This window comes from Setaria viridis, chromosome 8 (assembly GCF_005286985.2).
Source record: "Setaria viridis chromosome 8, Setaria_viridis_v4.0, whole genome shotgun sequence".
Classification (NCBI taxonomy): domain Eukaryota; kingdom Viridiplantae; phylum Streptophyta; class Magnoliopsida; order Poales; family Poaceae; genus Setaria; species Setaria viridis.
Window position 1 is genome coordinate 22,707,400 of NC_048270.2, and position 72,089 is coordinate 22,779,488.

At 46.4% G+C, this 72,089-nt stretch overlaps 2 protein-coding genes across 12 annotated transcripts; both read left to right on the forward strand.

Moving 5' to 3' along the window:
• The first annotated feature begins 1,645 nt into the window (after positions 1-1,645).
• LOC117866210 (cytochrome P450 94B3) lies at positions 1,646-3,743 on the forward strand. Its single transcript, XM_034750367.2, has 2 exons — positions 1,646-3,579; positions 3,673-3,743. The coding sequence occupies exon 1, from the start codon at positions 1,956-1,958 to the stop codon at positions 3,537-3,539; it is 1,584 nt and encodes a 527-aa protein (XP_034606258.1). The 5' UTR covers positions 1,646-1,955; the 3' UTR covers positions 3,540-3,579; positions 3,673-3,743.
• Positions 3,744-36,496: 32,753 nt separating this feature from the next.
• LOC117866526 (uncharacterized) lies at positions 36,497-42,750 on the forward strand. Of its 11 annotated transcripts, none has more exons than XM_034750754.2 (9): positions 36,497-36,774; positions 36,876-38,325; positions 38,442-38,521; positions 39,383-40,598; positions 40,714-41,027; positions 41,120-41,192; positions 41,284-41,774; positions 41,957-42,028; positions 42,136-42,750. In XM_034750754.2, exon 4 carries the CDS (start codon positions 39,566-39,568, stop codon positions 40,472-40,474), a length of 909 nt encoding a protein of 302 aa, XP_034606645.1. In that variant the 5' UTR covers positions 36,497-36,774; positions 36,876-38,325; positions 38,442-38,521; positions 39,383-39,565; the 3' UTR covers positions 40,475-40,598; positions 40,714-41,027; positions 41,120-41,192; positions 41,284-41,774; positions 41,957-42,028; positions 42,136-42,750. The 11 variants fall into 11 exon arrangements, 9 of the variants coding, with proteins under 9 accessions (XP_034606645.1, XP_034606646.1, XP_034606641.1 ...); XM_034750755.2 differs by having other exon boundaries at positions 42,178-42,750; XM_034750750.2 differs by having other exon boundaries at positions 41,284-42,028.
• Positions 42,751-72,089: the final 29,339 nt, after the last annotated feature.

The window sequence follows — 72,089 nt, forward strand, 5'->3', positions numbered from 1 at the left end:
AATTAGCCTCTATCTGTGTAATTAGTTTTATAATTAGCTCATGTTTAGTCCTCCTAATTAGCCTCTGAATATTCGATGTGGCATGAATTTTAGTCTGGACTAAAGATCCAAACACCCCTATATGTGATCGAGGACAGCTGCCTAATCTCCAAAGAAACAAAAGGATCAACAATTCATTCATGAGCAACACACACAAACGTTTAATTAGTACGATAGAGGGCTTAAACAAAAGGAGTTGCTGTGCTTCTGAGAAGGTGTGCTTAGTTTGGTTCTCTCCTCGGTTTTAAACAAACAGAGATGGATCCAAATGTAGCAATTATATATCATTAGAAACAGATGCATACTTTTCACTCTGAATGAAATGGAGCTGTACTAAGGTTAGTTTTCATCTCAGATCTATTTGAATGAAATGGTGGAACATGACAAAGAAAGAAGAACAATCATGAGGTCGATGAGCGAGAAGACATATAAAGTACTCCATATTGTATACAAATATGTTTTAAGCATGCATATGTTTTAAAATATTGTAACAGTTTCAATAATGTAGGAGATAAATTATTCTGTGATCAGAATCTTCAGAAACATCGAGTTGCAATGGAAATCTTTTTGATGATTTATTCTTTTTATTCATTCAAATGTGATTTGGAGATCTATATAACATGTCGTTCTCATTGCACATGCTATCTCTTTAATATTGTTTCTCAAATAATGTCTTAACTTCTTGGTTATTTTCTATTCATATGTGAAATGTAAATGAAACTGATCTTAAAACCTTGAAGATAATATCATATCTCTCTCCTGGCACATGCTTACTTTTACACTCACCAGAGAATTATATATCTATACCATTCAACACCCAGATCTGTATTAGCACATGCTATTTGTCCTCCTAGATGTATTAGTTTGGAAATGCTATATATACAACGTATGTAGAACCATATGTTACCCATTAATTGTGACACTACCTAGTCAACCTTGGCTAGCTTAACTCCTAGCTAGTCTTGGAAACTTGGCGTCTTCAGACTAAATCCTACGTTTGGATTCAATGCAATTGAGCATCGATCTTAGCCAGAAATACAAATTTGAGGTTGACTCCAATGCTAATTTCATTTCTGTTCAAAACCCAACACACTCCTAACTCTTGCTAGGTAACTATAGACAATCATCAGGGTTGGTTCTCTCGGTTCTAAAAGCATGCCTATCATCTGTTAAATTTTGTAGGGTGTGCCCATCTACAGAAAGGATTTGTATCCTCCTTGCAGAATCAAGATTCAACCGGATTCTGATCCAGCAATAATAATAATAAAAGAAGAAAAATGACGTGAACCGATGAGCTGAACTTAGCTTGAGCACGAAAAAGAATGCATCGAGCGAAGAAAACCGTGGCAAACAAATTAATAAACTATCGATGCAGAAGTTTTTCTTTCGGGGAACGGTAAAAAATTAAAAAAAAATCAAAATAGCTCTATCACACCCTTGCAATATAACAGTGTTTGTTTCATTAACAATACATAAATGTTAGCCAATGTCAACTGTACAAACATATGCATATGTATGGCAGTAAGACCAATTATTAATTGTATATATATGGCGATACGAGCAATAATTATTGCGAAACAGATGTCCAAAAGAGCAAAACGGCCCGCGAAACGGCGATGCCGAACAGCTCCTTCGCCCCCATGATCCCCAACCAGACAACCAAGTGGAGGCCTGGCCTCCCCCACCTCTACAAAAACGTGGGCATTAACAAGGACCCCTCATGGAGGCATGGACCTCCAATGGCGACCCAGCTGCCGACCTCCCCCTTCTACCCCGATATGTCCACGCATATACATATATATATCGCCGAATAGTGTGGACTGTCTCCCCCATGCTTCCTCTCTCTACAGGTCCTCTCTCCTCTTTAGCTCCTTCCTCCTCCTCTCACTTGGAATTCCTGTTGCAAGTACAGCATAATGATCTGCTACATGCTGTGGTGGTTGGTGGCATGCTGCCTCCTGCTCCTCTTGTACGGCGTTCGGCTCCGTTCCGGCTGGAGCCATGGCCACGGACCGAGGAGCTACCCGGTGATCGGGTGTCTCTTCGCCTTCTACCAGAACCGGTGGCGGCTGCTGGACTGGTACACCGAGCTGCTGGCGGCGTCGCCGACGCAGACGATCGTCGTGGACCGGCTGGGCGCGCGGCGGACGGTGGTGACGGCGAACCCAGTGAACGTGGAGCACATCCTCAAGGGCAACTTCGGCAACTACCCCAAGGGGAAGCCCTTCACCGACATCCTCGGCGACCTGCTCGGCACGGGGATCTTCAACGTCGACGGCGAGCTGTGGTACGCGCAGCGGAAGCTGGTGAGCCACGAGTTCTCGGCGCGAGCGCTCCGGGAGCTGGAGTTCGCCGTGCTCGAGGACGAGGCCCGGGAACGCCTCGTGCCGGCGCTAGGCCTCGCCGCCGCCAGCGGCGACGCCATCGACATGCAGGACCTGCTCCGCCGCTTTTCCTTCGACGTCATCTGCCGGGTGTCGCTCGGCGTTGACCCCGGCTGCCTCGACCCGGCATTGCCGGCGCCAAGGCTGGCGGCGGCGTTCGACGCCGCCGCCGGGATCATCGCCAGGCGCGGCGCCGCGCCGGTGGCCGCCGTATGGAAGGTCAAGCGCGCGCTGGGCGTCGGCTCCGAGAGCCGCCTGCGCGAGGAGATCAGGGTCATCCACGAGGCCGTTATGGACCTCATCCACATCCGCAAGAAGGAGCTCGCCCTGGTCAACGGCGGCGGCGGCGGCAACGACGGGCGGCGGAGCGACCTCCTGTCGCGGATGATGGAATGCGGGTACCCAGACGAGGCGATCCGCGACATGGTGATCAGCTTCATCATGGCCGGCCGCGACACGACGTCGTCGGCGCTGACGTGGTTCTTCTGGCTGCTCACCCGCCACCGCGACGTCGAGCGGGAGGTCCTGCGCGAGGTCGCCGGCGGCGGCGCGGGCCACCACGCCGCCGGCGGGCAGGGAAAGATGCGCGTGCTCCACGCCGCGCTGTGCGAAACGATGCGGCTGTACCCCCCGGTGGCGTGGGACTCGAAGCACGCGGCGGCGGCGGACGTGCTCCCCGACGGCACCCGCGTCGAGCGCGGCGACCGCGTCACCTACTTCCAGTACGGCATGGGGCGGATGGAGTCCATCTGGGGCGCCGACGCCGCCGATTTCAGCCCGCAGCGCTGGCTCTCCCTGCCGGAGGACGGCGCGCCGCCCGCCGCCGTCGCCGGCGTGTCGCCGTTCAAGTACCCGGTGTTCCAGGCCGGGCCGCGGACGTGCCTCGGCAAGGAGATGGCCTTCGTGCAGATGAAGTTCGTAGCAAGCACCGTGCTCCGGCGGTTCGAGCTCACCCCCGTCGACGAGGGGCGCGTGCCGGTGTTCCTGCCGCTGATGACGGCGCACATGGCCGGCGGGCTCAACGTGACGGTGAGGAGCAGAGGGGATCAGCAGGCCGCTGCGGCGGCGGCAGGCGGCAGCACACCCATTGCAGTTGCTGCTGCTACGGGGAATTGATCGAGCACTCCATTCCATCCATCCAGTAGTTAACCCTCATGTAAGTACGACCAATTAAAATCAGGATTGTTTAGTTCATAAAATATATACATTATTAAAAATTCCTGAGGATTGTTGTTATTGCTGCCTACAGATAGTGTACACTTTGTACCATATCATCATCATATGAAAGAGATATACAACAAGCATACAAATTTCCATCTATCCAGCAAGGATACGCCCGGCCACAAGCCATTTTCTTCACAAAAATCTTATTATCTCTACATGTATATACATATATATAAATATCGTCCACATCATGAGTTGGATGGGTGTAGATCAACCTCGACAAGCCGCAACGAATTTCGCTATGTAGAAATATTAAGACATCAGTTTTTTCTCCCCCACAAACCAGCTAGTACTTCACTGCACCAGAAGGTCATCCGAAATTCTCACATCTATACAAACTAAACGTGATGGGAAAATGTTGGTATATGATGATATGTCACAAGCCTTGAGAGGTCTATTTCACCTAATACTACTATCTGTCGAGGGGAGTTGACCTTTCCACGCCATGTTTTTGGCCATGTGCGCGCAATTGCAAGAACTGCCATGGCAGCATGATGTGAGCCCCGGAAAGTTGATGGGCCTGTTTGCTAAGAATGATTATGGGGTTAGTTGAAGGATGGACGTGCCCCACCATGAAAGTTAGCCGGCGCCGTTGCAAGAACCGGAAGCCACACGTTGTGGAAACCGGGGACACATCACGGGCGAGGGAGGGCAGCGAAAGGTTCCATGAAAGTTTGCCCCGTTCCATGCCTTGACGTTGCCAGGAACAGAAAAAATGTGTTTCCGCGTTGGTTCCATGATGCGTCATGGACCACGTGCAGAATATAGAGCCAACCGCATCGCCATCGTCGCAATCCCGGTGTGCCTTGCCATCACACGGAACTGCATACAGCTAGGTCATGCGCGTTTGATGCTGTCAATAAGCATGTGGAGTAAGACTAATTATTGGTAATTGGTGAGAGGGAATAAGTAGTCTTCTATTTTTGAGTTGGTTGCGAGGTGTTGAAATTAGTCTTCTGTTTTTGAGTTGGGGATGAAATTGTGAGGTATTGAAATTAGCGTGCTCCGGAAGGCGTAGTGTGTGAATCTACGGTTGGGTTAAGATGATGGTTTACTGTGATGCTGTTCATGGTACTGTCTTAGAGAATTTTTTAACAGGGACAGTAGAACGTCTACTTCACGTGGAAGCCAAAACGGTCCCCTCCGACCTAGAAACTTCAAATGATAGGCCTCATCTCTGAAGGTTTGCTGCAAAGTTGGTTTTGCACGATGGTTTTCTATGTCACCTGGTTTTTCCACATTTTCTCTCTACATCATTTTCTCTCCCCTTTTATTATTGCGCCTATCTCTCTCGTTTATCATCACCGCTCATATTTTCTTTTTTTCAGTCTCTTGGCTTCCTACACCACATGCCTTACGCTCCAAGCCTTATCCTTTTATTGCCCCTACTTTTTTTAATGCAAAACAACACTGATACACACGTTCTGTACGTTGTCGTAGGCATGTCACTATCGATGTGCACATCACTGCTATGAAATAAAAATTAGCTTTATATATGAGCACATGCGCTAAATTTGAAACTCGAACCTAAATGGATAGGTTCCATGATTCGGAAGGTTAATTATTTAACTTAGCTCCACCCAATTGGCACCGCTCGTCCGCTCCTCCTACCTCACATCTCTATCTGCTACACCTTAGGGCATCTTCTCACTGCTGTTGTGCCCTCAATATCGACTCTGTCAATCCAATATTAATGCCGTAGCGCCACGTCGAATCCCTTTTGTTCTCTTGCATACTAAGATAGAGAGATAAGAGCGACAATGCATGGAATCTAGGCAGACGGATTATCAACCACAAATAGCATTGACCAGAACGACGCTATGGCGCAGTACCAAAAATCCAAAAGGAGACGCGGGGACCGTGAACGCTGCTCACAGGAGATACCAAATTTTGCCAGTAGTGATGTTGGGGAATGGAGCTGGCCATAGCCAACATGTGTGCCTACTGTTGGACCACACTATTGCAATGTTCTTGAGGAGGATATGTTGTGGCTTGCCCACTTCTCCTTGGAGCACCAGAGGCAGTCTCTAAGGAGATAGTGAGATAGAACTCCAATCACTACTAAAGAACTCGGTATTAGTATCGGTTCGTAGGGTGCATATCTCCCAAAAATGCATCCGGGATTAATCCGTCGAGATAAAAGGGGGCGGTCTTTTATCACGGGTCCCTAAATCGGGATATAAGATCCTCTTTTAGTCCCCGTTTGTAAAACCAACCGGGACTAATGGGGCTACCACGCCAGGCGCTGGACACACCCCTTTAGTCCCGGTTGGTGTTACAAATCGGGACTAAAGTGCGTGTATAATTTCGTGCATCACATACCCCTTTAGTTAGTTGAGAGTTTTTTTATAACTAATGAAATCAATCAAACTATATATAGTATTTAAACGAATCAATTTAACTATTACATACTTATATATACAATTCTTGATTAGTATATATATATAGTACAATTAATTCCTAGCTAGCTAGCTATATAGCTCTAGGATCTTCGTCGAGGTGTTGCTCGGTGCTTCTTAATTTCATCCACCGTAATGAAATTCTCCTTGTGGATTTATCACCTCGTCCACCAGGAATCCTACGAGAATTTCGCATATTGTGTCTATTCTTTTCTTCTCCAAGATATTGTCTCGAATATTATGCATCTGTAATTTGGAAGTGAATAATGTTACAGGAACAATTAAATATAAGAAGAAAGAAGATAATTAATTATTAATAGTTTTTATTTTATATTACGTACTTCCTGTTTTTCCTGCGGCGTCAACCTGACCTTTTGTGACAGAAAACTGTGCATGTTCTCACAGACATAGTATCCACATAGATTATTCTCTTGTTCCTGTCTTAAGCACTTCAGTGGAAAAAAATAAGTTATAAAATATTCATCATATAGAATGTACAAAATATGCAAACTTCATACGTACTGGGAAGTCTGTGTCCCATGTAAGTTTTTCCTGGAATGCACCTTGGCATCATTTTTTTATGAATTGTTTCCATGTCCTACGGATTAAAATAATGAATGATATAGTATTAGGTGAAAATTTAGGAAACACACTTTTGTATTGAGATAAAGGTCCAGAATTATTAATTACAAGTGTAGAATGTCTTGAATCTCTTGGTACTCTGCTAGTGGTTTCCTCAAGGAATCGAGGACGGTAACTCAACTTCTATTAAGCTCAATTACTATTAGGATCCAGTGGTAACTGTGTACGTAAATATTCATTAATCAGATAAGGAAAAGGAAACTAAGATAGACGGTATACGTACGTACAAACACTTACTTGAAGTTGTATGGAAGTAGTATGTAGCTCTTGCCACCTTGAAGGTTCAGCATATTGAAACATTCCACCAACATTTCATATGTAAAATCTCATAGTTGGGTTTGGTTAACTATGGATGGATCCATGAAGCCAACATGCAAGTATCCTTCTTGTCGGCACTTTTCAATTAGCAGCCTATATAAAAAGGAAGACAAAGTTAGTAGGGCGACGCATGCATACAAAATAATGATATGGTCCAAAATTTACATATAGATAAATGGATACTTACAAAGCCCAGACGCTAATGAGAGAGATGTCTAGGGAATCTTTATGGTACACTTCGTATATATCTTTGAATTCCAGCCAGAGGCATTTCTCACCTTCGTCGTAAAAATCTATCGGTTTTACCTTAAGGCCGAACATGGAAGTCTCGTCGGCGGACATCTTCATGTACCATTCATGGAATTCGTACATCTTTGGTAATAGGCTCCCTACCAACTCAGGTCTTACCAGAGACTTTCCTAGCTCGAACGTCCATCTCGGTTGAAATGACTGTGAAGCTACTGGCTCGTGACCACCTAGCTCTATACATTGATCAAGTCCCACTCCAAATTCTTTCATGAATTCCATACTTGATCTTGTTGAGACTTGGGCATTGCTGCTATCCTTGTAGCATCTCCTTCTGGTAGATGATGAAGGTGGCGATCACCAACACTTGAAGATGACTATCCTTTTCTTTTTTTCCCTATATTCATCGCCTCCTTGGTTGAATCTGACATCTTCTGAAAAAATTGTAATTTAGTTGGATCAATTGTTGGTTGTGGCTCCATCTCCCTTGCTATTTTTTATTCAGCCCTTTTCCTGAACAACTCCTTGCATTCTGGATGGATTTCGGACCAGCGTTCCTCTTGAGTCATTGCATCCCAGCGTTCCTCAAGAGTCACTTCAGGCTCCTTATTTTTTTTCCTCTTTTTATGTGCTGGCTTGGGAGCCGTTGGTCGTGACTTCTTAATCGGGTCTCCAACAGGTTCCTTTCTCGGGGCTGTAGGTACCTTGCTCGGGACTGCTCTTAGTCCTGGTGTCGTCGGAGATCGGGGAGGAGTGTTGTTGTCGTCGTCGTTGCCAGCTGGATGTGGAGATGGAGACTTTGATCGAGCATGCATCGATGACGGTCCTGGTGCTGAAGGTCCCGGTGGTGATGGTCGTGGAACTGACCGTGGTGGAGAAGTCGGTCTTGCCATTTGAGGAGATGGTTGCGGCTCGGGTTCATCCGGGAGGGGTGCTGCCTCCATGCCCGGAATGATGATGTAGCATTTGTGCCATAGAATGATGCCTTCTTGAACCGCATCTCCTAGTGTCCTTTCCCCAACGCCTCCCGGGAGCTGGAGCTCATAGCCTACATATTGGCTATCAACGAGCTGCTCTACCGAGACACTAGCATAGCCAGGTGGAATCTCCATGCCATGGCTCACCTGCGTTGCCCAGCTTGGTAAGGCACTCGTGTATGCTACCTGTACATATAGCAGAAATAAAGATGTTATTAAACTCCAATCCTGAGGCGTGGTGGATTGATGGATTGAGAAGATTATTGCATAAATATTAATTATGTATAAGAGTATACCTTAACAGTCAAGTTGCCGACTGGTACATGCAGCTCACATGAGGTGCGTTGCCTAATGAAATCAATAGCGAACTGTTGCTGGTCCTGTGGATCGGACCGTGCTCCTGATTAGGAAAGGGCCACCCAACGATTGACTTCGTCATGCATTCTTTGTTCTATAGATTGCACTTGAGATTCTAGGTTGCGCCGCTAGCTCTGCTCAACCCGATCCTTTCTTCGCTTGCGGCTTCTATACGAGTCTCTGTCTTCTTTGAAACCGTACTTCCACAGAACGATCCCGAACCCGCGGACATGTCCTCGGTGCTCAAGAATCCCGAGGGCTAATGTAAGCTCATCCATTTCTCAATCCACCACCAACCTCCCAGCCTTAACATCTTCAATATTCTTGGCGAGCTATTCGCCCTTGAGACGTGTTTCCTCGGTTCAGATCAACATCCCATCCTTTTGGCTCAGTTTGCCTCCTTGAGCAAAAAACTAATTTTTAGCTTGTTGGTTCCATTCATGAGTTGCTGGTACGATACCCCATTTGAGCAGATCTTGTTCCATCTTGCAAAATTTGGGCACTGCTGTTTTGTAACCATCTCGCCCTAGCTTATGGTGCTCTTTATTACGACTAGCATTTCCAACATTGGTGTTGACTTTTCGCTTACCGTCGTGGCTCCTCTTGTACTCGACAAATGCCTCCCAGTGGCCGCTCAACTTTGAAAATTCGTTGAAATCTAGAGTTTTGTCCTCCTTAATGTATGTTGAAACTACAAATTTCTTGAATGTTTGAAATTGTGTGGCCATCTTCTTCAGCGTCCATGCTTTCACATCCTTTTCAATATATCCAGCGGGAAATATGAAATGTTGTTTGACCTATTCCCACAACGTATCCTTTTTTGTTTGCGGCAGTGCGTTCAGATCATTTCTTTTGCCTCTCCATTTTGTGAAGCTGATGGGCACATATTCCTTTACAATTGCCCCGAGCTGAGTCATGTACTTGTTTGCCCCATCGTTGGGAGCAACCGGCCTGTCGTCTTCTTACACTTCTGTGATCTCTAGCTTTTGCGATCCATCCATCACCATGGTTCGACCTTGGGTCTTCTTAGGGCTCGCCGATCCAGACGGCTAACAGTTCAAGATTCGTTAATTAGTACATAATAATAAACAAGAAGACATTCTAAATGGGGTAAAACATTATAAATGATATATACCTCAGCGATATCTTCCGCCACGGCAAAGTTTTATTTGGGCTCTTCATTGCCATCGGCGAACATGTTGAGGTACGTGTCCGCCTGGTTACTCTCTTCTTCGGTGTACATTACGTTATGATCTCTACCAGCAATAATGTCCTCCAGCATGAACCTTGCATTCTCGTCGTCTGCCATCTCAACTACTCCAAACACACATGAAATCATAATTACATGTACGTTAAGGTATATAAATGAAATCATAGAAACGTACACATGAAACCGTACACGAAATTAAACATGAAAACTTACAAGAAATACACAAAAAATCTTGAATGAAACTTAATTACATGAAATGTCTTTAATGTATTACAAGTTAATGTACATACATGAACTCATAGAAGAACAACGTAAAACCATACAAATTTATACTAATTTCTAGTCAATTCTATCAAAATTGAAGCGTAATTTATTTATACAAATTTCTACTAATTTATTGGAATTTCTATAAAATTTGTACTCATTAGTACAATTTCTAAGAATTTCTACCAAATTTTGTAACTAGAAAAAAAAAAGGCTTGCATCACTACCTTGCATGACTGCCAAATTTATTCTAACTTCTTATACAATTTTACTAATCCAAAATTTTCTATTAATTTTATAACTAGAAAAAAATAAAAAAAGGCTTGCATCACTGACAAATTTATTCTAACTTCCAATACAATTTTACTAATCCAAATTTTCTATTAATTTTATAACTACAAAAAAATTAAAAAAGGCTTGCATCACTACCTTGCATCACTGCCAAATTTATTCTAACTTTCTATACAATTTAACTAATCCAAAATTTTCTATTAATTTTATAACTAGAAAAAAATAAAAAAAAGGCTTGCATCACTCCCTTGCATCAGCAAGGTGCGGGAGCCTAAAAGACGGCCGGGTGCCGGGGTTTTACGCGCGCGGGCGCGGCGGGGTCGACGACGCGCGAGAGGGTGGCCTCGGTGGCAATGCGCACGAGGCGACCGGGGATGCGCGTGTGGACGGAGGACGGCACGAACGTACGGATCGAGGAGGACGGCTCTCTCTCGCTCGTGGCGCGGATGATGCGCGTACAGCTCTTTCGCTCGCGGCGCGGAAGACGGGGCACCGGATGGAGGGGTCGCAAATCGGAGGATGGTGCGCAGACGAAGGAGGGAGGACGGGGCGCCGGACGGAGGAGGGAGGACGAGGCGCCGGATGAAGGAGGGAGGACACATGACTCGCGGACGATGATGTACGGCGGCGTAGATGGAGGCGGAGGACAATGACGCGAACGGAGAGGAGGTGGCGATGAGGATGAAGACTACCGGCGGCGACAGGGACGGAGGTGGCAGTGTGACGCGCGCGGAGCCGGCGACGGAGATGATGCAGAGGCTAGAGAGGAGGAGTAAAAAATTCGCTAAGTTACCGGGTGCGGGGGGGGGGGGGGTAAAAACGCCAGTTACTTTTATCCACCCCTACCATTTATCTTGATTTATAAGAAGAACCGAGATAAATGGACTTTTAATCTCGGTTCTTCTTACAAACCGAGATAAATGGTCAACCTTTTTATCTCGGTTTGTAAGAAACCGAGATAAATGACCTGCCCTTTTATCTCGGTTTTGACGCACCCGAGATAAAAGGTTGTCCTTTTATCTCGGTTCATAACTAGAATTGGAATAAAAGGTCACGTCCAGGTGGGAACTAAAATTTACCCTTTTGTCCTGGTTCTAATTAGAAACCGAGATAAAAGGGCCTTGCAAACTGGGATAAAAGGTCCCTCTCCCATTTTTCATCTCCCTCTTCTTTTTTGGAAATATTTTTTTTATCTTTTCGCTCGATTTCATGAAGCAAAAATTAAAACTTTACATATTTCAAACATGCAAAAATATATTTCATTAGCAATTATATTTACAATAAGTTTGAATGACTCATTAATTCTACACTAGTTATATTACCTTCTTAAATAATTATTTTACTGCATCACTATCATCAAGAAATTATCAATTAAATAATTTATACGCGCGAAAATTTAAATTGATGTATCAATAAATCTTCACCTCAACTAATTTAAGCACACATGAAATTGTACCAAGTAGTACATGAAATTAATCATAAATGTGAAGCGAATTTAACGCATTACAATATAACATTAAAAAACTTCTTCTTCACGAATGTTCCTTGGTCATGATCGCGGCGCAACTACGGAGCCTCTTCTTTGGATAGCAGGATGCTAGGGTCAACTTCAATAGCGAATGGAGGCATGCCTGCAAATTGATCATAATCATCTTATTGGTCTATTTTTTCCTCGACTTCCACAATTTTTCTTTTACTTGGAAGGACTATGTGGCGCTTTGGCTCCCATGGAAAACTTGATGCACATCATTGGCGAGTACGAATGGTTCATCACTGTATCCAGTCTTGCTAAGGTCCACTATTGTCATTCCATACCGATCTTTGGTTAAGCCATTTAGCTTCACCCATTGGCAACAAAACAGAGGGATGCACATCGATCCGTATTCAATTTCCCATATCTCCTCTATGAAACCATAATAACAGTCCATGCTACTATTCCTGCCTATGGCATCTATGCGGACACTACTATTCTGGTTCGTGCTTTTCTGGTCTTGGGCTCTCGTGTAGAATGTATAACCATTTATCTCATAGCATTGGAATTTCACGATTGTGCTAGAAGGTCCCCTGGCTAACCAAGCAAGCTGTGGGAGAATCTTCGAGTTACCCATAAGTTGTTTGCGCAACCAGGAGGGAAAAGTTTCCATATGGGTGAATCTCAGAGTTACCCATAAGTTGTTTGCGCAACCAGGAGGGAAAAGTTTCCATGTGGCTTCTTGTAAGCCAGGCATCGGATCTCGCCGGGTTTTCAGAAACTAACATCTGCTTGTGTTGCTCGATATACGGAGCCACAAAGGTTGACTGTTGTAGAACAGTGTAGTGTGCCTTGTTGAACAAATCAGCATCACTGCTCAAACATACTTTCCTTCCAAGGGTGCCCATTCCCCACAGCCTCCCCTCGTGGCATGAAGTTGGAACCCCAATCGAGTCAATTGAGTCAATAAAATAACCACAAAACTCAATCACCTCCTCTGTTCTATATCTCTTGGCGATGCTTCCTTTTGGACAGGCACGATTAAGAACATAGTTTTTTAGGACTGACATGAACCTCTCGAAAGGCCACATATTGTGCAGGTACACTGGTCCGAGAATATTAATCTCTTTTACTAGGTGAACCAGAAGGTGCGTCATAATATTGAAGAAAGATGGTGGAAATACCAACTCAAAGCTGACAAGACATTGCACCACATCGTTATGTAGCTTTGTTAGCTTCGATGGATCGATTACCTTCTGTGAAATCGCATTAAGAAACGCGCATAGCTTTACGAGCGGCAATCGAACATTCTCTGGTAGAACACCCCTCAGTACAACCGGAAGCAACTGGGTCATCAACATGTGGCAATCATGGGCCTTGAGATTTGTGAACTTCTTTTCTTTCATATTTATTATTCTCTTTATATTGGAGGAGTACCCATACGGGACCTTCAGACTATTCAAGCATTCAAACATGTTATCCTTCTCTTCATTGCTGAGAGTGTAACTAGCAGGACGTAAGTAGTGGTATCTGTTATCTCTCTTTTCTGGATGTAGGTCATCCCGTTGCCCCATTTGTTTAAGGTTCCGTCATGCTTCCAGTGTATCTTTTGAGGGTTCATAAACACCCATGAAGCCTAGCACGTTCACACAAAGGTTTTTCGTTAGGTGCATCACGTCTATTGCGTTGCGAACATCTAGGGTTTCGCAATAAGGTAGCTTCCAAAATATTGACTTCTTTTTCCACATGGCTGCACGTCCGTCATCGTTGTTCCGAACAGGTTGGCTACCAAGACCTTTTCCAAACTTACATCCTTTATCATCTCAAAGACACATTTTCCATTACGGTGTAAAGGTTTTTTACAAGTTTCTAGCACCCCTTTGAAATGCATCCCGCTTTCTCTCCGTTGGTGGTGAGCATGGAGAAATCGACGATGACTCATATAGACTACCTTCTTACAGTGCTTCAAATACATGCTATATGTGTTGTCTAAGCAGTGGGTGCAGGCTCGATATCCCTTGTTTGTCTATCCCGAAAGGTTACTTAGTGTAGGCCAATCATTGATGGTTACGAACAATAGTGCTCGCAGGTTAAACATCTCTTGTTTCTCCTCATCCCACACACGTACACCTTCTTCCTTCCAGAGCTATAAAAGTTCATTAACCAACGATCTTAGGTACACATCAATGTCGTAGTCGAGTTGCTTTGGGCCTTGGATAAGCGCCGGCATCATAATGAACTTCTGTTTCATGCACATCCAAGGAGGAAGGTTAAACATACATAAGGTTATAGGCCAAGTACTATGACCACTACTCAAGTCACCGAATGGATTGAAACCGTATCTAAACAAGTTGCTGTGAATAGTCCCCTAGGAAGCCTTTGAATAGCACTTCTGGTTACTGCATTGGGCGTATGGATAAGATATGAACCCGTTCTCTGGCTTGTTCGCTTTGGCCACTTTAAGAAAATTATTCATGCCAGCAATAAACACCTTGCTCTGCCTGTCCGTGTTATACATACATTCGGTCCATCTGCATCGTATTACGCAAGGCATTAATAAAATGGATTACAAGAAAACTATCCATCATATTGCTTAAATTTTAGATAGAAATACACAAATTAAAATTTCAGAAGCAAACAACATGATACACCACGACAAACTCAAATATTGCTGAAAGTTTACATAGAAATACACAAATTATTTAGCTCATATTTAATTTACAAATAACTAAACTATTAAAAAATTCAATAGTTCCCACATAATTTACTTATTCTAAAAATGGCTAATTCCATTTTTATATGGCTAATTTATAAATATCAAAAACATATTTACTCTAATTTTTCCTTAATACATAAAATTGAAATAATCTCAATTCTACCTTACATTTACTGTCCATTCTCCCTCACATTCAAAGTATCCGTCACATTGTAGCTCAAAAACATGTATAAATACAAATCCTCTACATGCTTAACAACAAACAAACTTATTTTTCTCCCTCTCTAAAGTATAAAACAAAGCTTAACAATAATAAATGAACGGAGAACGAAGTAGCTAACCTTCACAACACTTTGGATGAGTGAAATCCCCACAGAAATGAGGAAAAAAATTCAGCGCACCTCCCCTAGGCTTGCTTCAGCGCCATGGAGAGGATGAGCTTCTCTATCTTTGTGGAGTGGAGTGGCTCGGGCTGGAGGAGGAAGAAACACCTCTTGTAGATAAGATTTTATCCCGGTTGGTAAATCCAACCGGGACAAAAGATTAGAGGTTTTGTCCCGGTTGGTGTTTACTCCCGGTTGGTAACGCCAACCGGGACAAAAGCTCCAACCTTTTGTCCCGGTTGTAATTACCAACCGGGAGTAAACCGGTTGTCCCACCAACAGGGATAAAAGATCCAATTTTTTATCCCGATTGGTAGCTCCGACCGGGGGTAAAGGGTGGTGCCGTCGGTGCCCGAAAACTAGCTATTTTAACCGAGACTAAAGGATGGCCTGTAGTCCCGGTTGCAAAAAAGAACCGAGAGTAAAGGTGCGCCCCATTCCAGCCTACCGTGGCGCACCCCCTTTTCTTCCGGGTCGAAATTAAACCGAGACTAAAGTAGGTGGGATCTAAAGTCAGTTCTCTAGTAGTGAATGATGGAATTCAGTTAGGTCGGTGGCCAAGATTAAAAAACCACTCTCAAAAAATTTCTACGGATGTAACTAATCCAACATCCGAATTATTACAAGGGCGTAAAACGGACACAAATTTACTTCAAGATCCACGAAATTTAGTTCTAACCACCCAATTATGATGTCAGGTGGAAAAAAAAGACGAAGTGAATATATAGAAAAGATTGCAATTTCTTGTACAGTCTATGTTCTTGGGCTTAGTACAACGCGGTGATCAGTTTATCTGAAGATGTATGCTCGTCAGATCGTTGGAGGAGATCTATAATCTCCATCGATCCCCAGGTGTGTGCAGGCTTGGCTGTTGCCTCATTTTTTAATTGTCTGCATTATTCTAGCGTTCGGGAGTGGACTTGGCACACATCGTAGGTCAACTTTATTGCTAGTCTGCAGGAACCAATGTGCTGCAATGCAGGGAAACCGACTTTCTGAATAATGTATTCTGATGGCCAGTTTTTACAGCAACTGATCTGATCTGCATCATGGACCACGTGCAGAATATACATCCAACGACATCTCAGTCCCAATCTCGATGGCAAGCTTTCACACGGAACTACTACCATTATGCATATGATGTGTGTGTATGGCGTAATTAGTTTGCGTGTTAGGAAGAAGAGTGTGTTGTGTGCAGGGAAAATTAGTCTTCTTTTGGATTAGGAAATTGCTATCGTCAATTTAGCATGCTTTGGAAATCTCCAAAGTGAGAGATGTGTGAGTGGATTGGTGCTTACTACTATACATTACTGCTCACGTCACTATTTTAAGATTGAAATGACCACTTTGCTCTAATCTGTAGGTGCACCATAAATGTCCACTTCATCTAGAAACTAAAAACGGTCCACTACTCCAACCTAGAGATTTCTAAGGATGGACCACACCACCTAAAGGATGGTTTTGCATACTACTAGTCCTCTATGTCACCTGGTTTTTTTCACAATGGATCGCTCTTTACACCATCCTCAATCCCTTTTCTTCTTCCTTGTGTCTTTCTCGACTCTATTATCACTGCTATCATTTCCTTCTTCACTGTGTCTGCTATGCCTGCTCCGAAACCGTATCCTTTCGTATAAACACCTTATGCCTCGTTACCATCTCCATCCCTCCTTTGATCACCTCTCCACTGCCACTTTTCTGCCCTCAGCACTGCCTCTATGTCATCAGTGCAACAGTTCGTTGACACAGAAAGCGGAACATGTCCCAGTTCTTGCACTTATAAAGGTAGAAAAGCAATAGAGACAAGTAAATCCATGAAAATATGTAGAGGGGGCGTTGACCATGTGATATATAGAATGTTGGATTTAACTGAGCTTGATGCACTTATTTTCAATTAAATCTCCCACGATATGATTTATGCTAGGGAGTTACAAAGCAGTCACTACCGGAAACAGTTATTTTGCCAAGTGCCCCAGGCACTCGGCGAAGGCCCCATTACACTCGGCAAAAGGTTTGCCGAGTGTAACACTCGATGAAGTCTACTCGGCAAAGTTTTCCTCGGCAAACAGGCTGTTTGCCGAGTGTCGATCGTCGGGCACTCGGCAAACCTTTTGCCGAGTGCCAAAATACACTCGGCAAAATTAAACACTCGGCACAAAGATGTTAACGGTCTGTCATGGCAACGGAGGCTTTGCCGAGTGTCGGCCGTCAGACACTCGGCGAAGACGTAAAGTTTGCCGAGTGTATTTTGGCCAAACACTCGGCGAAAATCCATGGATTGCCGAGTGCCTGCCCCGTGGCACTCGGCGAAGAAGCCCCACCCGCCGTTTTTATTTTATCATTTGCCGAGTGCATTTTTTGCCAGACACTCGGCAAAATGTATAATTTCGCCGAGTGCCACGGGCAGGCACTCGGCGAAGAAGCCCGACCCGCCATTTTTTATGACCCCTTTGCCGAGTGCTTTTTTGCGAAACACTCGGCAAAATGACACTGTTTGCCGAGTGCCCACCCTGTGGTACTTGGCAAACAAGCCCTCCCGCCAAAATTTATGACCCGTTTGCCGAGTGTTTGGCGAATACACTCGGCAAAGCCGTCTACCAGTACTAGAAATGGCCTCTTTGCCGAGTGTTAACACTCGGCAAAGTGTCCTTCCACCTACTGCAAAACAGAAATATTAGGTATAAAGGACCCCTCTCAAAAAACAACCACAGAAGCATAGGCATATTAATTGCACCACAAGCATATAAATTGCACCACAGGATTCACAAGCACACAAATAACATTCATAAGTTCTCGTCTAAAGAAGTAATTCACAAGTTTTGCATCACAAACACAGAAATGACAAGTCACTGAGGAGGATGAGGAGGACGTGCAGGTGGCCACTACCCCCAGGAAGATTCTGCATTGGACGCCGCCGATTGATTCTGCACAAATTTAGTTAAAGAGATTTCATAGTCTAAACAAGTAATTCTAGTGTAAGTTTGTAGTGCCTGTAGTTTCTAGTTTAAGTCTAGATTGATTGTAAGGTTGAGAGTGACTCACAGGAGTAGCTGCAGGAGGTGGTGGAGGTGGCGGGAAGAGGTTCGGTGGCATAGGTGGTGGAGTTTGACCTAAACTGTGGAAAACACTCTGCATGTATTGGAACATCTGCTCCGTCCTCTGCCTTTCTAGTTGCCGATCCGCCTCGATCCTCGCCTCTAGTTCCTCCTGGCGCTTCCGTTCTACCTCCACCTGGGCCTACAATATTTCATCCCAACCACTTATTGTCAAGCAAAAGGTACGTACAAAATGAATGAAAAATTAAAGAAACAGGAATAACCTGCAGAGCCTGCATCTGTAGCTGTGCAGCGGTAGGCCGTGGCCGTATCGCGGGGCTCGAGTTCGTGCTCCTTGCTCGGATCTGGGAGAGAGTGGGAGTACTGGCAGTGTCGATCACGCTATCTCCAATCCAATACCTGCCATGCTTCTTCCCTCCTCCCACACTCATCACTATTTCAGCATCAATATCCTGAGAGCTCGGATCGAACTCTGGCCCATGAACCTCCCTCGCCATGGCTGTGTACTCGGTGATGCGGCTATGGATGCTAGGATGGCTGTACGCCTCGGGCGGGTCCTCCGGGTTGAAGTCGATGTTTGCCGTGGCCTTGCCCTTTTTGGACATAACCATGCCTTGAACCGGGAGCACTTCTGACCATCATGTGATGAAGTTTGTGGAAAAAATGTAAAATGATTACAAAATATGCAGTATTATGTCTGAGAATACAGAAATGAATTCACGTACCCATTTTTCCTTGTGCTCATCAAGGCTTAGGCTGCCTTGATGGTGTGGTGCATATGGCATCTGCAGACGCCGCTCCCGGCAGGCAATGTGGTTCTCCAACCACCCAGGCTGCAACCACACGTCCACCATTTGTTCCCAGCACCGGGTAAAGGATCGGCACCACCACGGAGGCACCTATATCATCAAGTGTGTGACATATAACAAACGGAATTAAGTGTAATTAATCTCTCAAATAATAAATATTATCTTTATGTACGTACCGCCATGAATTCTTCCTTGGTCAGGTTCATTGTCCTGGCCTCTTCTTTTTTGACCCTCATCCTTTTGTATTCAGCATAAAGTCGATGATGGCCTGAACCCGCGCCTCATAGTGCATGTCCTTAACGAGCTTCTTGGCGGCTTGTTCAATGACGGAGGCCGCCCTAGCCTCGAAGCCCTCCTGGCATCTATAAAAGTCCTGCGTATAGACGGCAAGCATACAATTATTATTTCAAGAATGTATTGAGCAATGTAGTGCTACGAAGACTTACCCACAGCTCGGCCTTCACCCGCTCCGCCTTGTTCGCAAACTGCCTGTGGTCACGATCACCGACGTCAGCGGCAGCGACGTAGTGGTCCCACGTGTAGGCCGGCTCCTCCTGTCCGGCGAAGACCACTAGACCGGGGAAGTGTAGCCTACACAAAAGACCGACGATGCCGTTGACCTTGCGGTTGTGGGCACCGCCACTGAGCTTAGTCCAACTCCTGCACAAGTGATTAATATAAATTATTATTTTCTATTGTAAGTTTCAACATATCAAAAGTACAGAGACTATGTGAAGGAACTTACTTTGCCCCAGTGGGTTGAATCAGTGGGCGTAAATGAAGAGGGATGGGTCGCCTCGGGAGGGACGAGGGACCTCGCAACTAGATCTTGGACTGCGAATCCCCTGCCTCCGCCCCTGCCTCCTCCCCTTCCTCCCTTTCCTGCTCCTGCTCCTGCTCCTCCTGTACCTCCGCCTCGTCACTAGAGGCGTGCGCGGAAGGTACCTCCTCCTCCAACGACGACGAAGCCACAAGCGACGGGGGCCTCACCCCTTTACCCTTTCCTCGACCCCTGCCCCGACCCCTGCCTCTAGCCACGACCTGTGCCCCCTCCGCTTCCTCAACCTGTGCGTCACCCCTGCCTCCACCCCTCCCTCGACGCCTTCCTCGACCTCTCGATGCGTCTGACCGTGTACCTGACCCGGAAGCTGCAGCTTTTAATTTTTTGTAAGGCACTGCGATCTTCCTCGTACCGCCCACCATTGTTCAATCACCTGCATTTGCCAAGAGTAAACCAATCAGCACAGATAAACAAAACATAATTTCAAAAATAACATGGTATGACAAATAATAAATAAATTATTACGATCCATACATGTCTTAGAAATAATCGTCATGATCGGGATTAGCTGGATCATAAGTCTCATCATCACTGTCACGCGTGTCAAACAAATCATTCCCGTGCTCCAAAGGTTGAGCGTCATCATCAATGTCCTGTCCTAACTGTAACCGCTGAAGTAATTCTAACTCCTTCATATTATGAACCTCCTCTCCAGCATCATCATCAACAACCCTTTCATTGTCTACTTCCATTTCGAAAGCGTCGGTTAAATCAATCTCAAAAATCCCTTCGAGCCCATCTTCTTGGAAAAAATCTCCGTCATATGTGTTGGGGTCAATGTTGTAATCTTCATTGTTTGGTACTGGTAGTTTACCATGTGGCGATACCTTGTACACAACATCCCAACCCTTAAGACGGTCGTCGGTTTGGCACGGGTATGATAAATAATAAACTTGCATGGCCTGTTGAGCCACAATATAAACATCGTCCCCTTGTAAGACGGATGATTGCCGAATTTTCGACTAACCCAAGATTAGGTGCCCGTCTCACGACTGATGGATCAAACCAATGGCATTTGAATATGACTGGATTAAGAACTTTGCAACCATGAAAAGTTAGTTCGTATATTTCTTCAATTCTTCCGTAGTACTCGACACCATCAAAGCTTGGCGTAAAAACTCCGGTATTTGTCGTTCTTCGATTGGGCCGACTCTGCTCATTGCTTGTTGTGTGAAAGCGATATCCATTTACGTCATAACCGGTAAAAGATTTGACCTTGTAGGCACAGCCATCGGCAACCTGTCTCAACTCGACATTCATAGACGAATCGGTTTGCGCCTGCAAGTTGAAGTAGGGTGGTTCGTTATATTATTCGCATGTACGAGCAACTTGTAACGTCAATCTACGTACGAGCTAAATTGGACTGTACCTTATGGTCAGGAGGAAGGAATTGTCGATGTTTGTCGAATGAAGAATACTTGCCACCCTTCGTCAACCAAATGAACTTCAATGAAGCCTTGCATACTGGGCAGGGGAACTTCCCGTGAATATACCAGCCACAGAAAATACCATATGCCGGCAAGTCATGCAGGGAGTAGTGGTACCAAATATGCATCTTGAAGTTTGTCCTTGTAGCCCGGTCGTATGTCCATACCCCTTCCTCCCATGCACGGACCAAATCATCAATCAGAGGCTCCATGTACACACTCATATTATTCCCTGGGTGTTCTGGAATTATCAACGATAAAAATATGTTCTGTCGCTGAAAGATGACACCAGGGGGGAGATTCAGGGGGATAAAAAACATAGGCCAACATGTGTACGGGGCAACCGCCATTCCATAAGGATTGAACCCATCTGTTGCGAGCGCAACACGTACATTACGAGCCTCTAGAGCTTTCTCATCATAAATGGCATCAAACTTTGTCCAGGCTTCACCATCGGATAGATGTACCTGCTTGTCAGCATTGTATCGACGTCCGTTTTTATGCCATGTCATTTGTTTCGCGGAATCTTCACACATGTACAGCCGTTGGATCCTCGGTGTGAAGGGAAGGTATCGTAGGATCTTCACAGGGATTGCAAGCTGCTTCTTCTGACCATCACCAGAGTCTGCCTCCAGGAACCTAGATGATTTGCACTTTACACAGTACTTGGCTTCCGCATATTCTTTCCTAAATAAGATGCATCCCTTCGAGCAAGCATGTATCTGCTCGTATGGCATCTTAAGTGCACAAAGAAGTTTTTGTGCCTCATACATAGACTTTGGCAAGATGTGACCCTCCGGGAGCAGGCTCCCAAAAACTGTCAACATAATATCGAAGGCGTCTCGACTCAAGCTAAACTGGGACTTCACGGCCATTAGACGTGCAATGGCATCCAATTGAGAGACCTTGGTATGCCCGTGAAGGGGTTGTTGTGCCGCAGACAACATGTCGTAATCCGCCTTTGCAGTAGCCTCGGGCTCCTCCTCCCTACGAGCTTCATGATAGTCATCTAACATGTCTCCCACCCCGGCGTCATCATCATATTGCTCGATACGTTGTCTGATGACCTTGTCCCTCCCAGGATCGACTTCACCATGGTAGATCCATATGGTATAGTCTGACGTAAATCCGTGCCTAACAAGATGTTTACCCATTTCTAACTTGGTTTGCCGACACATGTTTCCACATTTGCTACACGAACACCAAGTATCTCTTCCTCCTTTGATCCTTGCAAATGCCCGTTCCAAGAAAGCATCGGTCTTGTTTATCCATTCATCGATCAATGAATTCTGACTAGATCGGCCCGTGTACATCCACTGACGATCCTCCATCCTCTAGCATACCAGCGAGTAATATAAAAACTCACGTTGCATCTACACGTTCCTATACTGTCTATTAGGTGAAGATAGGTCCTAATCCCACACGAGGATGTGTAGGTGGGATTAGTTTCCATGGTCTACTCCGACCCGAGATAGAATTTCGGCAGCACCTCCCCGCTGTTCTCCAAATACACGTCCTGGAATGGAGATTGTGTATCCGGAGAATAATTGGGAGGTGCTGCCGAAACTCTAACTCGGATCGGAGTAGACTATGGAAACTAAACCCACATACACATCCTTGGGCTATCCAAAGTAACGTGGACAATTCGAAATAGATACGGTTATAAATATGCAAACATCTGCATATTTCCAACCGTATCTCTTTCGAACGGGAGATGCCTAACTAGGTTACGTGATATACGAACATCATACGGAAACAAAGGTGTAGGATGACTCACCTTGCTATCGTACAAAGTGACGACTCGAGGACGGTAACGTAGCCTCTCCTGCAAAAAAAGAACATACAACTGTCAACTAAAATTTTTAGCAGCACCTCCCCTGCACGTGGAGGTTTCCATAACCTGCATCAAATGAAACGGCACGATGGCCGACAACCACATGTACAGAAGAAGGAACGGCACGATGGCCGACTTCCACAAACATTCTTATACCTTAAATTCCCAAGCCAAACATCATTTTCTAATTTCAACAACTAAAGCCCTACAATTTCTAATTTCTAATTTCTAATTTCTAATTTTAACCTACTTTCTAATTCTGATTTTCTAACTTCAAAAAGAAAAATTCATTACCGGGAGGGTGAGGGACGCCGGCCTAGAGAGGCGATGGGACGTTCGGCGGTGGCGGGAGCGTCAGGAGCGGGGTACTAGGGCCCTAGGATGTCGGTGGCAGGGGGCCACGGGCGGGTCGAGCTGGGGGCGCCGGTGCCGGGGCCGGGGCTGGGGCAGCCGGTGGGCCGGGGCGCCAAGGCCGGGGGTGCCGGGACCGGGCCGGGGGCGGCCGGTGGGCTAGGGCCGCCAGGTAGGGGGCGCCAGGGCCGGGGGCGCCGGGGCTGGGGCGTGGGCGGCCGGTGGGGCGGGCCGCCGGGCAGAGGGTGCCGGGGCCGGGCGCGCCGGTGGCGGGGGCGCCTGGGCCGGGGCAGGGGCGGCCGGTCGGGCGGGACGCCGGGCAGGGGGCGCACGCGCCGGGGGAGACGGGCGGGTCGGGGGCACGGGTGGGGCAGCCGGTGGGGTGGGGCGGGGCGGGGCGGTGGCGGCCGGCGGGGCGGGCGGTGGCGGCCGGCGGGACGGGGCGCGTGCGGGCGCGGAGGTGCGGCGGGTGGGGGGGCCGGCGGGCGGGGCAACATGCGGCGGTGAAATGAATAGACGAAACGCTAAGTGTTGGAATCATATCTTCGAATCTTTGCCGAGTGCCCGCGATCTGGCACTTGGCAAAGACAAATTTTAACTGCCACCAATGGAATTCGCGCCGGGCAGGTACTCTGCCGAGTGCCAGATCGGGGGCACTTGGCAAAGTCATATTGTTTGCCGAGTGCTCAGATCTGTGGCACTCGGCAAAGTTAAGTTGGAATTTTTTTTAATTGAACCACGGTCAAGGTAGTGGGCCCGTGCATCTAGTTTGCCGAGTGCCTCGAGAAAACACTCGGCAAAACATCATCTTTGCCGAGTGTTTTTGTGGCGGAACCACCTCGGATTAGCTTGAATAAGCAGGGTTAAGCCGCCTAACATGCGACACTCCTGCCTAAACCGAGCTAACTCGAAGTGCTGTCGGATTTCATCTGATTTAACCACTTAAACAGGATCGAGTCTAGCAAAACCCACACGAAGGTGAGCGGTTACAGAGAATACAACAAGTCCACTAAGTTAAGCAAGTTTTTACCCCAATAGTTCGGCCATAAAATCCAACCCCAGAGTTTTACAAGATTTCAGGAAAACAGCAGAGAAAACTAGCGGAAGACTTCGTCGGGGTCGGATGTCCGGGCGAGGCCAGCCAGAACATCACTGAGTCCTCTCCTCGCCGTCCGAGGAGGGGTCCCACTCGACCGTCCAGCCTGACGGGAGCTGGGGCGGCCAAGCACCAACCAGAGAGGGGTCGGACGCAGCAACTTCACCTGAAAAACAGGAGCCACAACAAGGCTGAGCTACTAAGCTCAACAAGACTTAACCAACAGGAGTAAGGGCTACTCCTCCTTCTAGACATGCAAGGCTTCTTGGCTGAGGGGTTCGTTTGCCAAAAGCACTAAGTATCCCTATTTCAGTTTTTTTTTTTTTTTGCTCAGGTTCTATGTTCATTTACCAGTCTAGGTTGTGCAACCTATTCTAAGCATTCATAGAACCAAACAAGATATGTAGATATATCAACAAACATTGCCATCATCAGATTCCTCATTTACTCAGGGTGACATAGCGATCAAGCAATCTCAAACTGTGAGAGGCAGACGAATCGATTCGAGTTCTTTTACCATGCATGGTGAACCTAGCCTCACGACATCCGCGCACCCGGAGGTCGCTTCCTGTGTCGGCCTTCCCCATCAATCCCCTAACCCGTGTCGGGCCCATTTCCTTTGGTGCAAGGTTCCACAGACCCGGCCTCTGCCGTCCTGTGACCACACATTGCCACCACGTGCGACAACCAGCAGGGGAAACTCCGTTCCAAGAACAATGGGGCGACCGCTCATGTCTAGGTTCAATCCGGTACTAGGCTTCCTCATCCCATACTAAGTATGAGGCTAGTACTTTCAAACACTTGATCACGAACACCACCACTGTCGGGCCTTAGCAGGTTTCATAGACAGACGGGGCGACCATCCGACCACCAAAGAGTTACCCAAAACCCTGCCCCGTCCATCGTCCTTATAGTTATAACAGGAGAGTAAACATGCAACTCCTATAACTCGCGAGTGACAGGAAATCACTCAACTTTTACCGTTTTCCTAGTTAAGCAATGCAGCTACCCGGTCCAACATCTAGTGCTCAGATCATTGGGATAACTATGTTTATGCATCTAGGGTTTCACACAACTCCTATACGTAAATGCACAAGCATGTTACAGAAGGCATGCGCAAGTCTGGTAAAACACATAGGTCTTTCATGCAACCGGGGCTTGCCTTCAAGCAAGGAGGACGGAAACTGCTCGACTTCGGGGGCGACTTCGACTTCGGAGGGCAGGAGCTCGGCTACAGCTTCTTCTTCTGGCACCGGGTGAAGCTCGTAGAAGCCGTCGGCGAGATGCAGCTCTACACGAATGCAATGCAAGGGTTAGCTTAGACGGTTACTTCAACAGCAACACTGGCTCGCCTGAGCCCAGAAACTCGCGACAAAGAGCAGGAGGTGACCGTGGTTCGAGAGCTGGTGATGATCAAAAGGTAAGGGTAGGGAAGGAACTAGTGGTCTGATCCTTGAACTAGAGGATGTGATAACTGGGGGTCCTTAGACGCAAGCGCTGAAGGGTTCCCAAGTTTTACACATACACCCTCGAGTTGAAGAAAAAGATCACAGCCAAGCCCTCGGGCGAGGCGGATAAGGGTCGGCAGAACAGACAGGGTCGGGCGAGACGGAACTGGGGTCGGGCGGATAGCAGGGGTCGGGCGAGGCGGACTGGGGTCGGCAACTCACCTTCTTCCTGAAAGGAAAACGTGGGGTCGGGACGAAGCGAACTCGGGCGGAGGGACTAAAGCTTCGAGCAAGGGCTAAGACTAGCAATGCTCCGGTGGTGGCGTTGCTTCTTGCGGATCACAAGAGAGCTCTTACGCAGCACGGGGGAGCAAGCTGCTGGGTGACTTGGAGGAACTGAGAGGGAACTGGGAGAAGAACTTCTCAAGAGCTGGGTGGATGGCGCTAGGAGCTTGAGCAGGGAGCTAGAGAAGGCTAAGGGCAACAAGAGCGGAGGGAACTCTGGCGACGGGGGCATCCCTTTTATAGCTGCTGGGGCAGAGGAACGGAAACGACGCGGAGAGAGAGAAGGGGAGCGGCGCGAAGGCCAGGGAGAAGCAATGGAGTGCTCTGCCGGGGCGGCGATTGAGCAAAGAGGGCGGTGCTGCAGAACTCCGGGGGTGACGCCAGCGATCATTGCGTTCTGCCGTCAGGGCGGCGTAGGGGCGGGTAGACTAGTGGTTGAGATTTGGCGGAAAGCGGGCGTCGTCGTGCGGAAGAGGTGATAGAAGCGACCGGTTAAACGGCGCTAGAATCGAGGGCGCACAGGTGAGAAGACAGGCGGATGCGGGCGCGGGGGAGAGCGCGGAACAACAGATTGTCGGGCGGCGTCTGACAGAGCGGGGAAAGGAACTGTCGCGGCCGCGGTCGGGGTTGGCAGGGAGGAATCGTCGTGTAGCGGCGACTGGGCGGCGCAACTGTGGCTGAAGGGACGGAAAAGACGGGCGACATCGGGCTCTAGGGCCGGGATCTGGTGGCGTGATGATGGGCGCGGGAGACGAGGTTCTGCAGAAAGGGGTGCAGAGGGCTTCCGCTGCTATTTGGGAAAGGGGGCGCGGGAACCCACTCTGTGGCTTGCCAGAGACAAAACTGAGCGACGGCGTCGGAGGAGACGAGCCACGCGGCAGGAAGACTCTGGGGCGGCCATGCAACTCGAGTGCGGCTATCGCGGGGGATCTGGAAAAGATCTCGCGGGTCCACCAGTGGATAGATCGGACGGGTGAGAAAGATTAGCAGAATCCGACGGTGGGCTGAGCTCGCCGGGGTCGGGAGAGGAGCGAAGCAGGAAGGGGTCGGATCTCAGGGGTCGGGACCGGCGGAAAACTGAGCACTTAGGTGCGGTCAAGCAAAACAGCTGACTAAGCTTAAGGGCTGAGATCAAGACTAACTGGAAAGGTTTAGGGGTCGGTCGTTACAGTTTTCTACAGACACTCGGCAAACTTTACATGAAATAACGTATTTTACTGAACTTTTTCTAATATACTTGGTCAAAATCGTGTCAAAATCACTCAACAATGGTTAAATTAGTTTTCTACTGATATTATTCCATTATTTCATGCAGTTATAGCTCAAATTGCATTTATATCTAATAAAAATCTATAATTGCATTTAATCAATAAAAAATATCAAACGCATCCGAAAAATTTCCAAATTTTGACATGAACCAATCTGTGTTGTATGTTACCTATACAAAAAGATTTGAAGCCACACCTTAATTCAAGTGTCACTTGGACACCAAATCTTATTGGCTCCTTTGTAACTTCTATGAATCCTTCCATGAGATGAGTCGGTTTCTAAGCATCATATGTTAGAAATTGGGCGAAACCTTCTCAATTTTTTACTACAGCCTCCACACATAATATCATGATATTTTGACAAATCTTGTGATTTTCATATTTCGTTTGGTTTTTTTACAATTTAACAACCATTGAACCACAGGTTCGTGGTCGTGTTTTTTAAAAACAATGTTCAAAATTTCTTTTCATTTCCTGGTTGAGACCTCAATCCGGACTCCATAATATGAATATGATTTTTTCACTGATTTCAATCCATTATTTCAAGTACTTGCAGTTAAAATTTGACTTCAATCAAAAAATCCCTATTAATGCAAACAAAGCATTAAAAATCCCAAACAGACCCGAAAATAGACCAACTTTTAATATGCATAACCAAATGTCCCACGTGGGGAGTAGAAAAAGTGTGGAGGTCGTTGGAGGGGAATTTTTGTTTTTTTTGCCGAGTGCCGACAGAAACACTCGGCGAAGTGTTGGGTTTGCCGAGTGCCTTTGGGCCGGCACTCGGCAAAGTGTTGGGTTTGCCGAGTGTCCAGTCGTGGCACTCGGCGAAGTGTTCAGTGTGCCGAGTGTGTGCGAGTGGCCCTCGGCGAACTCCTCTTTGCCGAGTGTCGGAGGTCAACACTCGGCAAAGGGCTAACGGCCGGCCCAACCCGGTAACGGACGACGCACGTGCGACGCACGCGCTGTTGATTTACTGAGTGTGGCGTATTTGCTGAGTGTCTTGGAGTCTTTTGCCGAGTGCCTTCTTTTTGGCACTCGGCAAACGTCCTATTTGCCGAGTGTATTATGTTCGCCGAGTGCCTCCTTGTATACACTCGGCAAATAGTGTGTTTGCCGAGTGCCCGAAAAAATGCACTCGGCACACTTTTTACACTCGGCGAATTTACTGTTTCCGGTAGTGAGTTAATCCTGCATGAAAAAAATAAGAAGGATCCTAACCAACTTAATATGTGGACTTTGAGTGCATTGTTTGTGAAGTTGGAAAAGAAAACAGTCCGTTGACGTGATTGTGATTATTTTGCTGTTGATAAGAATTGACGTAACTGATGACGTGACGAGTCGAGTGAATCGAGTTTGTGGACGTGATTATTTTGTTATTTATGAGAATTAATATAACTGAACGTATTGATTCTACGGTTACTAGCTAGTAACTGATGGTTTGATGGCCATTGCTACACCTTGAGACGTCCAGGTTTATCCTCTCTTCTTCCTCCTGTGCGCCCATATGAGAGGTGCCTTGCTGCTGCTGTGCACTGCAATTCCATCATGAGCGTCAGCTTGCGAGAGCAGTTCTATGGAACGACACCCATCTGCAAGATGCTACTCGGGATTGACAGGCGATAAGGTTTTTGAGAGCGCACTCTTGCGCGACTACTCGTATGTATGCCTACTTTGGCTACTTCTAGAAGGCGCACGTACATGTGCGACCACTTCAGCTACTTTCCTACGCTGAGAACATCTTCCAACACTGAATTTTATTGACAACATCAAATAGCTGCAATCAGAATGTGGACTGATTTGTAAAATGGTGCACTCGGTGCCTTAGGCACTAGTCCCACCTTATGGTACATTTTGAACCTTCTCTGTCATTCTTCTTATTTTTGTTCATGTTAAATAGTGATTTAAACATGAAAACATGCACATATTCTACTTTCACAAGATCAAACATGCTAAACAACCTCATAATTTACTTAGTATATTTTAGAATTTAAATATATCGTAAGTTGCCCAATTATTTCTAACATAGCATATTGCATGAATCAATTATGTGTAACAGTTCTACACCAAGAATGGTCAGATGTGCTAAGATCTTGATATGCAATTATTAGAATAGGAAATGATCGCACCCACCACTTCTTAAGCCACTGTCCCACTGCAACTATTGCATTGTAAACTCATCAGCACCACCTATCTATCAAATGCAAATACAGCAATCATTGATATGCTATCAAAGATGGTGACACTATGGATATACAGAGGTAAGGGACACGTACTAGCTAGGTTGCACCGGATCTAGGTAGAGGGGGGGGGGGGGGGGGGGGGGGGGGGGGGGGGGGGGTTGACAATGGATAGCTCTGAGGAGGAAATGATATGGGACCCAAATCTAGCAAAAAGATGTGGTGCCATGTATGCCACTCACAGTAAAGAGTAGATTTAGCCAATGGAACTGTGACGATGATGGTTCAAGGCTTCTAACCATATGTATAGCAGGGGCTTAGCGTTGCACCTCGCAGCAGTTATACACAAGGAATGGAGACAGGAAAAAAGTTCTTGAGGATACATCCATGGCAGGATCTGACTACTTCCATAACGATTCATGGTGGACAAGTAATAAAAAGATAAAGATTGAAAGCGGATTAAAAAAACCCAAGATTCCAAAGTGAGCGTAGCTCAGCTGGTAAGGTTCCATGTGGTCGACCAGGGTTCGAGTCCTCGACTCAGTACTGGTGCTTGTATTTTCATGGATTTATTTCAGGATTTAACCGACACTATTTTTTAGTTGTAGGCAAAGTGATCGCCGACAGCGAGGCGTCAGTGGTGACTTCGTCAATCTCGAGGATTTGCCAGCTCAATCTTTCGCAGGTGCTCATAGGGTTAGAGCTGTGTGCGTATGTTCGTAGGGGTGAGTGTGCGTGCGTCTATGTGAGCGTCTACATCTGTTCTCTGTGATTCGAAAAAAAAACCTAAGATTACGAAACAACTCTAAAAGATATCTAAAGGCTGATGCATTCTAATATTAGAATTTAAGGGTGGTTATTATGCTCAAACCAGTAAAAGCCACACTATTAATTCGTGGAGGTTCTTAAGTTATAACCTTATTTTCCTTTAAAATTCCATACGAAAGCTTTGGCTGCCCAATTATATGGTGAGTTGGGTAAAAAAACAAAGGCGCACAGAGAAATTCATATCAAGTCTAGTTAGGTTCATGTTCTTAGTACAACAGCGATTGGTTTATCTCAATATATATTATTCATGTCAGATCGTTGGATCGAGGAACCATGATCTTCATCCCCCAGTTGTGCCCTGCCTGTAAGCTTCATTTTTAACTCTATACATTTAGTGTTGGGCAACTTACCACCACTACTACAAAATAATTTGTAGGGGCGTGCCATTTTGTTTTCTAAGGGTGGGCGAAATTGCCACTCGCACCTACAAAACGGAGGCAGTACTGTAGCATGTGGCCCGCCCCTTGAGAACCATTTGCAGGAGCGGGTGACGCCATCACCCACCCTCTGCAAAATAGGGGCTATTTCCAGGTGGGTGATGCCGAAATGGTTCTCCAGGTACAGGTCACGGGACGGCCCGCCCCTGAAAACGGGCGACAAAACAGCCAGCTGGCTTCTTCCTCCTGCCAACAGCACAGTCACTGCTTAGGGGAGGTGCTGCCCGAAAATCGAAAAAAGTGAAAAAGGTGGGGGAAGGTTTTCAACTTTGTTTCCTTGGAATTGGAGGTTATAGGAGGTAATTTGATGCTAATTCCTTATCTTTTTTAAGCTTATTCCATAGGTTTTAGGCTCAAATGGAGTTTCATATACCTCTAGATAGATCTAGATCTCCAAGGTGTGGATTAGCCATTTGGCTCCATTTACCTCAAACTTTTGGATGAAGTTAGGTTATTTAGGTAGGAGAACAATATTATCTAATCATTTGTACTCAACTTTGATGTTTTTGCCTCATTCATGAATGATGAATTTCCTAGATATCCATGGAGGAGAGAGAAGAAGATTTGGTTTTTCCTATATTGACCCATGTATTATATAATTTTTATTTTTTCCAAGATTTTGTGGGACAAAACAAGTTGACATGGATGATGAATAATTATTTTTTATTTTTTTCAAGATTTCTATATTTTCATTTGTTTATTAGGAAATACTATGTGTGTGTAACTATATATATGGTGTTTTTATATAGTGTAATTTTTTTTGCTGTTTAGAGAGATGGATAGGACATGGATTTACCAAGCACGAAGAACAGACGCCTATTTCCGTGGAGAACTTAACAAATTCATTAAAGGTGCGGAGAATAATGCAATGGTTTAGAAGACAAAGATGGTAGCTTGTCCGTGCAAAACCTGCAAGAACATGAGAGTATTCGGGGAGACAACTACAATAAGATTGCATGTGATGGTTCAATGTTTCGTTGAAGACTACATGATCTCATATCATGGTGAGAAAGCACCCTGTTAGAATCTGCTCAATGAAATCATGGAAGATGTCAAGTTTGATAGAATGTTTGATGCTTATGATTGTTTTGATGAGGGTTGCGGCGATGATGATTGTGGTGGCTCCGATGGAGATGATGGTGTTGATAGTAGTGGAGATAACGAACTTGATGACAGTAACTTTCTGAGCCAATTGTTGCGTCACACCAAAGAGGAATTATTGGTTGGTAGTGCAAAGGCGTTAGAAAACTTCGAGATGGTGAAGAAATCAGTGGAGGAGAATGTGTACGAGCATTCAAAGGGATGTCCAAAAAACACCGGACCGTGCTTCATTTCATACTTGAGCTGCTGATTCTAAAGGCTAAGCAGGGTTGGTTCAGCGGTAGTTTCAATGATCTACTATGTATCATGGCTTGGTTGCTTCCAAAGCTAAATGTTGGTTACAAAGATGACCCTTGGGTACTTGCTTCACAGGTCGCACAGGTTATGTATATTGTTGATCCTGCAAAAAAGATAAAGCATGTTGTAGTCCTTGGAAAACAAGAAATCTTAGGAGTTGATGGTGTCGAAGACGTTGAAGAATATAATCAGTACAATGAAATGAACCTGTTCATAGACCTACCACAGAAGATGATGATTTTAGAAGAAAGTATAAAGAAAGATGAAATGCCCTAGGCACGCAAGGATGGAGAATCAAGAATTGTTACCGCATAATATATAGCTAGTTTCAGTATTTAACTCATGTAATATGTAGTTTGAATCAATTATCTCATGTACTTTGAATCAATTATGTCATGTAACTGAATCAAATACCTAACACTTTTGAAGTTAGCATATTTTTTCTTCATTTGAGAAAAACAATAACTTTTGAAGTTAAATGTAGGAGTATATGTGTGAGGACATGTGAATGCATTCAGTGGATGTATTTTTGAATACAAACTTTTACAATTTATCTCGGATGAATATAAACTTTATATCAAAATTGTAGAGCTCAACGATACATTAAATTTTGTATTTAACAACTTTTGCATTTGAGATCATTTAATAGCTCAAAAATACATTTTAGAAGAAAAACAAAAAAGGAGAAACGATTTCTAGGGCAGGTGACGCAATCACTTGCCCTTGGAAATCATTTTCAGAGGCGGGTGGTGGCGTCATCCTACCCTGCTAATAGCACCCTATATATGGTAACGCCTACGAGGAGTTAGCTAAGTTTTTGGAGAAGCCCGCGGGACGCCAACAGGTTGTCAAAATTTCCCCCCTCCCTCCCCCGCGAGCTCCGCCACCACAGCGCCTCCCCATGCCGCCTCCACTACTAGGCCATAGCGTCGCCTTTCCCATCGCGGCACCTCCCCGTGCTGCCCCTCCACCGCCGGGTCGCGCAGCATGGGGCGCGCCTCCTCCCATCCTCTCCACCACCACGGGGCCAGGCCGCCTCCTCCCCGAGCGCCGCCACCTCTCCGTCGGGTCGCGTCCTCCTTCCCCCTCGGACGCCTCCTCCCTGCCGGGCCGCCGCCTACCTGCCGCCGAGTAAATTTCTTCCATTACTTTGTAAACCAATAATTATAAATTTATTCCATTATTTTGGACAATCATTGAAATTATTTTTTTTGGAAAAATCTATCTTGTCTAAATTATCATTGAAATTGATGTTTGTGGAATAATCTATCTTATTACAATTTTATTTGGATAGTTTTGGCTAACTATGGCAAGTGGAAGTGGTGGTGATGGCTGTGGAGGTGGCCGCCATGGTGGTGGCGGCCGTGTGGTGACGGCCATGGAGGTGGCTGCTGTGGTGGTGGCGGCCGTGGAGGTGGCAGGGGACAATACATATTGGAGGACCCTCCCGTTAGTCGTCCAGGACTTCACTTTCCACGCCATTAACTTGCCAACATAGTAATATTCTTTTCTTCTTTTAATTGATTTTTTTACTACACATGAATAAATTGTAAATTTCCTTACATACAATGTAGCTTATCAACCCTATTAGATGGCTCAATGATGTTGTCGCAGCTATAGGTGGTACTTCTCCTATAGTGCAAACCGAGGTTGTTGGTGAACCTCATTTTACAAGAGTACATATCTCTTTTCAAGTAGCTGTTCAAGATACAGATTTCACCTCTATGTCACCAGGAGAGGCCATCCCGATAGTTTCAATTGCCGCATGGGTCAAATAGCACCAAATAGGGTAACTTTTGAGAGAACCGTCGTGGAGGCTTGCTTAGAGCAGTTTAAGGATCATGGGTACTTTGTGCCAAACTTGTCATATTTTCAAATAAAGCAGCTCAAGGAGGGAGATGGCAATGTGATTGTGACTACTGAGAGGTTTTGTCGGTTTAATCAACATGACATGGTATGAAACATTCTTTTATCATTCTTATCTTTAGTTAGGTTACATCTTTTAACTTTCATCATGTTATTATCATCTTTTATGATATATTAGGTACTACCAATGCGGCAGTGAGCTTTTGTGTGATTCTGGATCAAGTCTTGGAGGTGTTTGATTTTACTTACATGGGTGGAAAACCCGATATTCACCGGAGATTGGAAGTTCCAGGCTCATCTCACTTTCTATAGGTCATATTAGTTAATATCTTCATAGTTCAAGATTTATATTAGTGGATGTGACCGTCCATGTGAAGTGAAGGAGAGTGCACTCATCCGTGCTCTAACTTATTTTGATGAAGTTATATGCCGAACGATTGGAGACCTTAACTATGTTCCATATCTAAGAAAGCGAGCCGGATTAGTATGAAATATGTAACATGTATGGATGCGCTCTACCCTTTTCTTGTGGATTTGAACTTGTTCTCTCTAGGACCTTTAAGTATTGATATATGAACTTGCACTATTATCAGAACTGGTTATATTGTATTTTGGCATGGATGTACCCTACTCTTTCCTTATTGATGTAGGAACTAGTTATATAACTTTATTGCATATACAGTATTCTTTGAGTGTTGAATCTAAATGGTTGATTGAGAACCACATTTTAAAAATTTGGCGCGAAAATGGTACAAAATTTTGGCGGGAACGACATTTCCAGAGGCGGGTGATGGCTTCACCCACCCCTGCAGACACTATTACAGGGGGGAAGGTGATGGCATGACCCGCCCCTAGAAACGGCTTTACAGGGGTGGGCCTTATACCCGCTCCTGCAAACAGCTATTTGTAGCTGCGAAAGTTAGAAGCGGGTGGCACGCGCCCCTGCAAATGCTATATCAACCGTCCCAGAAAACCGTTTTTGTAGTAGCTTCTATAGTTTATACAAACCAATGTGTTGTTAGGAAGAAAAATGTATATATATACATACACATGTATAACCGGAAGAAGGTAAATTTATATAATTTGTGGGCACGTATCGTAGTTTGTAACTCTCTATTTAAACTGTGTCCGGATGATGACGCTTTTTACATGAGTTTTTGTTCATGTTATTAAACGAGAACTTTGATTAGAGACCAGTATCCCGTCCAGATGAGCACAATTAATTGTCTTGTTGCTTGTTAGGATTATAGTTATCCTTGAAAATTAATGTGCTTAGATTGCATATATACCGCATATTTTATTTCATAAAAAAGATTTCTAGGTGTGTTCTGATTTTCTTTTAAAGACGGGTTACAGACCTACCCCTACAAAAGCATTTGCAAAGCATTTGCAAGGGCGGGTCATGAGCGAGCCGCCCTGCAAACGCCGCATACTTTCAAGGGCGAGTCAACCATCCCTAGAAATGATCATTTTTAGGGGTGGGCCAACCATTTGAAGGGGCGGGATGGCTCGCCCCTAGAAATGGTGCCATGCAAAAAAAATTCATAATTTTTTGATATGATCTCGGATTAAGAGAAAATTTATATCAAATTTGTAGAGCTCGACGAGGCCTAAGATTTTGTAATTGATAACTTTTTCATTTAACATCATTTAGTAGTTCAAAAAAATAATTTTAGTTCTCTAGTATTGAATCTTGAATTTTTTAAAAATTTCAAATTACCTCGGATGTACACATGCTCTATATTAAAGTGGTAGTGCTTAATAACATCTTAATTTTATAGTTGACAAATTTTTCATTTGAAATCATTTAGGGTCACAAACACACAACACCTACAAGTTTTTCATTTAGAGGTAACGATTAGACTGATTAGTTCAAAAGGATATATTTTTAATACAAATTTTATATCAAAATTGTAGAGCTCAATGAGGCATAAAATTTTGTAGTTGACAACTTTTTCATCTAACATGGTCTAGTGGTTCAACAAAAACTAGAAAAGGGAAATAAAAAATGAAAAAATAATTTTAGAGGTGGGCTTCACCCACTCTTGGATATGATTTTTAGGGACGGGTGATGCTATGACCCGCCCCTCAAAATAGTCCAGTGCAAATAAATTCATAATTTTTCATATGATTTCGAACGAAGACAAGTTTTATAACAAAGTTGTAGAGCTCGACAAGACCTAAAACTTTGTAGTTGATAACTTTTTCTTTGTAGTTGATAACTTTTTCTTTTGACATCATCTAGTGGTCCAAAAAAATAGAAAAGGAAAACAAAAAATGAAAAGATAATTTTAGGGATGGGTGATGGCTTCACCCGCATCTGGAAATGATTTTTAGGGATAGATGATGCCATGGCCCGCCCCAAAAATGGTTCCAATGCAAATAAATTTATAACTTTTTCATATGATTTCAGATGAAGACAAGTTTTATATCAAAATTGTAGAGCTCGATAAAAACCTAAAACTTTGTAGAAATCTAAAACTTCATAGTCGACAACCTTTTCATTTGAACTCATTCGACTATCAAAAATCCATTGTAAGGTCATAAAAGAAACACAACATGAGCCATCGACTCCATCCAAACCATGCCCATTTGGCCCCCCTCTTTCTTTCTCACTCTTATCCTTATCTCTCCCTATCTCTCACCTGCTGCTCCGGCCTCGGTGAAGCAAGCTACTAGCCTCCTCTCCCTCTCTGTCCACGCCAAGCTCCGGCAAGCACAAGTCCAAGGTTAAATCTCTCCACTCGATCTCCTGTCTCTCTGTTTTTTGTCTCTCTCCACCGAAGCAACAAGATGCACCCCTCACTCTACGGTTCGCAACAATCAGCAGGTCCTTATCTCTCCTATGGTGAGCACGACATGCAGGATTCCTAGCCTCAAGCGATGGGGGCGGATGGCGCGGCGCAGACACTCCAACCCCCGCGGCAGGGGTGGTCAGCGCGGCCCCAGGAGATGCAGGCAAACGGCTCGGTATGGCATGGCCGGAGTGAAGCAGCCCGCACGAGGCCGGTCGCATGGCTGGGCGGCCAGGCTCGGTGGGCGGCTTGCACGCAGTGGCAATGGCTGGTGCGAATCAGCATGCGCGGCAGTGGCCTTGGGGCGGGCGGCGAGCGGCACGGAGGTGGGACTAGAAGCGATGATGGAGCAGAGCAATGGGGCCCATATTTTTTATTTGATTTTTAGGGGCAGGTGATGGGTTCATTGAACCTGAAAAGGGGATTTGCACGGGCGGGGATGGCAATGCCCGCCCCTTGAAAGGGATTTGCAGGGGTGGGGATGGCATTGCCCACCCCTTGAAAGGGATTTGCAAAGGCTCAAGGGCCGCTCCAAAACGTGCTATTTTTAGTGCAAAAAGCAGAAGTGGGCTTAGATTCCACCCCTACAAACCTGTTTTTACCTGCTCCTGCAAAGCTTTTGTGTAGCAGTGTTTAGTCTAGTATACATAGTACCATTCACACATATTAATTCCTTGTTTGATGCACAGATTTTCACCGGATTCTAATTAATGATAGGGGAAGAAAGTAGCTCTTAGTGCTATATGTCACTCTCTGGTGTTGTTCTTTTCGAATTAAGCTTCCATAGAGAAATGCAGAGATGCAGTGATGTACACTATCTTCAATATGGTATACATAGAAATTCTGCACTAACTTCAAGCAATTATTTACTCTGGTCTAATTGTTTGGAGCTAGTTAGCTCTGGATGTAGGGGTGTTCGACTACATGCAGGGCAACTTTGGAAACTCGAATCCATTCAGGGTGACTTTGGAAACTCGAATCCTGCCAGGGATCCCGTCGTTTTCTAGGGGCTGGAAGCTCACATGGGGAACTGACCACGGGCCAAATCGCCTCGTCATTTGGGAGCTCATGAGATGGGGACCCCTGACCGCATCCATGAGTTTTCCCAGGGCAAGCCCTCCTCACCTCGAGGGTCCTGGCGGCTCATCCCCGAGTGCAATCGCCGCCGATGCGACGCGAGGAAGCTAGCACCAACTCACCAAGCCTCTGCAGCTCCATCCAAGCACCGCCATCCATTGGCCTTCCCAACCGGCGCCACTGCCCTTACGCCTTCCCGTCCGGTGCCGCCGCTCCGCCTCCCCGTCCAAGCGTTCTCCGTTCCGGTTCCGTGCAGCTGCCGTCATTCCGTCTTCCCATCGACGAGCCTCCCCTCCGACGCCTCTCCACGTCCTTGAATCTGCAACGGCGCCTCCAGCCTCCGCCTCAGCTGCCACCTCCACATCCACCACGGAGTCGGCACCTTGTCTTCCTCCTCGGCTGGCATATGTGAGTCCTCCTCCTCCTCCCCCTCACCCTCCCCCCCCCCCTCCGTCTCACCCTACCCCCCCCCCCTCCCCCTCTCCTACTGCCTAGGGTTTTTACTCATCTTTTCCGATTCATAGTTCTTGTAGATCTTGTTGAGTTCAAGGCTGTCAGCTCCACAGCTTCAAGATCCACTCCTTGTGCATCTCTTCACTGGATAGTAAGCCTCCCATTCTTTTGATTGCCAAGGACGAATTGCTTGTTCCGAGTTGTATCATGCTTGCTGTAAAAAGTTGATTCCCATGTTCATGTGTGATACATATAATCTGTTGGAAAATTGTTAAAAGACAATATTGCAACATGTGAAATTTTGCATATTTGAACAAACAAAGAAAATGAAAGAATTGGTTTCAGCCAACGGAGGTAGCAACTAGCAAGTAGAAAAACTTAGTAGAAATCTCACATTGTTGACATAGTATCTCAATATCAGTAGATGCTCCAACTCAGGTCTACAATCTGCATTGTTTTTGTTCTTACCAATGGATGTTCCAACTCAGGTCTAATATCTGCATTGTTTTTGTTCTTACCGAGTTTGTTTGGTGAATGGTCCTCATTTTGTGTGTGTGTGAAATGGTCCTTTGGTAGCTCCGTGCACCAAGTATTCTTGCTTAAATTGAAAATCCAGCGTGAATGCATGTGGTAGATGTTCATGCCGTCTCATAGTTATTTTTTGAAAAGTTCAGTGCTAGTAATACATGCCATCTCATAGTTATTTTTTGAAAAGTTCAGTACTAGTAATACAGGCAGATTCTGTTTCAATTTTTATTGTCCTTGAATGTGGATATTATAGGAGTGTTTGCCCTTTCTAGCATGGTTGTGTCTGCTATCTGCTTTCTGTCATTTTGACAAGAAGTTTTGAGCTAGTACTGATGATTTATTAAGTGAGCATATCTGCAACTGTTTAATCAACTGTATACATAATTTGTGAGCATACCAGTTTTCATAACCTGTGAGATTTTTCTTTTTTTTCTAGACCATATGCATTTGATTGACATAGTTTACTTGCCTTATATATATATAGACACACACATACATATAGATAATGGAATCTTGGGAGGATGAAGTTAGGAGATTCATGCTAGAGGAGGAAGAAAAGGATGACGAGCTATTCCTAGTTATGGTCCCGACGCTTCAGCAGTGTCTATATGGGTAGAAAAGGCTGGAGCACACCTCAACTCTACCTGGTGCTGAAAAGGTTAGACAAATGTTGGAAAGCCACGATAATTGGTGCAAAGTGGAGTTCAGGATGGAGCCTGAGATATTTATAGTTATAGCCAATTATCTTAGAGTGGAGAACTTGTTACGTGACACCCATGGTGTTAGAGTTGAGGAGCATCTAGGAATGTTTATATTCATGCTCTCTCATAATGCAAGCACCGATAGGCTAAAAAAGGAATTCCAACACAGTGGTGAGATAATTCATAGGAAAATAACAGAGTTCTTTGATATAATTCTAGCACTGACTCATAGATTCTTGAAACTCCCAAATGTGAACCATACACATGTGAAGATTGCATCAGATCCTCGATTTATGCCTTTCTTTCGGAACTGCATTGGGACCATTGATGGAACTCATGTCCCTATCACCATTTCACAAGAAAAAGATGCTTCCTACAGAAATAGGAAAGGAACCTTACCACAGAACGTGATGTGTGCATGTGACTTTGATTTAGATTTTACTTTCATCTCATGTGGTTGGGAAGGATCTGCATCAGATGCAGGGGTCCTACGGTCTGCATGTGTAAAGGGTTTTCATGTGCCTGTGGGGAGGTTCTACCTTGTAGATGGTGGATACGCAAATACATCCTCATTCAATGCTCCATACCGAGGAGTTAGGTATCACCTTAGTGAGTTTAGGAGATATGAAAATCAGTATGCAAATTACAAAGAATTGTTCAACCATCGACATGCGCAGCTTCGCAATCATATTGAAAGGGCCTTTGGCGTGCTAAAAAAGCAGTTTCCAATCCTGAAAGTTGGGACATTTCATCCAATTGAGAATAAAATTGAAATTCCAGCGATAGCTGCAGTATTTCAAAATCTCATTAGAGGGCAAAATAGGGATGAAGGGTGGCTGGATCACCAACCAAATAATATCAACCAATCTGATTAGGTTGAGTTGCCAGAGGGGGATAACAAGTACCCAAATGAACTGCAATCAAATGATGGAAGCACCCTACGAGACCAAATTGCCCTTCAGATGTGGGTTGCCCATAATAATTGGGTGAAGCATAAATGTAAGCATTAGTATGCATGGATTGTTTGTTCCTGTACTATTTTTTTTTTGCTTCATTGCTTATTTCTGTATTATTTTCATGATATTCTTTATCTAATCTTGTTTATTTCTTGCAGCCATGTCAATGGAAAGGGCTACATGAAGCTACACGTATGAGAAGAGACTTGTGGATATTCTGAAAGAGCTTGTCAGCATCCTAATGATTAAGGGATAGAATGGGTGGACAGCAGAAGATTTGAGGAGTATCACAAACAAATTCAATGATATGTTTCCAATGGCACATTTCACAAAACAGCAAGTGCAAGAAAAGGAGAAAGAGCTGAAAGGAAACTATAAGATAATACAAGAAGCGAGGAAAAGTGGTGTTGGTTGGAATGACACTTTGGGTATGATCATTGCAGAACCAAAAGGTTGGGAGAAGTTGATTAAGGTTAGGTCTTTCTACTCTCTTAAACAAAGTAGAATCTTGAGGCACATTCTAGTTCGAAACTTCTACTCATATTTTTTGTTGTACTTCAATAGGATAACCACAAAGTTGCCAAGATCCTCAAGAAGTCATTTTCTTTTTATAACAGCTTGGAATTATTGTATGAAGGTAATGATTTCATCTTGCTCCTGTTTACATTAATGGCCACAACTTTAGTTAATTATTCACTTGTTCACCCATTCAATTATTTGTTTAATAGGAAGTGTGACCACAGGGCATTTAAATTTTACATCAATTGAGCCTCCACCCTAAAGAATTGAGCTGTCAGCTGCACCCACTCCCCACAGAAGTGTGCTACGAGCTGAACCCACTCCCTAAAAAAGTATCTCAGAGCAAAGCAATCATAGCACAACACCTAGCTTTGGATATAATGGCATGGCTTCTAATGATAGAAATCCACTCAGTTTTGGTTTTGCTGGTGTAGAAAGCACAGAAATTCAATCTGCTCCAACCAATCGTAATTCAGACGACCAAGATGTTACCGGTGGAAAGAAATGCAAGCAAAGTCAGATGGCATCAAAACTTGAGGATTACATTAACTTTAAAAAGGATCAGATTTAGAAGAGACGTGAAGAAGACTACTCAATCGAGAAATGTATTGACATTGTGGATGTCATGGAAGGGCTATCGGATGAACAAAAAGCTGATGCAATTGAAGTTTTCCAAAGTGAAAGGAACTAAAAAATATTGGTCAGCACCGAAAACCTAAGTGTTCGGCTGATTTGGTTGAAGAAAAATATTGCTCGGATATGTTCCCTTTCTCAATTTTGTACCCTTGCTCAAGTGCCGGTTGAATCCTCTATTTGCATATATAAAACATAAAATTTTGTCCCCTGCTGGTGTCATTGATTTTACATTTTTTTATACTGCAGCTTTCTAACTCCAGTGCTGCTACAAATGAAAACTAAGACGCCCCTTGTGTCTACCTTCAGTGCTGATATAAGGTATGTTTGAAGTATTCTTGTTTCAATTATCATTTTAGTAGGATACATATATGTTTTTTCCTATATTACAGATGGTGTAAGTTAGTGTTTCATATTTCTTCACTCAGACTTTTCCTGTTCCAAACAAAGCATCATACTTTCATTTGTAGTGAGGAATAAAGGCATGTGGTGGATTGATCCCAGGTAACTATGATGTTCACTTTCTCTTTTTAACTGCTAAATTTTTTTAATTTGGACAAAGTTTCTGCAATGTGTTATCTGTGTTTGTTGGATTAGGCTATTTCTATGATCTGCTTCATTTGAAACGTTGTACTAACATGTGTCTGGAAGAGGCAGGCTACTCAGGAGCAGTTAGCCAGCTACCAGCTAGGATGCTTGGTGGTTGTGTAACTAGATATCTCATTTGAGTCTGACAAGTTAATTTTGTTGCAATTTCATAAGAGTTTTTTTTTTGGCAAGATCGTTGGTCTTTCATCAACAAATGCAGTAATAATAGGTGAATATACAGTGTAAGGTATATCTAGTTTTTAATGTTGAACAGATAGTTGCATCACTTGGTCTTTCAACTTCATTCCATATATGCATGTCTCATGGCTTAGTACATGTGTTCTGCTTATGCTTAGTTCCTTATACAAATTTCCCTTTTAGTTCAATTCCATATGTGCATGTACAGTTTATATATCTAATAATACTGACCGGTGCTTCCTGGGAGGAATACAATAGTACTTTGGTGTCTTATCTTTTGTCTTACTTTTGTCAAACTGAACCGGTAATGTCAATTCCTCTTACAATTTTCTCTGAACATTCATGCCTGGTAGCAAACTACTAGTGTTTATTATCTCAGGATAATGAGAAATTGATCCTTCTCGGATTTAGTAGCCCAGCAGTCCACCAGGGGATTACCTAAGTGGTTGATTTGTAGGCAAAGAAGATTGTGAAACTAAGTACTCGAAGGTGATCACGAGAACACAAGGGACACAAGGGTTTTAGACAGATTTGGGCCTCCGGAGAGTAACACCCTACGTCCTGTATGCTGGTTTGTATTGCTTTGCGCTGGTGCGTGGAATAGTTGATTTGCCCTAGGGAGGCACCCCTGGCCACCTTATATAGGCTGACGACCTAGGGTTAAAAGTTGGTTTGAATCTAATCTACTCAGTTGTTACATGAAAGGTGATATGAGTCGGATTACAATACGTATCCTGCCATATCCGGGCTGATTTGAATCGACCGGCCTCCTTGACTTGTGTTCCAAGTATCTTCATGTCCTTGGCCCGCATCTTCTGGTCGAGCAGGCCCACTTGTCAGGTCCGGCTAGTATCCTGGTCAGTAGGGACCTATGGGGTACTCATATTTCTCAAGCTCCCGAGCGATGTGTAGATGAATAGGAACTTGAGGTCATCACAGCAAAACTTGGAATGTGGTCGGCTGAAGCTGCAATGACGTCATGGTGATGGAGAGGTTGCGCAGTGCTCAAAAAAGAAGAAACTCTGAGCGAATGCAGAGCCATACGCGCAGAGCGAAGTTGAGTGCCGAGTTGATGGATGTCGTGCATCCAGCAGGTCGAAGCAAGGGATATGGAGGGCGTCGCAAGACACACTCTATAGGAATAGCCCTCGAGCATTGAAGCGATTACTATAATCAGCCCAATGGTCAAAAAGGAAGAAAAAATTAATCCCAAAAGCAGGTCCTAGTGCCCGAGCACAAGGATAGGCAAAACCACGGTGGCACGACGACCTGAAATAGGCGCCCAGCCCCCGAGTACGAAGACTGGCGGAGCCATGGAGGCACGCCGTGTCGCATCCCGCCCCAAGCCAGAGAGGTCAGCTGAGCGACGGGAGGAATGCCAGCCCCCGAGCTGGGAGTATAATGAGTCAAGGAAGCACGACGAGTCACCTCCCGCCCCGAGCTAAAGAGGTTGGCTAGGCGACGGGAGGCATGCCAAGTCGTGTGCGACGCCCAGCCCCCGAGCCCAGGAGCCGGACGAACCGCAAAAGTACGCCGAATCGCCTCCTGCCCTAAGGGTGACAGGAGGCACGCCGAGTCATCTGTGGTGCTCAGCCCCTGAGCCTGGGAGCCGGCCTAGCCACAGAAGCACATCAAGTCGCCTCCCGCCCCGAGCTAGAGAGGTCAGCCGGGCGACAGGAGGCACGCCAAGTCGTCTGTGGCGCCTAGCCCCCGAGCTTGGGAGCCAGACGAGTCATAGAAGTACGCCGAGTCACCTCCTGCCCTGAGCCAAAGAGGTCAGCCGGTTGATAGGAGGCACGCCGAGTCGTCTGCGGTGCCCAGCCCCCGAGCCTGGGAGCCGGACGAGTCGTAGAAGTATGCCGAGTGACATTCCCCCCGAGCTAAAGAGGTCGGCCGGGCGACGAGAGGCATGCCGAGTCATTTGCGGCGCCCAGCCCCCAAGCCTAGGAGTCAGATGAGTCGTAGAAATACGCCGAGTCATCCCCTGCCCCAAGCTAGAGAGGTCAGCCATGCGGTAGGAGGCACGCCGAGTAGTTTTTGAGCTGTAAAAGGACAATACAAACATCATGTAGCATAATGTAGATTATTTAATAATTGAACAACTCGGAAGTTTAATTCGTTGTAGAAGTAATTCTTGCACGGTCTACTCTTGTAAGTCGTGTAATTTTCCCATGTAGTTAGCCTATTACATTTAAGCACCTAGCCCTACTGACCACTACTCAAGGAGAGGACGGCTTATCTCAAGCTATAGTGCTCGGGCTGACACAATGCTCGCATATAGGAGACGCGCAGGATGACTCAAGGTTTCACGAATTAAGGCGTGTGCTACCCGAATACTTTAGCAACCATTAAGAGAAGACGTACAAGACATGAAGGAGATCGTAAAGCAGTCAGAACTGTAGAAAAAAGCAAGAGTGTGCACTGGGCACTCGTAGGTCGCTGTCCCGACTGCCCGTGTAGTGGACGAACCAAGCTGTATGACCAATCGGGGTGTTACCAAGGTGGTCGGCGGAAGTTACGGAGACATAGGAGGGCCGAGGCGGTCGGCGAAAGTTACGGAAACATGGAGGATATTTAATTAAAAATAAGACTTAACTTGATTCATGGCCGAGTTGGAGAGTCAGCGTCGAACGAGCAGCCGTCAATGAACAGTTATTGATGAAGTGTCGAGTCGAAGCGGTGATCGGCGGTGCTGGCTGGGAAGGTAACGGGGCGTGGCGCTGCGGCCGTCTCGTCGAGGCTGCTGCCGAGCGCAATGGACATGTGTGAACTCCGACCCACGCGATCCGTCCTCGATGCTCGGCAAGTTGGCCGCATGGAAGATCATGCATGCATCACGTTAGATAAATAATAGATTAGAATAAATCTTGCCGGCCAAACAAATAAAAGAACACTTGAGATATCCTAGCAGATAGATTTTTCCTTGACCGCATGCAACCGTACGTAGCAAATGCCGGTGGAGCATGGACGTAGGGGTCCTGCTGCGCCCTTCGTAGCTTCATGTGATCGTCAAGCCGGGCGTAGATGAACATGGCAACGTCGCCGTAGATGAATCCCGGATGGGATCCTGTGCGGCGGGCGGTCTCGGTACTCGCCCCCACGTTCCGTACGCAGTCGTTGGGGCGTAGGGCGTATGAAGCTGGGCGGTAGCGACACGTCAGCTTTTGGCATAGCGGATAACGAATCCTGCTCGGCTGCATGCTTTGCATGGGCGTGCGCACGCATACGACGTATCCAGCCGCCAAGACGTAGCATGACCGAAATATCAATCTGAGTTGCGCCGCCTCCATCGTTGCGTTCGAGGTCGGCGGATCGGAAACAAAATCAATCTGAGATTAGTAAATCGAAATAGCAGATCGATTTGTTACGCCAATGCCCACCCATGCTCTCAAGAAACACAACGTCAGGATGGGATGCCATGGTCGCTACGAGGATCTCACAATCACCCCTACCTAGTGCGCCAACTATCAGATTTAGTAGCCCGACAGTCCATCAGGGTTACCTAAGTAGTTGATTTGTAGGCAAAGGAGATTGTTGAACCAAGAACTCGAAGGTGATCGCGAAAACACGAGGGACACAAGGGTTTTAGACAGATTCGGGCCTCCAGAGAGTAATACCCTACGTCCTGTGTGCTGGTTTGTATTGCTTTGTGCTAGTGCGTAGAATAGTTGATGTGCCCTAGGGAGGCGCCCCTAGCCGCCTCATATAGGCTGACGATCTAGAGTTACAAGTCGGTTTGAATCTAATCTACTCGGTTGTTACATCGAAGGTGATTTGAGTCGGATTACAATACGTATCCCGCAATATCCAGATTGATTCGAATCGACCGGCCTCCTTGACTTGTGTTCCAAGTATCTTCATGTTCTTGGTCCGCGCGTTCTGATCAGGCGGGCCCAATTGTCAGTTCCGGTCAGTATCCTGGTCGGTAAGGACCCATGGGGTACCCATATCTCTCAATTCTAATTATTGTTTTATTGTTTATTTTTTAGAATCAGTGAGTGTTGACTGGAAGATGCTGATTTTGTTATCTTAATCTTTTGGATAATGGGGGCATTTCATAAGGAGTGAGGAGATGGTAGAATAGCAAATACTTGTTGGATCTTAGTTGATATTTGAATTAAATTAGCATGAATTGTAATATATGTGGATGTATGGATAAAAGAATTCAAATTTGTCTTGGATGTGTTTGTTCGGAGTGCAAGTTAAGGTGGATGAATATTTATAGCTATGCAATCTTAAACTCATAATTTTTTGTACACGTGTATCATTGGTACTGAATTTGAATTTCGGATGGTCCTATAGCTGTGCACTGTTTGTATTTTGTATTTTTTCCCGAAATTTCTTGACCCATATGACCATTTTTGTTATTTTATAGATGTGTTTTTAATTTTTTCTCATTTTCCCTGCTTTTTTTATATGTTTTTCTGTTTCCTGGATATTTCCCTTCTAAGCTCCCAAACAGCGATAGGAAAGGATACTCTGTGGAGGAGAGCTAAGGCCTTGTTTACTTCGCGAATTTGGGAGGTGCCAAATTACTGTAGCAACACTGTAGCGTTTCGTTTGTATTTGTGAATTATTGTTCAAATATTGACTAATTAGGCTCAAAAGATTCGTCTCGCAAAGTACAACAAAACTGTGCAAATAGTTTTTAATTTCGTCTACATTTAGTACTCCATGCATGTACCGCAAGTTTGATGTGATGGGGAATCTTCTTTTTGCATAGTGTCAAAGTTGGGAGTTTGGAGGTAAGTGAACAAGGGCTAACTAGGGAAATGAGCCCCTTCCTGGGTTATCTTGCACTTGCTTCCAAATTAGCCCTCATGGGGTTCGGCCAAAACCGTGCAGTGCCTAGAAGTACCTTTATTGATTGCGCACGCTGTTTTCTAGGCAGCTCCGACCGGGAAGAACCAGCCTGTTCAGCCCTACTTTGAAATGCCAGCTTGGGCAACAAGAGTTCTCTGGTACTCAAGACAAAAATATCTATAATAAACTGAGCACAAGACCTTTATATTTGTCCCACTCTCCTAGGTGTTGAATCAAGCAAACAACGCAATGTTGCTCATGTGGGAGAGTGTGCCCATTATCGCAACTTCCAAAACCCTAGCCCATGTGGTGATGCCTGAGTGCTGTACCAGATGAATTATAGTACACTTGATGATTTGATCTTTCTCCCTGTCGAGACAAATGTAAAAGAGAAAACTAAGAGGTTGTTTGGTTCTTTAGTCCGGACTAAAGTTCCCGAATATTTAGATACTAATTAGAAGAATTAAATATAGACTAATTACAAAACTAATTGCACAGATAGAGGCTAATTTGCAACACGAATCTATTAAACCTAATTAATCCGTGATTTGATATTGTGATGCTACAGTAAACACGTGCTAATCATGAATTAATTAGGCTTAATAAATTCGTCTCATGAGTCAACCTCCATCCATGTAATTAATTTTATAATTAACTCATATTTAGTTCTCCTAATTAACCTCCGAACATTCGATGTGACGTGAACTAAACTTTAGCTAGCATCCAAACACCCCTAAGACTTATTAGGAAAGCAACAAAGTGGACTAACAGTTTCGTCACTTTGTCTAATTATGACCTTTAGGTTTTCGAAGGCCAGAACTAATGCTGGTCAAAATCTGAACCACATGGCAGTACAGTCCGGGGCGGGGCCAGGTTGTGCTGAAAGGGGGTGCTGATACCTTTATAATTAAGCTAATCTTATGTTTTATGTGCAAAAATTGAAGGACTGAAAGGCCAATTCTATATGGACGTACATGGCTCGAGGGGGTGCTGAGCACCCCCTGCAGATCCGCCCCTGAGTAGTACAGTGGGTGATATAGGAAATCCCATGCACATTGAAGGGCAGCTTGTGGAGCTAGCCTCTTGAATTTTTGTTGCAAGATAGTGATATGGGTTCGAAAGATTTCAGATGTGGTTGGTCATAAGGTATAATTGATAGCGAGCTCTTTTTCAATTCTATCTGCAGGTGGAGCCTGCTTTAAATGAAGAGAAAATCGCATCATTGGAATTACTAAAATTATGCGTACGTCGTGCTATTGTCTCTATTTACGACAAGAAGAGCATAGAAATCTTTGCAAGTCATCAACCATGACTTCTACGGTACTCTTAATTATGTGCACATATATTTTATCTCCAGAGTATCGTGCCTGGCAGGGTCTAATGGACAAATGACGCATATTTGGAAACAACATTTTTCATTTCTTTCTACTTAACGAAGAGGATGTGTGAATTATGTTCCACGCGTCATCAAAAAAAAAATTTAACCAATGGACCTGCAGGAACATAACAAAATTCACAAATCTAACCACTGCAATCATGCAAATTTCCATGTCTATTAAGACATATGTGACACGTTAATTATTAGCTTACGGTCACGGATCTCTAGCGCAACTTTCTGCATGGTACGGCCTGGAAATGTTTTCTATTTATCGATTTGTACACACAGATATAATGTATTCGATTTGCATGCATAAACTAGTGCGCATACACAAATGTACCTGTGTTCACCAACCGAAGCGTGACACGACGGTGCCCGTGTTGTTTAATTGCTGCCCATGACGTGTACAGGCTAGCTGCTGCAGCTCATACCATTGATTATTATGCCTGGATCCTTGGATTATATGGAAAGGTAAACGCTGGATGGTTGCTGGCCATGGGCCAGAGCAAAAACATTAAAAAAAAACAACATGTGTAGTGCGGCTTCGTCTTGTGTGCTGTCCATACGTTTAACATATGTTTAGGATTTGCCTTTCAAAAGCTTGTATGCTAAGGTAGGATTACCTTATTTTTTCGCCTTTTCAAAGTTTGTATATTAAGGCCATTGGCATCTTATTAGTATGTTGACTGGGAAAGGCATGCCTTCAGTCAATTTCTTTGTTGGTTGAAATGGTAGCATCATGATCAATCTTTATGGGCAACTCCTAGAAACAAAAAGAATATACATCAGCAAGTCAGGGACGGATCTAGAAAAAAGCTATAGGGGGCTGAGCATTGGGCTCAAATGCACTGCTAGGCCATAGATAGGCTACTTAGTGTTGGGCCAAGATACATTTGCCAGCCCAAAACTGTGAAATCACCTTCTTCAACCTTCAGATCTTGCTACAGCTTACCTTACAATGCATCCCTTGTACCAGCGCCGGTACCCCCACGCTATTTCCGCCCCTGTCAGCAACTCCAATTGAATGGCTTTCTCATAGGAATTTCCCTTGATTTGTGAGATGATATCCAATATAACCAAAATGTTGATTTGTCTATCTTTATCATATAGCTTTTGCTCCATCTTGACGGATGATGTTGATATTGTAATTTTCATGTGCTTCTTTGCAAAATTTAGATAGATCAAACTGTAATGCTACGAGCCGGCTGTCCGATGCTGCGGTGACTATCGGATGCCAGCATATCCAGAAAAAATGGGAGGCTTCTCCACCACACATTTCTTCACGCGTTTTTACCCCTTCTTATCATTTCATTCCACCGCCACCACGCCACCGGCCGACCTTGCCGCTGCGCATCCTACGCCGTGACCTTCCACTACACTAGTGCCACCTCGCCCACACAAAGCCAGCTACACCCCGCACCCAATCATCTTGGGAGAAGTTCTTCTACGTGTCGCTACCACCACCGCCACACCATGGACGACCCCACCTCAACGAGGACGAATCCGTGCCGGAAACTCCGGATCTGCAGGCGCAGGCGACGAATCCGAAGGTGCAGGCGGCGGATCTATTAGCAGCGGCGCCAGATTCGCCTCCTGTCAAGGCGGGTCGAAGAAGGAGCTACGCGGAGGTTGTCAGACTGGGGGGAGTCAATGCCCCCCAACGGCTAGGTTGCCAGCGTCTCCCACGCGACGCGACGCAACTCCACCCCCAAGGATGACGCATTCACTCCGGCGAGACGGCAAGGCCGCGGCACATTTACTTCAGGGAGGAGACATCATGGCCTCACCGTGCCAGTGCACCTCACTCGGTGCCCTTGCCAGGCCGTCCCACCTCCGCGTCGATGTGCTAGGAGTGGGTGCCAGCTAGGAGGTGCAGGCGGCATTCAACACCACCCACGCCGCCCTATCCGGCCCAATGCGATGGCAGACATGACCGGCCGCGCAGTGAGGAGTCAAGGTGTGCAACAACCTCAGCACTCGACGCCTTCAACCACGCCACTGCTGGAAGGTGCTTCAATTGTTTGGCTAGAGACCACCGTGCAGCCAACTGTAAAGACCCTGTGCGCTGTTTCCACTGCCGCCGCTCGGGGCACCGGGCACGTTTCTGCAGGAAGCCACGGCCGCTCGTCGCTGATCTTCACCGCCGGCAACCCCATCACCATCCGTCCCCAGCCACTGCTCATCCCCATCCACCACCACCACTGCCATCGTCGCACCTACCACAACCTCCACTACCGTAGAAGCTACCTCCACCACCGCCATCGCCGCTAGGCCCCCACCACCATCCATCCCTAGCCACTGCTCATCCCCATCCACCACCACCACCGCCACCGCTGCACCTACCACTACCACCTTCACCACCGCAGAGGCTGCCTCCACCGCAACTGCCTCTGCCACCTCCGCCGACGCAACCGTGGGCTAGCCAACATATGGCGATTGGCGACCCCAACACCCACCCCGATGAGGAGACCATCATCATGCCCAACTCATTCGACCTCAAGTGGGACGCCAGGGAGTGGGAGGGGACCGCTCTGGTTCCCTGGGCCTTGCACCTCCTGCGCGGCGCCAGTGCCTGTGAAATTGAGGACCTCCTTCTGGACAAGCTACACCTCTAACAGGGTGATGTTGTCATCACCGTACACCAGCCGGAGCCTTTCCTCGTCCGCTTCCTCGACAGCACCTAGTGTGCTATAGCTCGCAGCCGTGGACGTTTCCAAGGCCGTGGCGTCGACATATGCCTACGGCCATGGCATAGCCTGAGCCACGTGCTCGGCTTGCGCATCTTCTTTCGGGTGCGCCTCTACCTCGACAGCATTTCGATACACGCGTGCACACCAGACATCATCGAGCGAGTCATCAGCACACACTGCGCCCTCCAGTACATCAACACGGACCTCGTCTAGCCTACCGACACCAGGCACATTGACCTGTGAGCTTGGATGGCGAACCCAAGCAAAATCCCCAAGCGTGTGTGGCTGATCTTCACTCACTGACCTTCCGACAAGTCTTCATCTATCACCATCTGAGGGATATGGGTACCCCATGGGTCCCTACCGACTAGGATATTGGTCGGACCTGACAAGTGGGCCCGCCCAACCAGGGCGTGTGGGCTGAGGATGTGAAGATACTTGGAGTACACGCCAAGTAGGTCGGGCGATTCAAATCAACCCGGATATTACGTGATATCTGTTGTAATCCAACTTGGATCACCTTGCATGTAACTACCAAGTATATTAAATTCAAACTAACTTGTAACTCTAGGTCGCAACCTATATAAGATGGCCAAGGGCGTCTCCCTAGGGCACATCTACTATTTCACGCACCAGTGCAAAGCAATACAAACCAGCATACAGGACATAGGGTATTACTCTCCAAAGGCTCAAACCTATCTAAAAACCCTCGTGTCCCTTGTGTTCTCGAGATTACCTTTGAGTTCTTGGTTTCGCAATCCTCTCCACCTACAAATCAACCACTTAGGTAACCCCTTGGTGGACTGCTGGGCTTATAAATCTAACAGTTGGCACGTCAAGTAGGTGTGATTGTGAGATCCTCCCTAGCGAGCTCAATGGCATCCCACCCCGATGTTGTGTTCGCCGAGAGCATGAAGGACTTTCTCGCCAACCCGATCCAGCTCCTCTTCGGGAGCATGCCGATGGATTCAGACTCCACCGGGTCTTCCATCGACTCGACGTCCGCTACCAGCTCAGCGTTCGCCGGATCTACTCTAACAGAGCAAAACCTCCACCCAAGGATAATGACGCCACTTGCCCAGCAAGTCGGCGATCTCTCTCTCTCCAAGAGGATTCCAAGCATCCTAGCTGCGACCCACCCACCCACACCCTCCGACCTGATCGCAGGGGCTAGATCACATCAGCAACACTATTGCCGAATGCAAAGATCTCTCTAAGGCGGCGCTACGCTCAACCAAGTCGGCGTAGGATCCTTCCCTCGCCCCCTTCAGTTTGAGGAACTCGAATGTTGTGTTCTCCGCAAACCTCGCCCAGTCCTTCCAAATCCAATCTGGAGACCCACCCGCACCCGCCCAGTTTTCAGACTGTGGCGAGTTCCAGATCCCCCGCATCGTCCTGACGTCGAATCCCTACGGAAGCAACGATGAGAGCAACTCCTCCACACCAGATCATGAAGCTTTCGTGGTCTCCGCTGACGAGCCACCCAGGGATGGCAAAACCTCCACTCAGGAAGCAGGTCGCAATGTCAGGAACCAAAACCGTGTGGCACAGCGCCAACAAGAGCAGGCCAACGACCAGAAACAACCTGCTGCCCACGCGGAGGCAGCAGGTGATCAGCGCCAACCACCGCACGCCAACAATGGCGACAACGCCAACTAGGACGGTGCCCAGGCCAAACGCAGGTGCCCTGCACGCACCTGCAATCTACAAGCCGACCTTGAGGAGGCTGGTCACAATGTCTTCACCACACCCCAGGCTAACCTGGAAGCTGCCTTCGTCGACCTATAAATCCTTCCAGACTCAGAGCCAATCCGGTGAATCCGGGCATGACTCCGCGTCACCAACACCCAGATCGAAGAGCGGGCCCACAGTCGGTCCGCATACTTTCGGTCTACAATTACCTGACACTCTCAAAGCCGATCCGAGCATAGCAGATCCGACCACCGCCAAGGAGACCACGATAACCACGCGGGAGGTTAGCTAGAGCCCGTCTGTAAAGAAGAGGTGGAGCAACCTGCCAACCCACCTGCCAACAACGCCAACAACGATAACCATGACAACTGATGCCGCGGCAGGAAAGGCAATGGCAAGGATCGTGGCAGGCAAGGTCGGCAACGTGACCTCCGCGAAGTGTTGCACGACCTCTGCGACCACCACAACCTCCGCCCCAACCTCAACAACCATCACCAAGAGCGGGAAGAGGCCGAGATCCGCCGTCATGCCGAGAACGATCGTGACTACGGCACACCTGGACTCAACCGTGATGCGGAACGAGAGGAGCACCAAAGCCAAGAAGATGAGATGCGTCGCTGCGCCGACTACCACCGCATGTATGGCGCCCCTGAAGATGCCTATGCACCTCCTAGGCGCGACAATGGCAGATGCCCTAGGTGCCCACCCATTGTATACAACCTCGAGGATGATGATGACACAACGATCGATGGCTTTGCCGCCTTCACTCCCTGCCTTAGGGCCGTCGACTGGCCGGCCTCCTTCAAGCCGGCCATCAACGAAAAGTACGATGATCGCTCCAACCCCACCATCTGGCTCAAGACATTTAGTACCGCGGTGAAAGCCGCCCACCGCACCTACGACTAGATGGTCGCCTACTTCCTAGTGGTGATGGGTCCCATCCCACTCCTATGGCTGGAGAACCTCCCTTCAAACAGCATCGACAGTTGGGGTCAGCTCGCTAGAGCTTTCACACAGAATTACCAGGCTACATATAACCAACCTGGCAACATAGAGAAACTTGGCCAAGTCCGCCAGAGGAAGAACATAACTATCCGAGAGTACGCCAGCCGCTTCTTCGAGAACCGCAACAAGCTAGCCGGCATCGAGGACCGTGACATAATCATGTACTTTTGCTTCGGCCTGATAAACCGCACCATGTTCTGTGAGTTGTATGAGGCTGCCCCCAAGACGGTCGGGCCGATGATGGACGTTCTCAATACCTAGGCAGACATAGAGGAGGCGGCAACAGTACAGTTCCAGGGTGGCAAGCATCGCCAAAACGACGACTACGAACAGTCGACCCATGATGAACACCAAGCACGACCGGAGTCCCGACTTCAGAAAAGGGCTCCCAAGGTCCTCACTGCTGAAGGTGACCCCGCCAGAACGATCACCTTCCTCCGGGAAGAGTTTGACGATACCCTCAATGCTCCATGCCCCTTCCACAAGGACGCATGCCATAATCTTTGGGACTGCACAGTCCTAAAGAAAGAGCTCAGTGCCTCGGTGGAGTGATTGGGAGATTGGATTCGAATCCGAGGAGAATAGATTGGATGTCATGGAATGAATGGGGCACTACGTTGGTTACCCACTGCTAGCCTAGCGGAGATTTCTCTATTTGAAGTGACCCCGTCGTAACAACTACCGTAGGGATGACAACCATCACGACTACCGCCATCGTGATGACCGCAATGACCGCGAGGACCGCTACCACAATGACCGCGACCACCACCATGATGATCGCAACGATCGCTGCCGTGATGACTGCGACAACCGCAGGCGCAATTACCGCGACGACCAGCACCAAGAGGAGCGCCGCAACTAGCCGCACCCAGACGCCCACTGGCATGGTGCTAATCAGAATGGGGAGTTCCAGCGATCGGAACAGTAGGTCAACATCATTATGAGCGGCCCTAACACTTTCTCCAGCAACCGCAAGAAGAAGCTGCACCAGCGAGAGGTGCATTTTGTCTCCATACGGCCAGTCCAGTATCTGCACTGGTTAGAGCAGCCCATAACCTTCTCCAGGAAAGATCATCGGGTACACATTCTAGATCCTAGGTCCTACCCGCTGGTGGTCTGCGTGACCATAGATCGGGCCCTACTCCCCAAGGTGTTGATCGATGGTGGCAGTGTTGGGATACGAGGTAGGCTACGCTAGCGCAAATCAAAATTTTCTACCGCGTATAACCAGGAAGAACTGCCGTATAAGGATCACGGGATTACCACTCGACGCACTACTGGTGCGGAAGATGTAGATATGCGTCGGTGCAGTGAAGACGATCACGTAGTCGTACGTAGTCGATCACGTCCAGCAGCTCCTCAGCAGCTCGTCCACGTGCACAGCAAGATCGCCTTCGGTGCCGCGGCTCGTCGTCGGCTCGTCGTGGCTCGTCGGCGGCTCGTCAATGGCTCGTCCAAGTGCTGCAGGCGCAACACCTCCAAGGTATCCACACGTGCAGGGAGGAAGCGTCGCAAGCCGGATTGCTAGATCCGCGAGTTGCAACAGGCGAGGGCGTGGGAGGCGCGGCAAGTGTGTTCAGCCAAAAGGTGTAAACCCTAGGGCGCCCCCACCCCTCTATTTATAGAGGTTCCTGATGGGCCTCTGGATCCGAGGCCCATTAGTACTCCTAAACCTAATCCAACTCGGATCAGATCCGAATTGGGCTTCCAGCCCCTTAAGTGTGTGACCCTACGGGTTCGGATACGTATAGACATGGCCCGAGTACTCCTACTCGGCCCAATAGTCGGTAGCGGCCTCTAGCAAGACGTGCCAACTCCTATACGCACACGAAGATCATATCAGACGAACCATCACAACATAATAAACATGCTATTCCCTTTGCCTCACGATATTTGGTCTAGCTTCAAGCCGACCGCTCTTTCTCGATCCTGTGATTCAGAATCCCTTTGTAGGTTAACTCTTAACCGTACGTAGCATGGCCATGCATTTTCGGATCCGATCACTCGAGGGGCCCAGAGATATCACTCTCAATCAGAGAGGGGCAAATCCCATCTTGATTGACCATGTCTCATAGCATGCTTCTTGACAAACCCGAAAGCTACCTTTATAACTACCCTGTTACGGCGTAGCGTTTGATAGCCCCTAAGTAGGTCGATCCACATCTAGAATACATGCGATAATTTCAGGTCTAAGGACAAAGCGTATATGTTGTTTAAAGAGAGAACTACTTCTCGTGTTGGGTCAGTCCTAACACATGTCTCCACATGTATCCACATTATTAGTTCAACATCTCCATGTCCATGACTTGTGAAACATAGTCATCAACTAATACATGTGCTAGTCTAATATTCATGTGTGTCCTCACATGAACTCCGACTAGGGACAACTTTAGAATAACCATACAAGTAAAGAGTTTCACATACAATTCACATAATTGCAAATCAATTCAAGTAGCCTTTAATGGATATTCAATGAACACAATATACAAATCATGGATACAAATGGAATATCATCATCTCTATGATTGCCTCTAGGGCATACCTCCAACAGTCTCCCACTTGCACTAGAGTCAATCTAGAAGGTACCTAATACCCATAGCTCTTACATGCGCATCATGCTTAGCCTGCGGGAGTGGTTTTGTCAACGGATCAGAAATGTTCAGATCCGTGTGTATTTTGCATATCTTGATCTCACCCCGGTTAACGAAGTCTCGAATGAGATGAAATCGCCGCATTACGTGTTTGTTCTTCTGGTGGTTCCTTGGCTCCTTTGCTTGCACAATTGCCCCATTGTTATCACAGTAGAGATTCAATGGGCTGGACGCATTCGGGAACACACCAAGCTCAATGAGGAAATTCCTTATCCAAACACCTTCCTTCGCGGCTTCCGAAGCCGCGATGTACTCGGCTTCTGTCGTAGAATCGGCCACCGTCTCCTGCTTGGAACTCTTCCAACTAACAGCACCACCATTTAGCGTGAACACAAATCCTGATTGTGACTTTGAATCATCTCTGTCGGTTTGGAAACTAGCATCGGTGTAACCTGTTACAACGAGCTCCTCCAGACCTCCATAGACGAGGAACATATCTTTAGTCCTTCTCAAGTACTTAAGAATGTTTTTCACCGCTGTCCAGTGACTCTCACCTGGATCAGATTGGTGTCTGCTTGTCATACTTAGCGCATATGAAACATCTGGGCGAGTACTTATCATTGCATACATGATAGATCCAATGGCCGAGGCATATGGCACTCTACTCATGCGATCCCGCTCATCAGCAGTCGAAGGACACTGAGTCTTGCTGAGATGTATGCCATGTGACATAGGCAAGAACCCTTTCTTTGCCTCTTCCATGCTGAACCGCTTCAACACTTTGTCAATGTAAGTATCTTGGCTCAAACCTATAAGCCTTCTCGATCTATCTCTATAGATCTTAATGCCCAGAATATATGCCGCTTCCCCTAAGTCCTTCATCGAAAAACTATTTTTCAGTGAAGTCTTTACGGACTCAAGCATAGGAATGTTATTTCCAATCAGTAATATGTCATCCACATATAAGATTAGAAATACTACAGAGCTCCCACTAACCTTCTTGTAAACACAAGACTCTTCTTCGTTCTTGGTGAAGTCAAACCCTTTGACCACTTCATCAAAACGAATGTTCCAACTCCTAGATGCTTGCTTCAATCCATAAATGGATCTCTGAAGCTTGCATACCTTTCCAGCATTTTTCGGATCGACAAAACCCTCGGGCTGTATCATATACACGTCCTCAGCTAGGTTTCCATTCAGGAAAGTTGTCTTGACATCCATCTGCCATATCTCATAATCGAAATATGCAGCTATAGCTAGAATAATCCGAATGGACTTAAGCATCACTACGGGCGAGAAGGTCTCGTCGTAGTCAACTCCTTGAACTTGTCGAAAACCTTTTGCGACAAGTCGTGCTTTATAGATGTGAACATTTCCATCCATGTCCTTTTTCTTCTTATAGATCCACTTGCACTCTATGGCTTTAACACCATCAGGCGGGTCAACCAAGTTCCAAACTTGATTGTCTCCCATGGACTCTATTTCGGATTGCATGGCACTCTGCCATTTTTCGGAGTCTGGGTCCATCATTGCTTCTGCATATGTCGCAGGCTCATCATTGTCCAACAATAATATTTCCCGTATTTCGCGGAGCCTTGCCGACCTTCGTGGTTGTGGCGGTGCTTCTCTTGCCATGGGTATCTCAACTTGTTCTGCTACGTTAGCATCACTCATTGATTCTTGCCCGATTGGCTCATCTTGAACTTCTTCAAGATGCACTGTCTTTCCACTCTTTTCTCCTTTGAGAAACTCTTTCTCTAGGAAAACCCCGTTCCGAGCGACAAACACTTTGCCTTCTGATCGGTTGTAGAAATAATATCCCAAAGTTTCCTTTGGATATCCCACGAAAATGCACTTATCCGACTTGGGTGTGATCTTGTCTGACTGAAGTCGCTTGACAAACACTTCACATCCCCAAATCTTTAGAAAAGACAAACTAGGAACCTTTCCAGTCCACATCTCATATGGTGTCTTAACTACGGATTTAGATGGTACCCTATTAAGTGTGAAAGCTGCTGTTTCTAGAGCGTATCCCCAAAATGACAACGGTAGGTCTGACTGGCTCATCATTGATCGAACCATGTCTAACAAAGTTCGATTACGTCGCTCGGACACACCATTTCTCTGAGGTGTTCCAGGCGGCGTAAGTTGTGGAACAATTCCGCAACTCTTTAGATGATTGCTAAACTCGTGGCTCAAATACTCGCCTCCACGATCAGATCGTAAGGCCTTAATTTTCTTGCCACGCTGATTTTCAACTTCATTCTGAAATTCCTTGAACTTTTCAAAGGTTTCAGACTTGTGCCTCATCAAGTAGACATAGCCATATCTACTAAAATCATCAGTGAAAGTTATGAAGTATTGGAATCCTCCTCTAGCCGTCGTGCTCATTGGTCCGCATACATCACTATGTACGAGTTCCAACAAGTCTACTGCTCTCTCAGGAAATCCTGTGAAAGGCGTCTTGGTCATCTTGCCTAGCAAGCAAGCCTCGCATGTCTCGTATGATTCAAAATCAAACGAAGTTAGAAGTCCATCAGAATGGAGCTTCTTCATGCGCTTTTCACTTATATGACCCAAACGACAATGCCACAAGTAGGTAGGACTCAAATCATTAGGCCGAGGCCTTTTAGCACTTACATTACAGACAGGTGAACCATCAAGATTTAAAACAAATAATCCATTCACAATGGGTGCAAAAGCCATAAACATATTATTCTTAGAGATCACACAACCATTGTTTTCACTCGCAAATGAATAACCATCCTTCATCAAGCATGAAGGAGACAAAATGTTTCGACTTAAACTAGGAACAAAATAACAATTATTCAACTCCATAATAAATCCTGACGGGAGGTGGAGTTGCATCGTCCCGACGGTCAAAGCAGCAACTCTTGCATTATTGCCCACGCGGAAATCAACTTCTCCTCTTTCCACGCTTCTACTTCTTATCATTCCCTGCATCGAATTGCAAATATGAGCAACCGATCCGGTATCAAATACCCAAGAATTAATAACTGTATCAGCGAGAAATATGTTGTCTATAACATAAACAACAAGCGTACCTGAGGTAGAAGTACTCTTACTTCCGCCGTTCTTCAAGGAAGCTAGGTACTGCTTGCAGTTTCTCTTCCAGTGACCAAGTTCATGACAGTAAAAGCACTCTTTATCTGGAGCAGGTCCAGGTCCAGCTTTAACCTTGGGCGGTGGGTTTGGCTTGGACGTTCCAGCCTTGCCCTTCTTCTTCCAAGAATTGCCCTTCTTCTTAAAGCTGGGCTTGTTCTGTATCGCCATCACATGGCTGGTACTAGCGCTTTTCTTTATGTCAGCCTCTGCTGTTTTAAGCATGCCACATAGCTCATTCAGACCCTTCTCCGTCCCATGCATATGGTAGTTCGAGATGAAGTTCCCATAGCTAGGAGGAAGAGACGAAAGAATGAAATCCGTGGCCAACTCTTGGCCCAGTGGGAAGCCTAGCTTCTCCAACCGTTGAGTGTAACCAACCATCTTGATCATGTGTGGTCCTACTGCTGCGCCTTCTGCTAGCTTGCTCTCAACAAAGGCCTTAGACACATTGAACCTTTCAGTCCTGGCCTATGTTTGGAACATGTCTCTAAGCGCCACGATCATATCGTGCGCCTCATGGTTTGTTTCGAACTGCATCTGCAGCTCGGGTTCCATGCAAGCAAGCATAAGGCAGCTTACTTCTAGGTTAGCATCACATGCTTTCTTGTAAGCAGTCTTAGCAGCAGCGGGTGCATCATCAGCAGGTTCTTCTGGTAGTGGGTTGTCTAGAACATCTTCCTTTTTCTCAGCCCTGAGAACAATTCTCAGGTTACGGATCCAATCCGAGTAGTTTGTTCCATTCAACTTGTCCTTCTCAAGGACCGAACGCAAAGCAAACGATGTGGTGGTGTTGCTAGGTGCCATTTAATCTACAACAAAAGTAATGCAAAATACACTAAGACAAACGTATCCATGATAGAGCAAATTACATTAAACTATTTTAACAGAATCTACTCCCACTAAAATCAATATCCCTCTATTGAAACTTAGTGATTCAGGATCCACAACTAACAAGTCCACTAGTGAGCTTTAGCATCACCGCTAGCAAACGAGGTAGATCGGTAAGCAACTTTTGCTAATCATATCACATATGACTCCTGTTGTTGGGTGACATCTCTATGTCTCGGCGTCCAACCTTTATGCCCCAAGGTCCTTAACCGTTAAGATAACCTTGTTAAGCAAACCAACCCTTATGCGTGTAAGTGTCCGACACAAACCCGTCTAGTCAAGGAAAACTAGTGGTACCCTAATTTCATAGACCCACCACTAATTGTACAAGACATGGGACAGTGCAAGTTTTAGTTGGGAGGGCATACTAACTTAAACTTTGTGAGGGATCGTTCTACTTCTAACATCACAGCATGCAGAAAGTAAAACATAAACAGAATAGCATTCACACAGTTGTGACACAGTATGGCCCGTTTTCATATGGTGATCTCCATCTCCATAGAACCTGTTCACCATGGTGATCTTCATCTCCATGTTCCATGTGCGCCATCCTCCTAGTGATGAGTCCTCCAAGAACTAGAGCATGCTATTACGCCTAATAGCTAGTAAAGAATCTAGTAATGAAGATTACATAGTTGCTTGGAATATCACAGATTGGTACGCAGACCATTAAATACAATAAAGTGACAACACATATGGCTCCTGCCGTGTTGTCGTACGCGCGACACGCAGGTCACGAATTAGTTACACACATGCATCACATACACAAGGGGGTCATACTGATCACAAGATACATGCATACATCCTGCAAAATAGAGTTAGGCGTCCTAACATTCCAAACTTCGGAGGCCCGAAACTCCATCTTCCAAGCCGAATTTGGGAAATCTAATCTCACCGAAAACGGCAAAGCGGTTGAAATTCACGTGTAACTTTTTCTGTAGATCAATTTTCGTATAGAAATCGCCTCGATCCAAGATCGTACCGAAAAGTTACGGCTGATTTACCGAAGCATACACATACGGCAAAATCCCGACCCCGGCAGTAGATCCTATCTACTATTGCACATCTAATGCGCCTGGCGTATGACCCTGGATCTCGATTCGACCAATCATATTGATCTTCGCTCACTGCAACTGGATTTACGTGTATCACTTAACTCCGATGGCGGAAACCGACCGGTAGGAGTATGTCGTTACACTACCATTGCAGCAAGGGCACGAAATCAGGACATAGATCAAACAGAGAACTCGCATATCTCCATATGCACACATCCCGAATCCAAAACTAAGCAGCTACGGTTCTGATACCACTGTTGGGATACGAGGTAGGCTACGCTAGCGCAAATCAAAATTTTCTACCGCGTATAACCAGGAAGAACTGCCGTATAAGGATCACGGGATTACCACTCGACGCACTACTGGTGCGGAAGATGTAGATATGCGTCGGTGCAGTGAAGACGATCACGTAGTCGTACGTAGTCGATCACGTCCAGCAGCTCCTCAGCAGCTCGTCCACGTGCACAGCAAGATCGCCTCCGGTGCCGCGGCTCGTCGTGGCTCGTCGGCGGCTCGTCAATGGCTCGTCCAAGTGCTGCAGGCGCAACACCTCCAAGGTATCCACACGTGCAGGGAGGAAGCGTCGCAAGCCGGATTGCTGGATCCGCGAGTTGCAACAGGCGAGGGCGTGGGAGGCGCGGCAAGTGTGTTCAGCCAAAAGGTGTAAACCCTAGGGCGCCCCCACCCCTCTATTTATAGAGGTTCCTGATGGGCCTCTGGATCCGAGGCCCATTAGTACTCCTAAACCTAATCCAACTCGGATCAGATCCGAATTGGGCTTCCAGCCCCTTAAGTGTGTGACCCTACGGGTTCGGATACGTATAGACATGGCCCGAGTACTCCTACTCGGCCCAATAGTCGGTAGCGGCCTCTAGCAAGACGTGCCAACTCCTATACGCACACGAAGATCATATCAGACGAACCATCACAACATAATAAACATGCTATTCCCTTTGCCTCACGATATTTGGTCTAGCTTCAAGCCGACCGCTCTTTCTCGATCCTGTGATTCAGAATCCCTTTGTAGGTTAACTCTTAACCGTACGTAGCATGGCCATGCATTTTCGGATCCGATCACTCGAGGGGCCCAGAGATATCACTCTCAATCAGAGAGGGGCAAATCCCATCTTGATTGACCATGTCTCATAGCATGCTTCTTGACAAACCCGAAAGCTACCTTTATAACTACCCTGTTACGGCGTAGCGTTTGATAGCCCCTAAGTAGGTCGATCCACATCTAGAATACATGCGACAATTTCAGGTCTAAGGACAAAGCGTATATGTTGTTTAAAGAGAGAACTACTTCTCGTGTTGGGTCAGTCCTAACACATGTCTCCACATGTATCCACATTATTAGTTCAACATCTCCATGTCCATGACTTGTGAAACATAGTCATCAACTAATACATGTGCTAGTCTAATATTCATGTGTGTCCTCACATGAACTCCGACTAGGGACAACTTTAGAATAACCATACAAGTAAAGAGTTTCACATACAATTCACATAATTGCAAATCAATTCAAGTAGCCTTTAATGGATATTCAATGAACACAATATACAAATCATGGATACAAATGGAATATCATCATCTCTATGATTGCCTCTAGGGCATACCTCCAACAGGCAGCAGCCTCAACATCATCTTCACAGAGACCTTGAAGCGCATGGACTTCAACTTCGAACAGCTCCAGCCCTGTGAAGAACCCTTCTACAGCATCGTCCCCGGCAAAGGATCCTATCCAATTGGCCGAGTTGTTTTGCGGGTCACCTTTGGCACGCCTGCCAACTACCGCACAGAGTACCTCACATTTGAGGTGGTCAACTTCAAGACTTCCTACCATGCCATCTTTGGCAGGCCCATGCTGTTGAGTTTTATGGCGATCCCGCATCACACCTACCTCGTCCTCAAGATGTCGGTTCCAAACAGTATCCTCTCTGTCTACGGTGATGTCAAGACTTCGTAAAAGTGCGACAGGGAGGCGATGCAGCTCGCTAAATCCTTGGAGTACTTGGCCAAGGCCATTGCCATGGTAGCCGAGGCCCAGAAGGTGGACAAGGACCAGCTCACGATCCCGGAGATGGAGCTGACACCCACGGCACTACAGCCCGACCCCAAGGTCAAAAAGATCTGCCTAGAAGACCCGACCAATATGGCCCTCATAAGGTATGACCTCTTCGAGAAATAGGAACTCACGCTCACCAGTTTCGTCCAGGAAAACTCAGACATATTCACGTGGAAGCCATCCCATATGCCCGGTGTCATGCGGGAGCTGGTTGAGCACACCTTGGACTTGAGCAAGACTGCACGGCCGATCAAGCAAAAGCTTCGCCGCTTCACCCATAATCGCAAGGAGGCCATTAGGGTAGAATTAAATAAGCTCTTAGCCGCCGGATTCATTCGTGAATGCAAGCATCCTGACTGGTTATCAAATTCAGTCCTTGTAAAAAAGAAAACCGGTGAATGAAGAATGTGTATCAATTACACCGACCTCAATAAGCACTGCTCTAAGGACCCCTTCCCTCTTCCGCTCATCGACCAAGTCATAGACTCTACAGCTGGGAGCATCCTGTTGTGCTTCCTTGACTGCTACTCGGGCTATCACCAGATCGCCCTCAGTCCTGCTGACCCAGACAAGACGGCATTCATAATGTCCTTCAGCATCTACTGCTACAACATCATGACCTTCGGGTTGAAAAACATTGGCGCCACCTACCAAAAGGCAATCCAGGGATGTCTCGCAACACAGCTACACAAGAACGTCGAGGCCTACATTGACAATGTAGTTGTCAAGACCAAAGATGAGGAGAGCTTCATAACCGACCTCGTAGAAACTTTCAACAACCTTCGGACCTACCGCTGGAAACTTAACCCGAGCAAATGTGTCTTCGGTGTCCTGTCTGGAAAGCTCCTGGGCTTCATGGTCAGCCAGCGAGGCATCGAAGCCAATCCCATCAAAGTGGATGCACTCAGAAACATGAAAAAACCATCTAACAAGAAAGATATCATGAAGCTTACTGGCATGATGGCGGCGCTTAGCCGCTTAATCAGCAAACTCGACGAAAAGGATCTGCCCTTTTTCAAGCTACTCAAAAAGGTGGACAAGTTCGAGTGGGATGACCGGCCCTTGTAATTAGGATCCAACGATCAATCAACAAACACATTTACCTTTACACTTCTACCTTTCGGCTTCACACAATTGCCCTAGGAGTAGGAGTAATGTAGATTTTTCCGGTGAGTACGTTCTAGCAAGCGGGGCTGCATCGACATCGATCTCCGGCAAGCTACAAGTTCCATCACCAGGTGTTCTAGACTTTAACTACTGGGAGCATCGCTGTGGTTTCGTCTAGTTTCATCTACTAGTTATCGAGTATCTTGGATCTTTGACTTACGGCGTATCGCTTCTATCTCGATCTACAGTATTCACCGGTTATCCTGCCTTGATTAAGCTTGCATCGGTTGATACCTATTTGACCTATCATCTTGCGGTCTAGTTAGCTTTAATTAGCTCTAGATTGTATCATCATAGATGATAGATCACTTAATAGCCTGTTGCATCTTAATCTTGGCTATCCCTCGAGTGTTGTTGGAATGGAGTTCCATTGTGATTGGATTCATTGGCTGGCGGGGTTTAAATTGACGTCCTGCTGAGTGTTTCTAGGCTGCAACTACCGGGCGCATCGCTGTTGTTTCACCTAGAAATATTGGTAGCAATATTAGTTTGAATCTCATTGGCTTGTGGCTCTGGCTATGGTGGAGCAAGAGCTTGACGGCGCTCGGTTTCCTATCGGCTTTCTAGCCGATGGTTATTGCTAAATTATATTGAATCGGCTGGATAGCCGATGAACTACTCACGCTCATCAAGATACTGGAATCGGCTTCACAGCCGATATATTTATTTATCATGCTTTATTTTGCTACACCATTATTACTACTAGTGCCAGGATCATATCGGCCTAATCGGCTGGTTGCCTCTAACTTTGAGAGCATCATCTTCTCCTTGTCAGTTGAATGGTCAAACTGACTCGCATGCCCGCGCACACCATGTGCGCCGATCTACAGGACCTATACCGGAGTGAAGCAAATCTCCCAGACCTTTCGTGTGTTAGTACGTGAAGGTTACCGTCCGATTTTTGCGTCAACACACTTTTGGCATGCCCTGGTGGAACCAGAAAATAAAATCTGAAGGCATTCAAAAGATGCAGCATCGAAGTATGACGTTGGCACTGAAAGCTGATGAGATATGTCTATCGGCTACGAGTTATTCAGATGGACTCGGTGCCCAGCTAATTATGAAGAAGGCGTGTGGACAACAGCTCACTTCAGGACATATCGGCTGATCGTTTAAAGGATAGCTGATGGAGTTAATAGAAGAAGAAGCCGATGGATTTTCATCAGTTGCGTGTTCTTTATGGATGGCCTTGTGACCTACAGCGGAGGCTACTGTAAATGCAATAGCCGATGCAATAGCCGATGGAAGCTAGCCGATGCTAGAATACGTTTGGCTTGGACATACTTTAATCAGCTATTCTTTAATCAGAAGTATGCCCGAATGGTCAAGTGCTGATTCTTGATGACTGAGATTTGATTGGTCCTGCAAGCTATTTAAGTAGCCAAATGTCTCCTATGCAGACATGGTCTGGTCCATCGGCTCACTGGAGCTAATTTCTTCATCGGCTGCTTGTTTTTCTTTTACTGATAAAAAAAAAGAAAAGCCGATGAAGACTACAAGTTTAAAGTTACTTTATATACACACCTCCTCTTCAGTTGGAGTTTGAGCATCATCGATAGCCATTTTTACTAACACAAGATTGCCCGATGGAGTAAGAGGAACGGTTACAATAATCATGCATGCAAGTGTATGGGCCACAATCGGCTACCGGTGATGCATCTGAATGAGCAAAAGGAAGGGAGTCGATAGAAGGGAATTTAAGTTGCACGAGGCCCAATTAAATTAAGATGACAAGAGGATTCTGAAAATCTGGCTAATGTGGGACCTGCTTCGTCGGCAGCAGGAATCTTCAGGGGTGCTGATATGACAGAAAGCTCTTCCGACCGATGAGTGTTTTCGGCAAGTAGGGAAAATGAATTCTTCCACCTTGAAACGTAGAGGTCTTGTCAGCATTATTATATCGGCTATTAATTTCGAAGCATGAAACATTTGTACTCCAAAATTAGGGGGTCTATGTGTTTACAACAAAAACTTGCCGGTTACTGCACCAAGTTTTGGTGTCCACAGACTGATCTGTTATTTCCACTGCCAGTGAATTCATCAGCTCAGAGTGGGATCAAGGCATCAAGCTAATGGGGTTCTTTATATTTCAAGAGGAGTCGATGCGGCTTTGAATATTGCAATTAGACGTCATTGGCTCGAAAGACAAACATCAGACCTCTATAATTAGTTTCGAAATATGAAGCCTTCGTACTTCAAAATTGAGGGACCTGTGTTGACGTTTAACCAGTAAATCCAAATAATACGGAGTAAGAAGGACATCGGCTTAGTGGGATCAGCTGGACAGGAAGAGGTAATCAGAATAAATAAAGTGCATCTATAGAAGTTAGCACGTACATGCAAATGTTGATTAGAATGAAGAAAGAGCGTACAGGCCAGCACGTGTACGTGAAGATGATTAAAATAAGATCAGGTTCCCGCATGAGAAGGAGAAGACCAAGTTAATCACGTATTGGCCCCTTCACGGATGGACAAGGAAGCTTCGTTGGCAAGGACTCTGTACATATTGGAAATTAGAGTCCATGTATTTTAAATATTTCTTTTAGTTTAGATATTTATTGTTAGGCAAGTCTTTGTACGGATCAACTAGGAGTCTTTAGCCTAGGGTATAAATACGTATCAATTAGGATCCAACGATCAATCAACAAACACATCTACCTTTACGCATCTACCTTTCGGCTTCAGGCCATTGCCCTAGGAGTAGGAGTAATGTAGATTTTTCCAGCGAGTTCTTTCTAGCAAGCAGGGCTGCATCGACATCGATCTCCAGCAAGCTACAAGTTCCGTCACCAGGTGTCTTAGACTTTAACTACCGGGCGCATCGCTGTGGTTTCGTGTAGTTTCATCTACCAGTTATCGAGTATCTTGGATCTTTGACTTACGGCGCATCGTTTCTGTCTCGATCTACGGTATTCACCGGTTATCCTACCTTGATTAAGCTTGCATCGACTGATCTCTATTTGATCTATCGTCTTGCCATCTAGTTTGCTTTAATTAGCTCTAGATTGTATCATTATAGACGATAGGTCACTTAATACCCTGTTGCATCTTAATCTTAGCTATATGTCGAGTGCTTTTGGAATTGAGTTCCATTGTGATTGGATTCATCGGCTGGCGGGGTTTAAATTGACGTCCTACTGAGTGTTTCTAGGCTGCAACTACCGGGCGCATCGATGTGGTTTTACCTAGAAATATTAGTAGCGACATTAGTTTGAATCTCATTGGCTTGTGGCTCTGGCTATATTGGAGCAAGAGCTCAACGGCGCTCGGTTTCCTATTAGCTTTCTAGCCAATGGTTATTGCTAAATTATGTTGAATCGGCTGGATAGCCGATGAACTACTCACGCTTATCAAGATACTGGAATCGGCTTCACAGCCGATATATTTATTCATCATGCTTTATTTTGCTGCACCATTATTACTACTGGTGCCAGGATCTGATCGGCTAGTTGCCTCTAACTTTGAGAGCATCATCTTCTCCTTGTTAGTTGAATGGTCAAACTGACTCGCACGCCCGCGCACACCATGCGCGCCGATCTATAGGACCTGCACCGGAGTGAAGCAAATCTCCTAGGCCTTTCGTGTGTTAGTACGTGAAGGTCACCGTCCAAGTTTTGCGTCAACACACTTTTCACCAAGTTTTGGTGTCCACAGGGTCGAACCCATTCCGATCCACTAAAACCTAGTAACCAAATATACTCTAAAGCTATGACGGCGTCAAGGTGATGGAGAGGCTACGCAGTGCTCAAAAAGGAAGAAAATCTGAGCGAACACAGGGCCAATGCATGAAGCGAAGACGAGCGCCGAGTTGATGGATGCTGACGCCTAGCAGGTCGGAGCGACGGGTGCGGAGGGCATCGCAAGACGCGCTCCATAGGAGTAGCCCCCGCGCATTGAAGCGATTAGTATAATCGGTGCAATGGTTGAATGAGAGTTTTATCCTTTTGGAGTAGCTCTTTGGGTCTTGACACAGTTGTGGAGGCTTGTCGACCGAAATATCTTGGGGATAGACATTGAAGCAATAATTGGTAAACGACAACAAAGTCCTTCTTCACGGGAAAGATGCTGTGTTTAACCAGTGGGGCGATGGCAGAGTACTTGCACATGGGGCTTTTCTTTGTCACAGTGTAGTACTGGGATTCTTTTGTTGCTACAGCATGTGCGCGCGAGTGCTGTTTTTCTAGGAAGGCTAATGGGGGCACTGTTCGTCAATGTTTTATCAATAAGGCCAGGCATCAGGTGAATGTTGTATGGGCACGCTGGTGCGCAGGGGGCCCTGTCATGCGTTCACGGGTGCTTACTATAGCGTTTTGGAGGGTAGCCAGCTGTTTTGGCTATAAATAGGTTGCCTCTGCATCATGGATGTTCATGGCTTGAGTTATAGAACTTGTTGGTTTGAAGCTTGTAGTGTTTGATAGGGGTAGCGTCCCGTAAAATTCCTAATGCCAGAAGAATTCTCGTGAAGAATGCTCGGATGCTCCTTTCCTCTACAATATCTTTGATCGAGTCGGGAGGTCACAATGCTAAAAGAATCCTCATGAGGAGAGTACATTGTGTGCCCTGGACTTTGTCCAGGACACCGCTAAGGAAGTCCTTGAGTGCAGCTTTCTTGTATTGCACTTTTTTCTTCTTCTTCGTTGCAGCTTCTTATCCTGGGTTGTCGTCTATCCTTGAGCTGTTCACACACGCTTTGTGTTATTGTAAAGCCTGGGATTTTTTATTTTAGCTCTATGAAAGCTTCTCTTCATATCTGTTTCCTGTGTCTGTTGTGCCGTGGAGGCGTGTTCTTATTGGGATGTTGATGTTTTGTTCATTGGGTTGTTTGCATTGCGGTGGTTAGCCTAGTAGGATTTGGGTGCCTAGCTTCGAAGGAGAATGCCGTCGAGGGCCACGGAGGTGCACCGAGTAGATTTGGGCACCCAGCCCCAGGGGAGAGGACTGGTAAGGGCCGTGGAGGCGTGCCGAGTAGGATTACGACACCCAGCCCCCGAGGAGAGAACTGGTAGATGCTTCGGAAACACGTCGAGTAGGATTAGGGCACCCAGCCCCCGAGGAGAGGATTGGCTGAGGCCGCGAAGGTGCGTCGAGTAGGATTAGGGTGCCCAGCCCCCAAGGAGAGGACTGGCAGAGGTCGCGGAGATGCGCCAAGTAGGATTAGGGTGCCCATCCCCCAAGAAGAGGATAGGCAGAGGCCACGAAGGCGCGCCGAGTAGGTTTGGGGCACCCAGCCCCCAAGGAAAGGACTGGCAGAGGCCCAGAAGGCAAGCCGAGTAGGTTTGCAATGCCCAGCCCCCGAGGAGAGGACTCATAGAGGCCATGGAGGCGTGCCGAGTAGGTTTGGGGTGCCCAGCCCCTCAGGAGAGGACTAGCAGAGGCCGCGGAGATGCGCCGAGTAGGATTAGGGCGCCCAGCCCCCGAGGAGAGGACTGGCAGAGGCCATGGAGTCGCGCCGAGTAAGTTTGGGGCGTCCAGCCCCCGAGGAGAGGACTGGCAGGGGCCCCGGAGGTGCGCAGAGTAGGATTAAGGTGCCCAACCCCCGAGGAGATGACTAGCAGAGGCTGCGAAGGCGCACCGAGTAGGTTTGGGGCATCCAGCCCCCGAGAAAAGGATTGGCAGAGGTCGCGGAGGCACGCCGAGTAGGATTAGGGTGCCCAACCCCCGAGGAGAGGACTGGCAGAGGTCGCAGAGGCATGCCGAGTAGGATTAGGGTGCCCAGCCCCCAAGGACAGGACTGGCAGAAGTCACGGAGGCATGCCGAGTAGGTTTGGGGTGCCCAGCCCCCAAGGAGAGGACTGGCAGAGGCCACAAAGGTGCGCCGAGTAGGATTAGGGCGCCCAGCCCCCGAGGAGAGGACTGGCAGGGGCCTAGGAGGCGCGCTGAGTAGGTTTGGGCGGCCAGCCCCCGAGAAGAGGACTGGCAAGATCCTAGGAGGCGCGCCGAGTAGGAATAGGGCGCCGGCATGTTTGCGCGGCGTTAGAAGGCCCGCGGTTTTCGTCCGTGAATGATGCCGTCATCTCCCTTAAGGGCACGGGTGTTGCGCAACCATTGCCATTCTTCGTCTTCATTCTCTCGCTACGCCGTCGTCTAGAGCACACAAAGCGCTCCGCCACCAACCTCAAGTCCTAGGTTGCGCTGCCTCATCTGCGAGCTTTCTGTGCGTTCGTGCTACCACCGTTGTTTAGGTTGCTGCACCTCCTCTGCCCCTGCTCATTGTGCAACTTTTATGCGCAGCAAAACACTAGTGCATTTTGAATCCACTCCACAAGCTCGCGAGGCGATGGCGAAGTGCAATGCCCTGGATCCTGCTTCTGTGTGGATGAAGAGCATGATGATGCATGAGAAGATTCAAAACCTCGTCGACTGTGGGCTCCTTGGCCCATAAGAGCTACTGGACTGGCACGCCACCAACAGCTAAGATTTTCCAACCGAGGACACGGAGCAGGCTGTGGTGTTCGCCCCATTCTTCGAATGCGGGTTTGGGGTCCCTGTTGGGGATTTCTTCCACGGGCTCCTTCACTATTACAAGATCGAGTTAGTGCATTTAAACCCTAACTCAATCTTGCATGTTGCTATTTTTATCCACTTGTGCGAAGCGTATCTGGGTATCCCCCCCCCCATTTCAATCTTTGGCGATATCTGTATCAACTCAAGCCCGTGAATACCAAAAACAAGAAAGATAGGGTCATAGGTGGTGCTGGATTTTCTTTGCGCCCGAAGAGGATGCGCGAGTACTTTGATCTCCAGTTGAAGGAATCGCACAAGAGGTGGCACACCGAGTGGTTCCTAATTGCCAACCAGAAGCTCGAGTTGCCACCACGTTCCGGTTTTGGTCCTATGTCCAATTCTGCGTGGCAGGACCAGCCCACCGATGTCGAGCAGGTACAGGGGAATGAGCTTCTAGTGAAGATTGCTGACCTAAAGGCTCAAGGACTGACTCCCATGGCGATCGGGATCAACTTCTACTGTCGGGCCATTCAACCCATCAAAAACCAAGTACATCCATCGTACGAGTACTCGGGGGTTGGGGATCCGACACGGGAATTCGATGGCCTAGTGGATGTTGATGAGATTTACCATCGGTTGTCGGGATTATTTAAGGGCGAGTTTGGCAACGCGACTGCTCCCAATGCCTTTTC

Coding starts and splice junctions, on each gene's coding strand:
- LOC117866210 (XM_034750367.2), top strand. CDS start 1,956: ATGATCTGCTACATGCTGTGGTGGTTGGTGGCATGCTGCCTCCTGCTC.
- LOC117866526 (XM_034750747.2), top strand. CDS start 39,566: ATGTTGGAAAGCCACGATAATTGGTGCAAAGTGGAGTTCAGGATGGAG.